Source organism: Ahaetulla prasina, chromosome 9 (genome assembly GCF_028640845.1).
Source record: "Ahaetulla prasina isolate Xishuangbanna chromosome 9, ASM2864084v1, whole genome shotgun sequence".
Lineage (NCBI taxonomy): Eukaryota > Metazoa > Chordata > Lepidosauria > Squamata > Colubridae > Ahaetulla > Ahaetulla prasina.
Genome location: NC_080547.1, coordinates 13598032 through 13670120, shown reverse-complemented (window position 1 = coordinate 13670120; position 72089 = coordinate 13598032).

Genomic DNA, 72089 nt, shown 5'->3' with positions numbered 1-72089 from the left:
GGAAGGAAGGAGAGGAGAAGAGGAGGAAGGAAGGAAGGAAGGAAGGAAGGAAGGAAAGGAAAGGAAGGAAGGAAGGAAAGGAAAGGAAAGGAAAGGAAGGAAGGAAAGGAAAGGAAAGGAAAGGAAGGAAGGAAAGGAAAGGAAAGGAAAGGAAGGAGGGAGGAAGGAAGGAAGGAAGGAAGGGAGAGAGGAGAGGAGGAGAGGAGAGGAGAGGAGAGGAGAGGAGAGGAGGGAGGAGAGGAAGGAAGGAAGGAAGAGGAGAGGAGGGAGGAGGAAGGAAGGAAGGAGGAGAGGAGAGAGGAGGAGAGGAGAGAGGAGAGGAGGAGGAGAGGAGAGGAGGGAGGAAGGAAGGAAGGAAGGAAGAAAGGAAGGAGGAGAGGAGAGGAGGGAGGAAGGAAGGAAGGAAGGAAGGAAAGGAAGGAGGGAGGAAGGAAGGAAGGAAGGAAGGAAGGAAGGAAGGAAGGAAGGAAGGAAGGAAGGGGAGAGGAGAGGAGGGGAGGGAGGGAGGGAAGGAAGGAAGGAAGGGGAGGGAGGGAAGGAAGGAAAGGAAAGGAAAGGAGGGAGGGAGGGAAGGAGGAAGGAAGGAAGGAAGGAAGGAAGGAAGGAAGGAAGGAAGGAAGGAAGGAAGTAAGTTCAGGTAGTCAAAGTTCAACTACTAGTGAATGAAAGGGTTGGGTCATTCATAAATTTAGAAAAAAATATACATTAAAGGTAGAGAACCCCATAATTATACCCCATAAATATATATAATGCATAAATGGAAACATAAATAACCACATTTATGACGTACTGCCAGAATATCCCATTAGCCTCTCTGAATTCAACCGTTGTCAGTGCTGTCCTTCCGTAGAGCTCTTACCCCAAAGACAGATAATATGGTTTTTTCAGTCGTGACAATGTCAGGCAACCCTAGGATGATCATGCCGTCTCTCCCTCCCCCTCCCCTTTTTTAGTAACCCTATCACCTTCTGGTGCAAAAACCAAATTGGGTATCTATACCTACAGAGCCACTTTGGTATAGTGGTTAAGGTCCTGGCCTAGAAACCAGGAGAAGAGTGGGTTTTAGGCTTCTTTTAGTTGTAGAAAGCTGGCTGGTTGTTTTTGGGCCAATCACCAGAAGATGGTGAGTCCTAGTCCCGCCTTAGCCAATGAAAGTCAGCAGGATGACTTTGGGCCAATCACCAAGAGACTTATGAGTTCTAGTCCCGCCTTAGGTATGAAAGCCAACCGACGTTGGGCCAATCAACAGGATGTTGTGACATCTAGGCGCACCTTAGGCATGACTTTGAAGGTTTTCTAGTCTAACTCCCTGCTCAAGCAGGAGACCCTACAGCATTTCAAATAACTGGCTGTCCAATCTCTTCTTGAAAACCTACAGTGTTGGAGCAACCACAATTTCTGAAGACAAGCTATTCCATGGGTTGGTTGTTCTCACTGTCGGAAAATTATTTCTTAGTTCTAGGTTGCTTCTCTCCTTGATTAGTTTCCATCCATTGTTCCATCCTTCAGGTGCTTTGGAGAATAGCTTAACTCCCTCTTCTTTGTGGCAGCCCCTCAAATATTGAAACACTGCTATTATATCACCCCTAGTCATCGTTGTCGTTCTCCTCCTCCTCCTCCTCCTCCTCCTCCTCCTCATTATTATTATTATTAGTAGTAGTAGTAATCATCGCACAGTCAGCCAGATGTTCAGACTGGGTTTCAGACTAGACATTTTTGTCTACCTATCGAGTCCTTACCAAGAACCTGGGATAGGCAGAACTGAATGTTTGACAGGGTTACAGATATCGGCGCAGGATGGAAGCTGTTTCAAGTAAAGCTGCCTTCTACAATTGACTGAGGGCAAATTTGTCAATGCCAATGACGGTGTTCAAGTGGTGCTCCAGTTGTTTTGGGATTGCACCCAAGGCCCCTATTAGTATTGGTACAACCATTGATTTCTTCCTCCATAGTCAGTCAACTTCAATTTGCAAATCCCAATATTTTGATATATATTTTTTCTAGCTTTTTCTCTTCAATTCGTGCCACACCTGGTGCGCCAGACTTTTTTCTTTTCCACAATAATGTCAGGTCAGATGTCTGTCTGGATCCGAAAGTCCCACAGGATCTTGACTTGCTCATTTTCAAGAACTTTTGCCCATTTGGTGTTCCCAGTAATTTTTGCTGCCTTTCAAACCCAAACATCTGGGAAAGCTTCCAACGTACAATTTTGGCAACTCGATCATGACGTCGTAGCTAACCAGTCTGTGAGATTTTGCTGCAGCCACTGATAAGGTGACCCACTGTTTCATCTTTCTTGTTGCGTAAGCGACATCTGCTGTTCTTGCTGACATGTTGAATTCTTGCTTTCATGGAATTGATCTGCAAAGCTTGTTCTTAGGCAGCCAAAGTGAAGCCTTCAGTTTCTTTCTTCAGCATTCCTGCTTGAGATCAGGAGTGCTGAAGAAAGAAACTGAAGGCTTCGTGTTAGCTGCATGTTAGCTTTTGGTTTTGTTGTTGTTGTTTGATGTGTTGGAAAAGAGCACTGCAAATGATGTACAACTTATCCTGAATTCCAATTGCTTTTTATTTCATGATCCATGTTGAATACCCAGCCCACTTGGTATTCATGCATGCAATGAAAGGAGGGGCCACTTTGTCCCTTGCTTCAGGCAGCAAAATGCCTTGAGCCAGCCTCGAGCTGGAGCATCAATTTAAGCCAACGGGATCTTCTTTATATTCTCCCTGGATCACAGAACTCCTGTGGTGGACTGTCCCAAGGGGATCCGTGGTGTAGAGCTTCCACTAAAAATTCATTCAAGAACCTTGCTACCCTTCTACTGTCCTAGAGCAGAAACCTAAGACATAGTTATGAACCAGATTAGGAGTGAAACTTTCTGATTCATCCACAAAGCATACAGTTTTCCTCCAGAAGTTGCGAATGCTCCAATACTGGAAGTTTTAAGAAGAGATTGGACAACCATTTGTCTGGAATGGTTTAGGGTTTCCTGCCTGAGCAGGGGGTTGGACTAGAAGACCTCCAAGGTCCCTTCCAACTCCGTTATTCTCTTAATTATTCTCATGTTCTCAGATGGTTTCAACACTTTGCCAATTCCAATTGCTATCAAAATCACAATAACAAATGGCAGAGATTATTTGTAGCTAAGGGTTGAACTGTGGGCCCTTGGTGCTTTCTGACCTTGGTTATTTTCTTGCAGGTGTTTCATGACCCAACGAGATCCTATCAGTGGTAGAAGGACTTCTAAGTACTGATGATGTTACCTCGCTGGGTCATGAAACATCTGCAAGAAAGCAACCAAGCTCAGAAAGCATCAAAGACCCCACAAATCACAATAAGGTTTTACATTCCAACGATATTCTTTGCTGAGCTGAAGGTCCACGTCTGCTTTTTAATCCCTTCACTTTTCTTTTCTCTTTACTTCTAGCTGCCTTCTCTCTGCCACCCATCCTCCTTTGCTCCTATGAGTTAATCTGTTGGCTCTACTCACATCTTTCTCTCCCTTTCTCTCTCTCTCTCTCTCTGTCTCTCTCTCTTCCCCCACCTCCCCTGCCTTTAGCTTCTGGTTTCATTTTTAGATGACAAAATTCAAGGCACACAGCTTGGCTGTCTGGTTACCATGGCAACCTGAGCCCTATTATCGTACCTTGTCATTCATCAAGAGACGATTGTGCTTGACAGACACAGACTATAGATGCCTGCAGTCTGGATGTGAGTGTGTTTGTGTGTATATGTGTGTACACATCAAACATACATGCATGCAGGTACACACATGTACACATGCGTACACAAACACACACACACGGAAATAGACAAATGCACATGCAACCGCACACACGATTTTGCAAAAAAAAGAAAAAGAAGAAGTGCATTTCATGCAATTCCGTTCGGTTGCCAGGGCGTCCTGTTTTCAAGTTGAATATGAAGATTTTGGCCATGCCTGCGAGAGCTTCATAGATATTCTGCTAGCTGTAGTCTCTGACTCTCTTTTTTTTTTTCTCCCTCCCTCTCTCTCTTTCTCTCTCTCTCTCTTCTCTCTTGCTCTTGCTCTCTCTCTCTCTTTCTCTCTCTCTCTTTCTCTCTCTCTTTCTCTCGCTCCCTCTTTCTCTTTCTCTTTCTCTCTCTTTCTCTCTCTCTTTCTCTCTCTCTCTCGTTTTCTCTCTCTTTCTCTCTCTCTCTCTCCTCTGTCTCTCTTTCTCTCTCTCTCTTTCTCTTTCTCTCTCACTTTCTATTTCTCTCTCTCTCCCTCTTTCTCTTTCTTTTTCTCTCACTTTCTCTCTCTTTCTCTCTCTCTCGTTTTCTCTCTCTTTCTCTCTCTCTCTCTCTCTCCTCTGTCTCTCTTTCTCTTTCTCTCTCTCTCACTTTCTCTCTCTCTCTCACTTTCTCTCTTTCTCTCTCTCTCTCTTTCTCTTTCTTTCTCTCTCACTTTCTCTCTCTTTCTCTCTTTCTCTCTCTCTCTCTTTCTCTTTCTTTCTCTCTCTCTCTCTCTCTCTCTCTCTCTCCTCTCTCTCTCTTTCTCTCCCTCTCCCTCTCTCCCCCCCCCAACTCTAAGGAAATTTATGATGCATAATCCAGAGGAAATGATAAACTATTGATTTTTGTTCTTCTTGTTTGTGTTGGACTCATTAAAGCTGCAGAATGCTGGCGTGACCGTATTCCTTTATTATATTACATTATATTATACTTAACACCATCCCGGGCCGTAATCCTACGCCGTTATAATCAATAATGGGTTTTTACTAATAAGAGGAAATCATAAAGCGGCTTTTAAATCCGTGTCTTTTTTTGCCAAGGATCTGATCGCATTCCGGATTGCCCTGGGAAAGGGGAGAGGTTGGGAGCAGAGCGAGCAGAAATGCGAGAGACAAAATGAACTGACATTTTTCAGCCAATCACCGGCAGGTTTTGTTTTTTGTTTTTTTGTTTTTTCAGACGCTGGACCAGACCCAAATGTTCCTGAAATGCGCGAGAGAGGTAATTGCTTGTCATTGCTCAGAAATCCAAATTAATTCCCGAAGTGCACAGGCGAAAAACATTTGCAAGGCTGCAGTTAAATCTCTCCTCCATCATTGCCATCACCTTTTTATTGGCTTTAGGAGATGGACTGCCTGCTTGGGTAGGTATTGGTTTTTTAGGCCCCTGGCCAAGGGATATTTTTTTCCCCCCTAACATATATTACGAGATCTTTGCAACTGAATGTACAGAAGAGGAAACCTTCCTGGGCAGGTGCAGGCAACCTTTTGGAGAGCCACGGTACATCTATGAAATTTTGAGGTGGTTGTAAAATAGCCAAGGCTTGTGCATTCACAACAGATCATCCATGGAAGACATGGCTGCTAGGCACAAAAATATTCATGCGCCAGGAACTAGGGACAGGTTCTGGTCACCACGTTACGAAAAAGATGTCGAGACTTTGAGAAAAAGGGCAGAGAAGAGCAACTAGGATGGAAAACTCTTAAAAATATCACCGGCTATGGCAAACCTCCTTCCCAGGCTGAAGGTAATCAACAACTGGCAGATGACCTGAATGAGTTTTACTGCAGGTTTGAAAGGAAACTACAGCCACCTATCTCCACAACCCCCATCTCAGACACACCAACAACAGCCAAGCCTCCTACAACTGACCCCATTTCATTGGGTTCACAACCCCTAGTGATCACAGAAAAGGAAGTGCAGGACCTATTTCACAGACAAAAGCCAGGAAAAGCTCCAGGCCCAGACAAGATAACTCCTTCTTGCTTAAAAGTCTGTGCTGACCAATTGGCCCCATCTTCACCCATATTTTCAATAAATCACTAGAGATGTGCTATGTTCCTTCTTGCTTCAAACGCTCTACCATCATCCCAGTGCCGAAGAAGCCCACCATCAAGGAACTGAATGACTACAGACCAGTTGCTCTAACATCTGTAGTCATGAAAACCTTTGAAAGGCTAGTGCTTTCCTACCTGAAAACCATCACGAATCCGCTCTTAGACCCCTTGCAATTTGCATACCGAGCAAATAGATCAACAGATGATGCTGTTAATATGGCTCTGCACTACATCCTACAACATCTTGAGTCTCCAAAGACCTATGCAAGGGTCCTTTTTGTAGACTTTAGTTCAGCATTCAATACCATCATTCCAGACATTCTTCTAACTAAGCTAAACCAGCTACAGGTACGGAACAGACTTGTAAGTGGATCACAAGCTTCCTAACAAACAGGAAGCAGCAGGTGAAGCTAAGCAAGATCACATCAAATACCTGTACAATTAGCACAGGGGCCCCCAAGGCTGTGTGCTCTCCCACTTCTCTTCTCTCTGTATACCAATGACTGCATCTCCAATGATCCATTTGTTAAGCTACTGAAGTTCGCAGATGACACAACAGTGATTGGTCTCATTCGAGACAATGACGAATCCGCATATAGGCGAGAGGTCGAGCGACTAGCCTTGTGGTGCAACCAAAACAATCTGGAGCTGAACACACTCAAAACCGTAGAAATGGTGGTAGACTTTAGGAAAAACCCTTCCATACTTCCACCTCTCACAATACTTGACAACACAGTATCAACAGTAGAAACCTTCAAATTTCTGGGTTCTATCATATCGCAAGATCTCAAATGGACAGCTAACATCAAACACATCATTAAAAAAGAACAACAAAGAATGTTCTTTCTCGCCAACTCAGTAGCTCAAACAGCCCAAGGAGCTGCTGATCCAATTCTATAGAGGAATTATTGAGTCTGTCATTTGCACCTCTATAACTGTCTGGTTCGGTTCTGCAACCCAACAAGAAAAACACAGACTTCAGAGGATAATTAGAACTGCAGAAAAAAATAATTGCTACCAACCTGCCTTCCATTGAGGACCTGTATACTGCACGAATCAAGAAGAGGGCCGTGAAAATATTTGCAGATCCCTCGCATCCTGGACATAAACTGTTTCAACTCCTACCCTCAAAACGGCTATAGGCACTGCACACCAGAACAACTAGACACAAGAACAGTTTTTCGAAGGCCATCACTCTGCTAAACAAATAATTCCCTCAACACTGTCAGACTATTTACTGAATCTGCACTACTATTAATCGTTTCATAGTTCCCATCACCAATCTCTTTCCACTTATGACTGTATGACTATAACTTGTTGCTGGCAATCCTTATGATTTATATTGATATATTGATCATCAATTGTGTTGTAAATGTTGTACCTTGATGAACGTATCTTTTCTTTTATGTACACTGAGAGCATATGCACCAAGACAAATTCCTTGTGTGTCCAATCATACTTGGCCAATAAAATTCTATTGTTGTTGTTGTTGTTGAAACGAAAACATATGAAGAACGGTTGCAGGAACTGGATTTGGCAAGTCTAGAGAAAAGGAGGAGTGGGGGGGACGGACGGACATGATAGCAGTCTTCCAGTATTTGAAGGGCTGCCCCAAAGAAGAGGGGAGGAGGTCAACTTATTTTCCAAAGCACACCAGAAGGCAGGACAAGAAACAATGGTTGGAAACTAATCAAGGAGAGAAGCAACCTGGAATTAAGGAGAAACTGCCTAACAGTGAGAAGAATTAACCAGTGGAACGACTTGCCTCCAGAAGTTGCAGATGCTCCATCATTGGAGGTTTTTAAGAAGAGACTGGTCTGAAATGGTATAGGGTCTCCTGCTTGAGCATGGGGTTGGACTAGAAGACCTCCAAGGTCCCTCCCAGGTCTATTCTGATTAAGTGACGTTGACTTCAACACATCTAACCCATAATACTCTTTACTCTCTTCTTCTTCTTTCGCCATACAGGCAGCAATGTTGCCATAAAATTCAAATATCTTTTTTTTGCATTTATATCCCGCCCTTCTCCGAAGACTCAGGGCGGCTTAAACTATGTTAAGCAATAGTCTTCATCCATTTGTATATTATATACAAAGTCAACTTATTGCCCCCCAACAATCTGGGTCCTCATTTTACCTACCTTATAAAGGATGGAAGGCTGAGTCAACCTTGGGCCTGGTGGGGCTTGAACCTGCAGTAATTGCAAGCAGCTGCTGTTAATAACAGACTGTCTTACCAGACTGAACCACAGAGGCCCTTAGGATCTTCTGCCATATGTCAGCATTCCAGAAAACCCCCTCCTGCAGAAAAGACTCCGAAGCAAACATCTTTCAAAGTTCTTTTTTACTAGCATAGGTAAACTGATACAACTGGATAAACTCCGAAAATGGGGATCCAGAAGCATCTGTTTCCTAATGCTGCTCATATGGGGCCGCTTCCAGGGAAATCAAGTGCATCAGGATATCCTTGCGCAGTTCCACGCGCACAAAGCAAGTCCCTGTGGATCTGATTTGGTTGTGATGGGTGCCAGGATCCCATCACGGCACCTGATATTGTGACGTCATCGTGCATCTGATTATTTTGTGAGGAGCGTGGTGTCATCATCATGCACCTGATAGAATAGAATAGAATAGAATAGAATAGAATAGAATAGAATAGAATAGAATAGAATAGAATTTTTTATTGGCCAAGTGTGATTGGACACACAAGGAATTTGTCTTGGTGCATAGGCTCTCAGTGTACATAAAAGAAAAGATACGTTCATCAAGGTACAACACTTACAACACAAATGATGGTCAATATATCAATATAAATCATAAGGATTGCCAGCAACAAAGTTACAGTCATACAGTCATAAGTGGAAAGAGATGGGTGATGGGAACGATGAGAAGATTAATAGTAGTGCAGATTTAGTAAATAGTTTGACAGTGTTGAGGGAATTAATTGTTTAGCAGAGTGATGGCCTTCGGGGGAAAAACTGTTCTTGTGCCTAGTTGTTCTGGTGTGCAGTGCTCTATAGCATCGTTTTGAGGGTAGGAGTTGAAGCAGTTTATGTCCAGGATGTGAGGGATCTGTAAATATTTTCACGGCCCTCTTCTTGATTCATGCAGTATACAGGTCCTCAATGGAAGGCAGGTTGGTAGCCATTGTTTTTTTCTGCAGTTCTAATGATCCTCTGAAGTCTGTGTTTTTCTTGTTGGGTTGCAGAACCGAACCAGACAGTTATAGAGGTGCAAATGACAGACTCAATAATTCCTCTGTAGAACTGAATCAGCAGCTCCTTGGGCAGTTTGAGCTTACTGAGTTGGTGCAGAAAGAACATTCTTTGTTCTTTCATTCTTTCTGATGATAGTGTGATGATATCATTATGCATATGATGTCATTGGGGCAGACGTTTGTCTGCTTCTCATATTAAAAAAAACAAAAAACTCATGGACCAGTGAAGCTCACAACACTAAAGGGAAGAGTTTGGGATACTATGTTGACGACTTGGCCTTCGTGTTTTCTGGAGGACCAAAAGACAGAATCCTTCTATAGACCTATCATCCCCTCCCTCTGAATCTGAGACATGTACAAAGTCTTAGAGGCCCTTCACTGTTCTGCAAAGCATCAAGAAGGTTGCAGGAACTGGGCATGGCCAAGTGTAGAGAAAAGGAGGACTAGGAGGGGACATGATAGCAATCTTCCAGTATTTGAAGGGCTGCCACGAAGAAGAGGGAGTCAATTTTCCAAAGCACCAGAAGGCAAGACAAGAAGCAATGAGATGGAAACTCATCAAGGAGAGAAGCAACCTGAGATTAAGGAGAAACTGCCTTAACAGTGAGGACAATTAACCAGTGGAACAGCTAGCTTGCCTCCAGAAGTTGTGGTGCTCCAAGACTGGAGACTTTTAAGAAAAGACTGGACAACCACTTGTCTGAAATGGTATAGGGTCTGCTGCTTGAGCAGGGGGTTGAGCTAGAAGACTCCCAAGTTCCCTTCCAACTCTATTCTAATTAAATGAAGTTGAATGACTTCTTCATACTTCTAGCCCATAGTGCTTTCTTTTAACCAAGGAGCCTATGCAGCCAAGACATTCTGAAGCAAAACCTCACTGATAGTCTTTCCACCAGCATTTCCAGCAAGTTGAAGCAGCCATCAAAAGTCAAAGAAGTCTCTCTGGCCCAACTTGGGTCATCTTCCATATTTTCTATCAAGACGGTTTACTGTTGCTCAACTGTTCTGACTTGCCAGGATGAGCTCCATGTGTCTTCTACAAACTAGCGCAGTTCTCCGTCCGCTTTAACTGAAGACATTTCTCCATGGAAAACCTGTAGGTCGGCAGCTAAAATAAATGGGTTATGGTATGGTTTTTATTGAATTTATACATCTCCCTCGGCATCCTTGGGAATTTATTCAAGACAGAAAGAGAGATTTACAAGAGTTTTACAGCTTCTGTAGCTGGGCTTATTTGGAACAAAGATGTTGTGACCCAGGCCCCAGTAGGGAGTAGGAAACTCAGACAGTTCAAAAACAAGCAGACGTTATTCGAACAGCTGAGAATTAACTCATTCTCAACGTCCGGCCAAACTAAATCAAAACAAATTCTTCATAACACAAGTCTTCAGTCTTATCACCAACCTTGGTCCAATTAGACAAAGTGCCAAAGGCTTTTCTTGGCAAAAGTTCAACAGCAGAAGACCCTGACAAGAAATAAAGGCAACAAGACAAGGAGCAAGGCTATCAACGTTGTTTTCCGACAAAGAGCCCAAACGCCGTTGCTGGTCTTTTAAGCCTTATGGGAGGGGCCAATTATTTCCTGGCCCTACTCCCGAGTCGTCCTTTTTGCTTGAGCTGCTCTTGCCTTCTGGCAACTCTTCTCATGCGTGCATTAGGAACAGGCTCCTCCTGCTCCTCTGCCTCACTACTGTCAGCCTCTGGAGGCTCTGGAGTCTGCACATCACTCCCCGATGGCCCTGGCCCCACCTCTGCCTCCGACACAGAGCCCTCATCTGGGTCTTCCCCCAGCCCATGTTCTTCCTCAGCCTCATCGCTGTCCGACTCCATTGCCAGCTCCGCAGGCTTCTGGTGGACCACAACAAAAGATGAGAGTGGACATTTTTCTCCTTCAAGAATCCATACCATGTACTTGTGGTGCCACTTTTGGTGCCTGGCCAAAAAAGATATGCCTCTGGTGGCTCAGCAGACTTAAGTCTGTCTGTTATTAACACAGCTGCTTGCAATTACTGCAGGTTCAAGTCCCACCAGGCCCAAGGTTGACTCAGCCTTCCATCCTTTATAAGGTAGGTAAAATGAGGACCCAGATTGTTGGGGGCAATAAAAGTTGACTTTGTATATAATATACAAATGGATGAAGGCTATTGCTTAACACAATGTAAGCCGCCCTGAGTCTTCGGAGAAGGGCGGGATATAAATTCAAATAAATAAATAAATAAATAAATATGCAAATGACTCCTAATTGTCCTATAAACTTCACAGCTCTCTCGTTAGCTTCGTGGTGGAGCTAACCATTAATATAGAAGTCCCTGTTTCCATCTCCAGGATAGAGATTGGAGAAGTCTCCTGCAGAAAGGAAATGTTTGGGTATCACCGGGAAACAATGGGTGGGCCTGGATGAGACGATTCAAAGAAGCCCACAATGGATCACTGAAATGGATCTCTTTGCTGACAAGAAATCTTCCCTGTAGGCAATGGCTTAGCTTTATAGCTGAAAGGACATCGTCAGCCAAGCCCTCCTGAAAGAATTTGTTGTTATTGTTAGTTGTGAAGTTGTGTCCAACCCATCGTGACCCCATGGACAATATTCCTCCAGGCCTTCCTGGAGGATCTCGACTGCATCACCTCCAGAGTCCATTTAAGCTCACGCCAACTGCTTCAGTGACTCCATCCAGCCACCTCGTTCTCTGTCGTTCCGTTCTTCTTTTGCCCTCAATCTTTCCCAGCATTAGGCTCTTCTCCAGGGAGTCCTTCCTTCTCATTAGGTGGCCAAAGTATTTGAGTTTCCTCTTCAGTATCTGGCCTTCTAAAGAGCAGTCAGGATTGATCTCCTCTAGGACTAACCGGTTTGATCGCCTTGCAGTCCAAGGGACTCGCAGGAGTCTTCTCCAGCACCAGAGTTCAAAGGCCTCAATTCTTTGGTGCTCAGCCTTCCTTATGGTCCAACTTTCACAGCCATAAATTGCAACTGGGAAAACCATAGCCTTGACTATATGCACTTTCGTTGGCAGGGTGATGTCTCTGCTTTTTAGTATGCTGATTTGCCATAGCTGAAAGGGTATGCCCTTAAAATGCTTAATGAAATTCACCCTTTTCTCGTGCCTGTTCTTTCCTTGGCTCTCGATTTGCTCACTTAATGCAGACTTGGCATCCTGGGGGGCTCTCTTGAGGGCCAAGGTCTCCGCAGTTGAACTCGGAGCTACAAATATTCTATTGTTAATCCAGACAGCAAAGTCCACAGAGCAGAACCACCAGTCCCAAGTGTCCATGTCACCTTTCCAAAAACATCACCTCAGTGACAGTGACGTTCACTATCATGGTTTCTACCAAAGTTGATCAGAGGTCTGGCGGCGAAACGCTATGGTGAACAACTAAAGCAGCGGTTTTCAACCTGTGGGCCGCGACCCCGTTGGGGGTCGAATGACGATTTGCCAGGGGGTCGCCTAAGACCATCGGAAATATGGGAAATATACTTGCGAGTCGAAGAATCGCGCTCCAATGGTTGACTCCACAAGCCAGCTGCAGGCTCTTCAAATCGCTAGCCGAATTCGGCTTCAGGCGCGATGAGTTAAAAAAGAGAGAAATCTTTGCTCTGATGTCTCCCTCTCAAGCCAGCTGCAATCACTCCCAATCGCTAGCCTAATCTGGCTTCAGGCGCAATAAACTTAATAGGGGAGGAGTCTCCGCTTTAATGCCTCCGTCCTCAAGGCAATCGCAAGCAGTTCAGATCGCTAGCCAATACAGCTTCAGGCGCGATAAATTCAAAACGAAAATAATTTTACGGTTGGGGTCGCCACATCACGGGGAATTGTATTAAAGGGGTCGTCACATCACGGGGAATTGTATTAAAGGGGTCGCAGCACTATAAAGGTTGAGAACCGCTGAACTAAAGGGATCTAGGTAGGAAGTTGAGAGAGGGGTTGGCATGAGTGAAGTAGAGTTAGCCATAACAAAGCTTTGCTTTGAGGCCATGGTGTCGGGACAACTGTGCTGAGAAGAAAGGGGAGGTTGTCTTCTGTGAGTGAAGGAACTGATTGGAGCAGTGGTGGACATGCGGGGGAAGTGGGCAAGGTCTTGAACTTTCTTTTGGGTGAGGAAAACCCAGAAGCTCTCAGATTCAGGTTTTCCCAGATGTGCCAATATGACATCTCTAATAAAAGTTAGCTTTGAGGAATTGCAAGCCTCGGAATTTGATTTCGTTGGGGGTGTTACTTGGAACCCTGACATGAGGTATGTGTAGCCTAAGGAAGAGAAGACCTTAGGAGAGACCTGATAGCCATCTTTCAATCCTTGAAGGGCTGTCACAGAGAAAAGGATCTTGATTTATTCTCCATAGCACCTGGGGGCAGGACAAAAAGCGATGGATGGAAGCTCATCAAAAGAGGATCCAACCTGGAGAATCAAGGAGTTTCTTGACAGCGGAATAATTCATCACAAAGTTTTAGGGGCTCCATGACTGGATGTTTTCAAGAAACGATTGGACAGCCACCTGTCCTGGATGGTCTAAAGCTGAGGTCACCAACCTTTCAGACCTCAGGGACCACTAGATTCATAATTTTAAATCCCGTGGACCACGGGATATGATCTGCTTAATGATCGGCTGGGTCATTAATCTGCTTAATGACCGGCTGGGTGGGCGTGGCTAGGAGGTCATGTGACTAGGTGGAGATGGCCAACTTGATATCACTCACATCGAGGGGTGCCTCGCTGCCCTCTACTTGCCCCTCCCTTCCCAGCTACTCCTTGCCTGCCTGCCCGGGCTCCTTAGGGCCCCAACAGGAAGCAGTTGTTGGAACTAAGCAGCCACCAGGAGAAAGAGTTGGCAAAACAGCTGCTCAGTTCAATTTGGATCTGACTGAGAAGGAGGCTCGGCAGAAGCACCTCACTGAGGACTAGGAGCATAGGCTTTGCAAACAAAGGGAAGACCTGCGGGAGTGCAAGGCCAGGTACTGGCACCTGGAGGCTCAGTGGTCTGAGATGGTCAGCCAGTTCCAGGCCATGATATAGTTCCACTGGAACAAGGCCCTCTGGCTCTTCACCATCAGCGGCATTTCCCTCCAGCCTTCGCCCAAAGCCCCACACCAGGAGGCTGAAGTAGACCCCAAATTGGAGTTTCTTCCCCCCTCCGACCTGCACAAAAAGACCTTGAAGGGGGAGACTCTGCAGCAACACAAACATTCATTGCACTAATCCGGCCCAAGGGCCGTAGTTTGAAGACCCCTGATTTAGTGCAATATAAAAAATGCAAATAATTTTTTCTGCAGACCGCCAACATTTTTTCACGGACCACCAGTTGGTGACCGTTAATCTAAGGCAGTGATGGGGAACCTTTTCAACACCGAGTGCCGAAAAGGGCGCGCGCACGCACGTGGGTGGCACCAAGTGCCGAAAAGGAAGCACTTCGTACGCTCGTCAGGGCCACGACCAGGAAGAGGAGCTGCCAACGGGGCATGCGCGTGTCAGATAAGGTACTTATGGTTTCCAGCAAGTCTTCCAGTTACTGCTGTGCATGCGCACACACCGATCAGCTGGCTGGCACGCATGCTCACGCCAGAAAACGGACGACCAGCCGTTCCAGTTTTCAGCACTGCCACACGCACAAAAGCCAATGGACTGTCGCCTGCACATGCGCGCTGGAAACCCGGAAGAGGAACGGTTGACGCCATGCATGCCAGGCGACATGGCTCCGTGCGCCACTTTGGGCACGTGTGCCGTAGGTTTGCCATCACGGGTCTGAGGGTTCTTGCCAGGAAGTTGGAGTAGAAGACCTCCAAGGTTCCTGATGATTCTACGATGCTATAATTAGCAACTGGCTTTTGTGATTCGTTGGGTGAGCGGCAATGAATAATCCTCGGACAAGGGGGATGGCATATTTACAACCTCCATCCCAAACTTACTCAGCATTTACTCTTTCCGCCACAGCAGGGTTAATTTCCTGTGTTCACTCCCAACCTACCTTTTCATCCTCTCCTTCCCTCCCTCCCTCTCTCTCTCTTGAACATTTCCCCAGGCTAGCATTTTCAATAAAGAAAGGAACAGGTAGAAAGAATTAAATGAAACCAATACCGCTACCCTTCGCAGAGAGAAAATCTTGCAGCGCCAGAATGGATTCTGTCCTGCACTTTATCTATCAGCAGCTTTATTTATTTTTTTCATTTTTTCCCTCCCCCTTTCCCTGATCACTCGTTCAGCCTCTCCTGTGGGCTAAAGGAATGTTGTCTTCCCGGAGGATCTCATAAATACACGCATGCACCAAAAATATTTTCTCTGCATATTAATATTACATGGCCAGGCCGTCTCCAAGAAGGCAGGCGCTCGCTCCCTCGCCTTCCCTCCTTCCCCCCCCCACCCCGCCTCCGCCGACATCAGATCTCGACTGCAAAATGGCTTCTTAAACAGCAACACACACCCCCTTTTTTTTCTTTCTTTCATTCTTTCTTTCTTTTTCAGCGTTCACATCTGTCTGGAATAAAAATTGGAATTTTTGAGGGCAGCCCTGTCGGGGAGAGCAGATTGTAGCAAGAGAGGGAGGAAGACGAGCGATAGGCTTACAATGGAGGGGTGGGGTGGGGGGCTGGAAGGAAAAAAAGAGAGAAAAGAAAAAAAGAAAAAGGAAGGAAGGAAGGAAGGAAGGGAAGGGAAGGAGGGAGGGAAGGAAGGAAGGAAGGAAGGAAACAAATGGAAGGAAGGAAGGAAAGGAGGAGGAAGACGAGCGATAGGCTAACAATGGAGGGGTGGGGTGGGGGGCTGGAAGGAAAAAAAGAGAGAAAAGAAAAAAAGAAAAAGGAAGGAAGGAAAGAAGGAAGGAAGGAAGGAAGGGAAGGGAAGGAGGGAGGGAAGGAAGGAAGGAAGAAAGGAAACAAATGGAAGGAAGGAAGGAAGGAAGGGGAAGGAAGGAAGGAAGGAAGGAAGGAAGGAAAGGAAGGAAGGAGAAAGAAAGAATGAAAGAAAGAAAGAAAAAGAAAGAAAGAAAGAAAGCATTCTCCCCCCCCCAAATTATTTTCTTCAGTTAGTCTGAGGCTCCCTGGCCCTGAGAAGGAACTGCAGCCAGCACAGTGGTTAGAAAAGCACGAGAGAGACAGCTCAGTTCGAACATTGCAGAAATATTTAACTCTCTCGCAGCCTGCCCGATGGGAGACCACTGCAGTTGGGAAGCCTTCTGAATGTCAGTTCCTTTCCTAGAGATTTCCCCGCAAGTTCTCCCTAAGTGACAGCATGTGTGGCTTCGTTGCGGTTTAGACAGGGCTGAACGTTATTCTCGGCTGGCTTAATATATGTATACAGGTAGACCTCGACTGGAAGGCTACGCGGTGGCTCAGGGGCTAAGACTCTGAGCTTGTCAATGGAAAGGTCCGGAATTCCTGGGGCCACGTAACATAATGGGGTGAGCTCCTGTTCTGCCAACCTAGCAGTTTGAAAGCATGTAAAAAATGCAAGTAGAAAAAGTAGGGACCACCTTTGGTGGGAAGGTAACAGCGTTCCGTGCGCCTTTGGCGTTGAGTCATGCCGGCCACATGACCAAGGAACAACTTCAGACAGCGTAGGCTCTTTGGCTTTGAAACAGAGATGAGCACCGCCCCCTAGAGTCGGGAACGACTAGCACATATGTGCGAGGGGAACCTTCATTTTGACCTTAGACCTCAATTTACATTATAGCCATTGGTTTAGGGACCTGTTGAAGTTGCAACTGTGATGAAAAAGGTGACTTCCTGCTGGCCTTCCCACCTGTCCGTCACACATCCTTAGGGCCACGGGATCAAAATTTCAGGGTGCTTCCCGTGTATTTACAAGAGTTGTCGTGTGCCAGGGTCAAGAGCTCGCCATTTGTGACCTTTGCAGTTGGTTAACAAAATCAGTGGGAAAGCCAGATTCACTTAACAACCGTGGGGGGTCATTTAACTGGGTCAAAACAGGTCGTAAAATCAGACCAGGCTCACTTAACAGGCGCCTTGCTTAGCAATAGAAATTTTGGTCCCAACTGTTGTCATATGTCGAGGACTACCTGTAGCCATGTACCACCTGGGCAGACTGAATGAAGCAAGAGGATTTAGGAAATTGTAGCAATACTTGGAACATGAAGTGTTAGTACCGCTTTATAAGGCCTTGGTAAGGCCACGCTTGGAATACTGCATCCAGTTTTGGTCACCATGATGTAAAAAAAAAAAAAGATGTGGAGACTCTAGAAAGAGTGCAGAGAAGAATAACAAAGATGATTAGGGGACTGGAGGCTAAAACATATAAAGAACGGTTGCAGGAACTGGGTATGTCTTGTTTAATCAAAAGAAGGACTAGGGGAGACATGATAGCAGCCTTCCAATATCTCAGGGGCTTTCACAAAGAAGAGGCAGTCAAGCTATTCTCCAAAGCTTTGCTGGCTGAGGGACTCTGGGAGTTAAAGTCCACAAGTCTTAAAGGGACCAAGGTTGGAGACCTGAGGGTAGAACAAGAAGCAATGGGTGGAAACCAATCAAGGAGAGAAGCAACCAAGAACTAAGGATTTGCTGACAGTGAGAACAATTAATCAGTGGAACAACTTGCTTCCAGAAGTTGTGAATTCTCCAGCACTGGAAGTTTTTTAGAAGAGATTGGATAACCATTTGTCTGAAGTGGTGTAGGGTTTCCTGCCTAAGCAGGGGATTGGACTAGATGACCTCCAAGCTCCCTCCCAACTCTTATTCTATTCTACTTCTTGATGCAATCACATATCTCATGCAGATGTATTGCTCCATCCCACTGAAGATGCTGTGAAGGTCTACATATTGGGGGGAAAAAACCCCCCAAGAGATTGACCATCATTGTGTGATCAAATTACTTGTCTTGTTGGGTGGTTTTTTTCCCCCTCCAAATCCACGGATGGATGTGCCTGGCTCAGCCTGCCTGTTGTGTCTGCGCCTCCCGAGCCGGGCCCCCTGCCAGAAAGTGACTTGGAAAGTGAGGGGGAAGGGCCATTAGGACTTACCTTGGGAGCACTGGCTTCTCTGGCTCAGCTCCAGGAGCCAGAGGCAGGCCAGGTGGAGGAGATAATGAGGCCTCCATCCCCTGACACTTCCCCCCCCCAGCCACGCCTCCAGACCTGGCTGATGGCAATCAGGCCTGGCTGGACCCTAGGTTTCGTAGGCAAGAGAGGCGGGAACAACAGAAGCAGGGGTGGGGTAGGCCTAGGAAGTGCTGAGTCATGGAGCCACACCCCACAGGATATAAAAGCAGCAAGGGCTGCTATGCCTCTTTGTAGCAGGCAAATCAACCGCTTGACTAGAACTGAAGTACTGTTTGTTGACTCATCGGCATCAAGGGAGATAACAGAGACACTTGGCAGACACTCGCTAGTTTGCTGCCAGAGCTGATAGTGCCGGCTAATTAAGTCATCGCTTGGACGGAGGTGAGGGGGACAGAAAACTGCCTCTTTGAGACACTTTTGTTAAAAATGGTCATTTGTGCACATGCCTTAAATCAGTGGATGGACAACTGGGACCCCTTTGCCACTTGTGGACATCCACTCCCAGAATTTCCTGAGCCAGTCATAGTAACTTCGAACGGAGTGAATACGTTTCTTAATGTTACATTTTGGAAAACTGCCCTTCACCTTACTGCCGTTGATGGAGAAAATATCAGGGGTGAAATCCAGCAGGTTCTGATCTGTATACTATCACACCTGGTGGATGTGTATGAAAGGAAGAAAAATATTGGGAGAAAATGCGTAGCTGGCTGGAAAAGATAATTAAACAGAATATAGATCTGAAACCAGAACTTTCCTTCCATCAGACTGTAATGCAACAGGTTATGACCGAACGCAGAGCAAGAGGTTCAACTCAAACCAGGGATGAAATCCAGCAGGTTCTAGAGAACTGGTAGTGGAAATTTTGAGCAGTTCAGAGAACCGGTAGCGGAAATTTTGAGTAGTTTGGAGAACTGGCAAATACCACCTCTGGCTGGGCCCAGAGTGGGATGGGAAAGGTGATTTTGCAGTATCCTTCCCCAAGGAGTGTGGAGGGAATGGGGATTTTGCAGTATCCTTCCCCCCAGGAGCGGGGAGGGAATGGAGATTTTGCAGTATCCTTCCCCTGCCATGCCCACCAAGCCACACCACACCCACTACGCCCACAGAACCGGTAGTAAAAAAAAAATTGGATTTCACCACTGGAAAATAAATATATATCTCTGTCTCGGTCTCTATCTATCTATCTATCTATCTATCTATCTATCTATCTATCTATCTATCTATCTATCTATCTATCTATCTATCTATCTATCTATCTATCTATCTATCTGCCTACCTACCTACCTACCTACCTACCTACCTATCTATCTACCTATCTATCTATCTATCTATCTATCTATCTATCTATCTATCTATCTATCTATCTATCTATCTATCTATCTACCTACCTACCTACCTACCTACCTACCTACCTACCTACCTACCTATCTATCTATCTATCTATCTATCTATCTATCTATCTATCTATCTATCTATCTAATCTCCCAAGATAAGAAGAAAGGCAAGACCGTGATTGGATGGAGTTTATTTTTATTTATTTATTTATTTTGTCACAACAGTATATATAAACATAAGCATGAAAGTAACTATATAATATATAAGCATATATATATATAAGCATAAGCATGCAATAACTATATTAATTGGATATAATGAAAGAAAACAATAGGGCAGGAAGGGTAGGCACATTTGTGCTCTTATGCACGCCCCTTACGGTCCTCTTAGGAATGGGGTGAGGTCATTAGTAGACAGTTTTTGGTTAAAGCTTTGGGGATTTTGAGAAGAGACCACAGAGTCTCTTCCCATAATCCTAAAAGCTTTAACCAAAAACTTTCTACTAATGACCTCACCCCATTCCTAAGAGGACCGTAAGGGGCGTGCATAAGCGCACAAACGTGCCTACCCTTCCTGTCCTATTGTTTTTCTTTTCTTCTTCCTATATATATATATGCTTATACCTCCTAATATTTACTCATATATATGTTTATATACTATATAATCTTTTTGTATGATGCCTACATATATTGTTGTGACAAATAAAAAATAAATAAAATAAAAATAGTGTGTTCCAAGCATTAAAGTTGTTGAGATCCTCCCAAAGGATAGGAGGGAGAAGTTGAAAGAAGGAAAAACAAAGTGTAATGCAGTGGAGGGTGTTTGCAAAGGCAGAAATAGGAACACAGAATCATAGAATCCAAGGGCTGGAAGGGACCTTAGAGGTCTTCTAGTCCAACCCTTGTCCTGGGCAGGTGTCCTTTAACCATGCTAGGCAGATGGGTGTCAAATCTTTTCTTGGAAAACCTCCAGCAATGGAGCATCCACAAAAAGAGATGGAGAGGGTACTGGGGATGGTGTTTTGCTCATGCTTTTAATTTTTTTGGCTGAGTCTTAATTTTTTTTTCCTGCACTCTGCACAACGTCACTTAATCTGAGAAGGAACAGCCTGAGAAATATGTGTTGTTATTATTTTTTTTAACTTTACTTTTAAGTCCTCTCGGTTTTCCTAACAGAATTGAAGAGGAACACCATCAGTTTCCCTATTGTTACAATAATGAAAAGCCAGAGTGTCTGTCCGATGTAAAGCCAGAGTAAGGGCATCATTAGCATAACTTCAGCTTCAGTTATTCAAAGCACTTCCCCCCACCTCTGTTTGCATTCATGAATCGTTTTCACCTAATTATTGCAGGTTTCTCAAACTTATTTCAGGTGGTTGGTTTTTTTTTTAATTTCCTCAAGACCAGGACACCTATATATTTGTGTGTGTGTGTGTGTACATGTGTGTCATTCCTTTTGTTAACCGAAATGTTCGAGACAATTGTAAGCATATGAATAGAGTTATTTACTTACAACCTCTTGCACACTGCTACCTGTTGACCGTGGTTCCTATATCCGAAGTCCTATTCATGATAGGGATAGGGTGCATAATGCTTTGTTAAAAATGGCAAATGTTAGAAAATCATCATGGAGGGAGGGAGAGAGAGAGAGAGAGAGAGAGAGAGAGAGAGAGAGAGAGAGAGAGAGAGAGAGAGAGAGAGAGAGAGAGAGAAAGGAAAGAAGGAAGGAAGGAAGGAAGGAAGGAAGGAAGGAAGGAAGGAAGAAAAAGAGAAAGAAGGAGCAGGGAGAGAGAAAATAATAGAGAGGAAGAGAGGAAGAGGGAGGAAGGGGAGAGAGAGAGAAAAAGAGAGGGGGAGAGAAAAAAGAGGAGAGAGAGGGGGGAGAAAGAGAGAGAAAGAGAAACGAGAGAAAAAGAAAAATAGGGGAGAGAGAAAGAGAGGAGAGAGAGAGAGGAGAGAGAAAGGGGGAGAAAGAGAGAGAGAGAAACGAGAGAGAAAAAGAAAAATAGGAAGAGAGAAAGAGAGAGGAGAGAGAGAGAAATGAGAGACAGGAAAGAAAGAAATAGGGAAGAGAGAAAGAGAAAGAGGAGAGAGAAAGAGAGAGAGAGAAATAGGGGAAAGAGAAAGAGAGAGAGAGAGAAATAAAGAAATAGGGGAGAGAGAAAGATCCAGTCCAGAAATGCTTTTAAACAGAAGCCTGGGAGATAATGAAAACCAGCCTCCGAGATAACCATATATTTATTGAGTTTGTAATGTATCAAATGTAACAAAAGTAGAGGGTCTGAAGTACTCCATGTGTGGCTCTTTCACACTCTTTGATCACCCAATTCTCCTTTTAATTCAGAGGCGGTAGAGCTTAAGTGGGTTCATTGATGTGTTAAGTGTGGAATGGTGGGGTGTTTTTTTTTTTGTATTAAATTAAAAGAGAGAGAGAGAGACAGACGGGAGAGGGAGAAAGTCTCTATTATGTGCCCAGAAAAAGACTTCCATGTACTTGTTTATTGAGACAGGAAGTGGGTTTCCCACACAGACAAATGTCCCTGAGCTGCCAAAGAATTGTGTGTATGTGGTGGGGGGGGAGAGAGAAAGAAATGCAAAGGAAACTCAATTTTCTACCTGGCATCGAATCAGCCTCTAAAGGAAGATGGAGACAATAAACTTGGGCTTAGGCTGAATAATAGCATCTGATTGATTTTAAAGGAAGGAGGGGGGAGGGAAACCCCCCTGCTCTTTACAAAAAGGAGGGGATGTGTGTGTGAACTGCAAAGCTTTGCAATAGATCTCTGCAGTTTTGGCTTGGGGCTTTGGGATTTCATCTATTGTTACACAGTCCAGAAAAGTCTTTCTTCTAAAGAAAAGAAGCAATATGGAACCATCTTACGGGAGCAGGTTTCTCTCCTAGTGATGCCCATTTCCTCTCCTCCTCCTCCTCCTCCTCCTCCTCTCCCCTTCCTTCCTCCTTTCCTCCCTTCAATCATTCCCCTCCTTCCTCTCCTCTCCTTTCCTTCCTTCGTTCCTTCCTTCCATCCATCCATCCATCCATCCATCCATTCTTCCCTCAATCTCTCATCCATCATTTCCTTCCTTCCTCAATCTCTCACTTCTTCATTTTCTTCCTTCCTTCCTTCCTTCCTTCCTCCCTCTTCTATCATTCTCTTCCTTCCTTCCCCCATTACTCTGCTTTCCTTCCTTCCATCCATCTATCTTTCCATCAACCCTTCTCCTATCAATCCTTCCTTCCCTCAATCCCTCTCTCCTTCATTTCCTCCTTTCCTCCCTTCAATCATTCCCCTCCTTCCTCTCCTCTCCTTTCCTTCCTTCGTTCCTTCCTTCCATCCATCCATCCATCCATCCATCCATTCTTCCCTCAATCTCTCATCCATCATTTCCTTCCTTCCTCAATCTCTCACTTCTTCATTTTCTTCCTTCCTTCCTTCCTTCCTTCCTCCCTCTTCTATCATTCTCTTCCTTCCTTCCCCCATTACTCTGCTTTCCTTCCTTCCATCCATCTATCTTTCCATCAACCCTTCTCCTATCAATCCTTCCTTCCCTCAATCCCTCTCTCCTTCATTTCCTTCTTTCCCTCCCTTCAATCACCCTTCCTTCCTCTCCTTTCCTTCCTTCTATCCATCCATCCACCCTTCCTTCCTTCCCTCAATCTCTCACTCCATCATTTCCTTCCTTCCCTCATTTGCTCCCTCCCTCCCCTCTATCAATCCCTCCCCTCCTTCCCCACTCACCTTCTTTCCTTCCTTCCATCCATCCATTCTATCAATCAATCCTTTCCTCACTCCCTCATTTCCTTCCTTCCTTCCTTCCTTCCTTCCTTCCTTCCTTCCTTCCTTCCTTCCTTCCTTCCTTCCTTCCTTCCCCACCTTTTCTCTCCTCCTTGCAAAATTGGATCAGTGTCCTTCAATGAAGTAAGAAGAAGCTCATTCCTATTTCCACCAGGTGAAGGTCAGTTCTGCAAGGTATCAAGGTATGACCTCTTTCATGGAAAGAGGAGAGAGAGAAAGAGAGAGAAAGAGACTCTGGAATGATTTGAGTACGTTCATTAATTCAGAGAAGACCCCAAAAGATGCTTTTGTCTTTACATGGAGCTATGAATGATACATTTGATTCAAGAAAGCTGAGGCTGGTTCATCACCTAATCGGGACCTGACAAGGTCAGATCCAGGCAAGTTAAAATCATCCCTCCTCTCCTCTCTGTTCTGTCCCCAATGGCATAGTGATTCTGCAGCATCCGTCAACTCCCGGTCGCTCCTCCAAGGCTGCTGTTGATATTTCAAAACGATTCTAATCTCATTTCAATAATAGCTTCTGTCTCTTTTATTGACATGTATGCCATAACATTCAGGGCTAAATTGACAGTGCTAATAACATCCTCTGTCTCTCCTTTTCCTCTCTCTCTCTCTCTCTCTCTCTCTCTCTCTCTCTCTGACTCTTTCTCTTCGGACAAATCTGCATTTTTATTTCCTATTTTTTTTTCTCCCTGGCATTCCTATTGATTGCAAAAGTGAAGAGCTTTCATCTTCTTTGAAAGCATTAGATAATTGGGTACTATAAGCAGTTACTGACATAACTAAGTAGGGCTAGAGCTAGCTGTAGTCTCTGACTCTTTTTTTTCTCCCTCCCTCCCTCCCTCCCACCCTCCCTCTCTCTCTCTCTTTCTCTTTCTCTATGTGTCTCTTTCTCTCTCTCTCTCTCTGTCTCTCTCTCTATCCCCACCCCACTCTCTCTGTCTCTCTCTATGTCTCTGTCTCTATCCCCCCTCTTTCTGTCTCTCTCTGTCTCTGTGTCTCTCTGTCTCTCTCTGTGTGTCCCCACCCCACTCTCTCTGTCTCTCTGTGTCTCTGTCTCTATCCACCCTCTTTCTGTCTCTCTCTCTGTCTCTGTCTCTCTCTCTGTGTCTCTCTCTCTCTGTGTGTGTTCCCACCCCACTCTCTCTGTCTCTGTCTCTCTGTCTCTGTCTCTATCCCCTCTTTCTGTCTCTGTCTGTCTCTCTGTGTCTCTGTGACTCTGTCTCTCTCTCTGTGTGTCCCCACCCCACCTCTCTGTCTCTCTCTGTCTCTGTCGTTCTCTGTCTCTCTCTGTCTTTGTCTGTCTCTCTGTGTCTCTCTCTCTGTCTCTGTGTCTCTCTGTCTCTGTCTCTCTCTGTGTGTCCCCACCCCACTCTCTCTGTCTCTCTCTGTGTCTCTGTCTCTATCCCCCCTCTTTCTGTCTCTGTCTCTGTCTCTGTGTCTCTCTGTCTCTGTCTCTCTCTGTGTGTCCCCATCCCACTCTCTCTGTCTCTCTCTGTGTCTCTGTCTCTGTCCCCCACCTCTGTCTCTGTCTCTGTGTCTCTGTGTCTCTGTCTCTTTCTCTCTGTCCCACCCCACTCTCTCTGTCTCTCTCTGTCTCTCTGTCTCTGTCTCTCTGTCTCTCTCCTTGCAATATAAACACATATCAGAAGACACAAGTGCATTGCTCAAAGGATGAAAATCAAGGTTCTTGGCATCAAGGAGAAGCCACAACATTTTCACACGTGTCCTGTCGTCGTTGTGCAAATGAAGGGATGATGCCATTTGGACCAGATGTCACGCATTATATTTCTCAAATTTAGAGACTTGTCCATCTTTCTCTGAAAGTGACCCTGGGAGATGTCGGTTAAAACCATAAAGGAGAATATTTGTAGCTCAGGGTTGAAGTGACGGGTCCTTGGTGCTCTCTGAGCTTGCTTGTTTTCTTGCAATTGTTTCATTACCCTCACTAGGTAACATCATCGGTGATGGCAGGTCTAGAACAGAGGTGGCTTTCAGCAGGTTCTGACCAGTTCTGGAGAACCGGTAGAGGAAATTTTGAGTAGTTCGGAGAACCGGTAGTAAAAATTCTGACTGGCCCCGCCCCCATCTATTCTCTGCCTCCCGAGTCCCAGCTGATCGGGAGGAAATGGGGATTTTGCAGTAACCTTCCCCTGGATTGGGGTGGGAATGGAGATGCATACATGCCTGTTTTTTGGTCTTTTTCAGGCTGTTTTCTGGCCATTTTCAGGACATTTTTTGGGGACGTTTTCCAGGACATTTTTCGGGTTGTTTTCAGGCTATTTTTCAGGCTTTTGGGGGGCTGTTTTAAGGCCATTTTGCGAGATGTTTTTCTGGCCATTTTTGGGCTGTTTTCAGGACATTTGTGATCCAGGAACGGCCTGAAAACGGCCAGAAAAAAAACACCCCAAAACGCCCCCCCAAAAATGGCCTGTGTTTTGGCTGGTTTTCAGGCTGGTTTCAGGCCATTTTCCGGCACTCCGGTGCCCACGAAGACCAACTAGTGAGGGTGTGCATACCCACAGAGAGGGCTCTGCATGCTACCTCTTGCACGCGTGCCATAGTCTCACCATCACAGGTCTAAGAGTTCTTGCTTTGGGCGGGCAGTTGGGCTAGAAAATCTTCAAGGTTTACTTCCAGCCGTACAATTCTACCATCTGAAATCTGCCGGACATCCTTTGGTTTGGCACAGGGCGTAATAGAATTTTTTTATTGGCCAAGTGTGATTGGACATACAAGGAATTTGTCTTGGTGCATATGCTCTCAGTGTACATAAAAGAAAAGATACCTTCATCAAGCATCATAAGGTACAACACTTAATGATAGTCATAGAATAGAATAGAATAGAATAGAATAGAATAGAATAGAATAGAATAGAATAGAATAGAATAGAATAGAATAGAATAGAATTTTTTTTATTGGCCAAGTGTGATTGAACACACAAGGAATTTGTCTTGGTGCATACGCTCTCAGTGTAAATAGAATAGAATAGAATAGAATAGAATAGAATAGAATAGAATAGAATAGAATAGAATAGAATAGAATAGAATAGAATAGAATAGAATAGAATAGAATAGAATAGAATTTTTATTGGCCAAGTGTGATTGGACACACAAGGAATTTGTCTTGGTGCATATGCTCTCAGTGTACATAAAAGAAAAGATACCTTCATCAAGGTACAACATTTACAACACAATTGATGATCAATATATCAATATAAATCATAAGGATTGCCAGCAACAAGTTATAGTCATACAGTCATAAGTGGAAAGAGATTGGTGATGGGAACTATGAAACGATTAATAGTAGTGCAGATTCAGTAAATAGTCTGACAGTGTTGAGGGAATTATTTGTTTAGCAGAGTGATGGCCTTCGGGAAAACACTGTTCTTGTGTCTAGTTGTTCTGGTGTGCAGTGCTCTATAGCGTTGTTTTGAGGGTAAGAGTTGAAACAGTTTATGTCCAATATGTGAGGGATCTGTAAATATTTTCACGGCCCTCTTCTTGATTCGTGCAGTATACAGGTCCTCAATGGAAGGCAGGTTGGTAGCAATTTTTTCTTTATTTATTTTTTTCTTTATTTTTTTTTAAAACCGCTGTTTGTGTAAATGAACGTCATTTGAGTAATTGCATCGTACCAATTCACATCATCAATGCAATTTGTGCAGCAACAGAAAAGACAAAGCATTTCTATCGGAAGGCCTACAATTTCATGGACGTTCCCTCCCATAAATGGGTCTATAACAGGGGTGAAATGCTCCTGGTTCGGACCAGATCGGCTAATCCGGTACGATGGTGGTAGGTGGTTTGGAAAACCGGTAGCAAAAATCCCTGCACCACCACCCCGTCCATGCCCATCCAGTGCCCGGTCACCCGCTTACCCGCTTGCCACCGCTTTTAAAAAATGCTTTTAAAAGGTAAAAAAAAAGGCTCTGACAATCACAGCTGAGCTGCCTGATCGTCAGAGCCTTTTTAAAAAACTTTTAAAAGCATTTTTTTACAACCTCTTCGGCTGTATAGGTTGTAAAAAAATGCTTTTAAAAAGTTTTTTAAAAGCCTCTGGTGATCACAGCTGAGTTGCGCAATCATCAGAGCCTTTTTTTGTTAAAAGCATTTTTTTACAACCTATTCAGCCAAATAGGTTATAAAAAAATGCTTTTAAAAGGTTAAAGAAAAGGCTCTGATGATCACACCTGAGCCGTGCGATCATCAGAGCCTTTTTTTTTTTTACATTTAAAAGCATTTCTTTTTACAACCTATTCGGCCAAAGTAAAAAAAACGATTGCGCACCACAGCTGATCACCCCACCCACACGCACTGTTCTACTTACCCCATGCCTCCTTTTGGCTTGCACTGCGTGCATGCACAGCCAGTGAACGGGTAGTAAACCGGTTCAGATTTCACCACTGGTCTATAAAATCAAAGAGTTCCCGAAGATTGCCATGGCTCCCATACTTCTTAAACAATTTTTGTTGTTGCTGTTGAGAAATCTGCAACAAAGGCATATCCTTGCCGGGTGTGGAAGATGTTCCACCTGCCTCCCTCCTCCTAGCAGCCTCGATGATAAGAACGATCTGGTCTTCCAACACTTGAAATGCAGCAGTAGATAGCACGGCTTTGACCCTTTGGGCATTCAGCTTAATGATGGACTAGTTAGCCTTTTCCTGGTATGGATTGGTAGGGCTGTGATGACTTTAATTAGCATCCAGAAGGTCAGAAGGGTCTCCAGCATCCTATCTATAAAAACAAATCGGTCCCTTAATGAGCAAAACCTGCCAACTGCAGAGGAGAGAGTGGTGGTGTAAGCTGTAAAAGAGACCAGCTGGGATGGAGCTCCACCAGAAGGAGAAGAATCCATGAATGGAAGGGAAATTTGTAACCACCCCTTTCTTTTTTTAAAAAAAAATAACAGAAATAGAAGAAACATAAGGGTGGCCTCAGAAATATGTATCGTTTGCAGAAAGTTGAACCCTCTTCAAAATACTAGGTTTGATTGTCTCAACCTTGGTTACTTTAAGATTAGGACTTCAACCCCAGAATTCTGGGAGTTGAAGTCCACAAGTCTTAAAGTGGCCAAGGTTGGAGACCCCTGATCTGGATGAGTGTTTCTTGATCTTATCAATTCTAGGATGAATTCTGGGAGTTGAAGTCCACAAGTCTTAAAGTGGCCAAGGTTGGAGACCCCTGATCTGGATGAGTGTTTCTTGACCTTATCAAGTCTAGGATGAATTCTGGGAGTTGAAGTCCACAAGTCTTAAAGTGGCCAAGGTTGGAGAGCCCTGATCTGGATGAGTGTTTCTTGACCTTACCAAGTCTAGGATGAATTCTGGGAGTTGAAGTCCACAAGTCTTAAAGTGGCCAAGGTTGGAGACCCCTGATCTGGATGAGTGTTTCTTGACCTTATCAAGTCTAGGATGAATTCTGGGAGTTGAAGTCCACAAGTCTTAAAGTGGGCAAGGTTGAGACCCCTGATCTGGATGAGTGTTTCTTGACCTTACCAAGTCTAGGATGAATTCTGGGAGTTGAAGTCCACAAGTCTTAAAGTGGCCAAGGTTGGAGACCCCTGATCTGGATGAGTGTTTCTTGACCTTACCAAGTCTAGGATGAATTCTGGGAGTTGAAGTCCACAAGTCTTAAAGTGGCCAAGGTTGGAGACCCCTGATCTGGATGAGTGTTTCTTGACCTTACCAAGTCTAGGATGAGTGGACTTCAACTATAAGAATGTGGAATTCTGGGCATTGAAGTCCACAGCTCTTAAAGTTAAGGTTGAGAAAGGCTAAATCTGGATGAAAGAAACTGAAGTATGTGGGTCCCATAACAAGAAACTTGGAAGCATTTCATGCAAAGCTCTGCAGTGCCCTTCCAACTAGACAAAGTGATTGGCCACCAGCATGATCATATGAAAAAAAGTGGTCAAATAAACAAATCGGATAAAAACCAAGTAGGGCCTCTGGTGGCTCAACAGACTAAGCAGTCTGTTATTAACAGCAGCTGCTTGCAATTACTGCAGGTTCAAGTCCCACCAGGCCCAAGGTTGACTCAGCCTTCCATCCTTTATAAGGTAGGTAAAATGAGGACCCAGATTGTTGGGGGGGCAATAAGTTGACTTTGTATATAAATATACAAATGGATGAAGACTATTGCTTAACACAATGTGAGCCACCCTGAGTCTTCGGAGAAGGGCGGGATATAAATTCAAATTAAAAAAAAAAAAGTACAGATCGTCCTTGACTTACAACAGTTCACCTAGTGACCGAAGCTATGACACTGGAAAAAGTGACATGACCATTTTTCCAACTTATGACACGTGATTTGCATTCGGATGCCTGACAACCGACTCACATTTATGATGGTTGCAGACAAGCAAAGTCAAGGGGATAAATGGATTCGCTTAACAAGCGTGTTACTAATTAAAACAACTACAGTGATTCACTTAACAGGTGTGGCAAGAAAATGGAACCAAATTTCTCACTTAGCAACGTAAATTTGGGGCTCAGTTGTGGTCATGGGTTTGAAAAACAAACAGAATTAAACTTGTCCTTGTTTCATGTTGCTTTGTGAAATTGTTCCTCTGGTGTGTCCACAAATCTCTCTCTGCCCCTCCCATCTCTCTCTCCCTCCCTCTCTCTCCCTCTCTCTCTCTCTCATTCTTGCTCTCTCTCACTCTCTCCCTCCTTCCCTTCCCTTCCCCTCTCTCTCTCTCTCATTCTTGCGCTCTCTCTCTCTCTTTCTCTCTCTCCCTCCTTTCCTTCCCCTCTCTCTCCTCCTCCTCCTCCTCTCTCTCCCTCTTCCTCTCTGTCCCTTTCTCTGTCCCTCTCTCCCTCCTTCTATGTCCCTCTCCCTCATTCCCTCTCCCCCTCACTCCCTCTCTCTCCCCCTCTCTTCTTTCTCTCTCCTCCTCTCCCCTCTTCCTTCCCTCCTTCTCTCCTCCTCCTCTCCTCTCTCTCCTCCTCCTCTCTCCTCTCCCTTTCTTTCTCTCTCTCTCCCTCTCTCTCTCTCCCTCCCTCCTTCCTCTCTCTCCCTCTCCCCCTCCCTCTCCCTCTCTGTCTCTCTCCCTCCCTTCCTCTCTCTCCCCCTCTTCCTCCCTCCCTCTCTCTCCCCCTCTCGCCCTCCCTCCGAAAGTGAGCACTGAACATTGGTAGCATAGTTTCCTGCCATTTTAAGGCAGGAAAGAGATGGGAAATCGTGGAAAGTCTAAAGCAGACTAAACATAGCTTTTAAAAACTAATACAGTCTTTCTAGGAAAACAAGGAAATCCTTCTTTTGACCATGAAAGTGACACAGGGCCATTCTCCTTATTTCTACTGACCGCATCCCTTGGTGTTGACGAGGGTGGAGATGGTATGGAAGCAGTGAACTCTTCTGTGAACTCCAGCTTAGCCCAGGAAAGGAGGAGAGAGTGAGAAAGAAATTCAAGGAGGAGCCACCTAGATTTCTTTCGGTATAAGAGGGAGAAGAGGGCTGTGGTGGCTCAGTGGTTAAGACGCTGCATCTGTTGATCGAAAGGTCGGCAGTTCAGCGGTTCGAATCCCGAGTGCCGCATAACGGGGTGAGCTCCCGTTCCTTGTCCCAGCTTCTGTCAACCTAGCAGTATGAAAGCACGTAAAAAATGTAAGTAGAAAAATAGGAACCACCTTTGGTGGGAAGGGAACAGCATTCCGTGTGCGTTTGGCGTTGAGTCATGCTGGCCACATGACCAAGGATACGTCTTCGGACAGCGCTGGCTCTTCGGCTTTGAAACGGAGATGAGCGCCGCCCCCTAGAGTCGGGAACGACTAGCACATATGGGGGAGCGGAACCTTTACCTTTAAGACTGAAGGGCTAATTAAATCCCCAGTTCTTGTTTTAGTAGAATGAGAATCAAAATATACATTCTTGAGTCTGAAGGTTGCAGCTTGTTTACTGCTGGTTATGTCCGTTGTCTCTGAGAAACCAATTACAAGGCACTAAAGTGAAGGTTTCAGCACTTGGAGGGAAAAAAATCTTTAATTTTTTTTTTCCTGTGTCAAAGTCAGGTGCCAGGCACTCCAAGGCCAAACCATAATTGGGAGGATGTATCAGGACCTTTTGCAAAACAGCAGAGAATGTACTGACTCTGCGAAGATAATTAGATGCCTTGGAATTAGTACAAGAGTCCAGCAGTGGGAAATTGTTTTTCAGCTGTGTGAGACTCCCAAATGTTACGTCAGGTGTGGCCGCTCGTCTTCTACATCTTAATAAGAACCAGTTTGGTCTAGTGGTTAGGACACCAAACTAGAAAGATCATGAATTTTAGTTATTATTATTATTATTTATTAAATTTTTATACCGCCCTTCTCCCAAAGGACTCAGGGTGGTGTACAGCCAAAGATAAAACACAATACATATAACAATTAAAACCTAGCAAATTACAAAAGGCTGATAATTAAAAGTTTAAATTTAAAATTATAAAAAATTTAAAAAACCCAATAAAAAACCCCAATTTAAGATTAAAACTATTAAAACCATTATGCCAGTCCCGCTTGAATAAATAAATATGTTTTTAGCTCATGACGGAAGGTCCGAAGATCAGGCACTTGACGTAAGCCAGGGGGAAGTTCATTCCAGAGCGTCGATGCTCCAACAGAGAAGGCCCTACTCCTGGGGGCCGCCAGCCGACACTGTTTGGCGGACGGCACCCTGAGGAGACCTCCTCTGTGAGAGCGTACAGGTCGGTGGGAGGCATAGGGTAACAGCAGGCGGTCTCATAAGTACCCGGTCCTAAGCCATGGAGCGCTTTGAAGGTGGTAACCAAAATCTTGAAGCGCACCCGAAAGACCACAGGAAGCCAGTGCAGACTACGCAGCAGTGATGTTACATGGGAGTTCCACCTTAGCCATCAAAGCCAGTTGGATGACTTTGAGCCAATCATCAGGAGTTTGTGAGTTCTAGTCCCACTTTAGACACAAAAGCTGACTGGGTGACTTCCAGCCAATCACCAGGAGACTGGGAATTCTAGTCCCATGTAAGATGGCTGGGTGACTTTGGACCCATCACCAGGAGTCTGGGAATTCTAGTCCCACTTTAGGCACAAAAACTGACTGGGTTACTTCGAGCCAATTACCCGGAGACTGGGAATTCTGGTCCCACTTTAGGCACAAAAGCTGGCTGGGGGACTTTGGGCCAATCACCAGGAGACTGGGAATTCTAGTCCCATGTAAGATGGCTGGGTGACTTTGGACCCATCACAGGAGGCTGGGAATTCTAGTCCCACTTTAGGCACAAAAGCTGGCTGGGGGACTTCAAGCCAATTACCAGGAGACTAGGAATTCTAGTCCTGCCTTAGCCATGTAAGCTGGCTGGGGGACTTTGGGCCAATCACCAGGAGACTGGGAATTCTAGTCCCATGTAAGATGGCTGGGTGACTTTGGACCCATCACAGGAGGCTGGGAATTCTAGTCCCACTTTAGGCACAAAAGCTGGCTGGGGGACTTCAAGCCAATTACCAGGAGACTAGGAATTCTAGTCCTGCCTTAGCCATGTAAGCTGGCTGGGGGACTTTGGACCAGTCCCTCTTTTTCCACCCAACTCACCTCAACCCCATCCATCTCTAACTAGAAAAGTCACGTCTTGGTGAATAGTTCTGCGTGAAAGTCTGAGATTTCACACCGAAATTTCAACCCCATCCATCTCTATTTCAACCCCATCCATCTCTAACTAGAAAAGTCACGTCTTGGTGAATAGTTCTGCGTGAAAGTCTGAGATTTCACACCGAACCAAATAAAACCATGGTTGAAATGAACCAATCGGCCCGCCAATGCAAAGTATCTAGCCCGCGGAGTGGTGTGATTAAGCCACGCCCCCTTGCCGTGGGCCTTCTCTTCCTGTAAGCCAGCTGGAAGGCTGAGAAGTGACCTTGATGGTGCCGCTTTGAAGAACAACTCTGAGCTTGTAAAATAGTGCTTTAAATTAAAAGTCTTCGAAAACAATTTAAACAGGAGCTTAGGAAGGAGAAAGGCAAAAAAAAAAAAGGACTGTTAAATTCGCCACGCCCACCCAGTCACATGGCCATCTAGCCACGTCCACCCAATCACATGACCACCTATAAGGTGACCGATAGTCCTCCTTTAGGGAGGACAGTCCTTCTTTTGTAAGTTCTGTCCTCTTTCAAAAAGTGTCCTCCTTTTCGATATTTGAAGACTATATCGAAGTAATATTGAAGTAAGGGCCTCTGTGGCTCAGACTGCTAAGACAGTCTGTTATTAACAGCAGCTGCCTGCAATTACTGCAGGTTCTAGTCCCATCAGGCCCAAGGTTGACTCAGCCTTCCATCCTTTATAAGGTAGGTAAAATGAGGGCCCAGATTGTTGGGGACAATAAGTTGACTTTGTATATAAATGTACAAATAGGATGAAGACTATTGCTAACATAGTGTAAGCCGCTCTGAGTCTTCAGAGAAGGGCGGGATATAAATGCAAATAAAAAAAAAACCACTAATCTGTAAATCTCCAGATTCGATCGATGCCGATCCAATCCGTTGCATGTGATGTGACGTATTTGTATTTGACAAGGCTCGGTACAGTGTGGCGAGACATGATTATGAGATGCATGTGCTCTGTGCAGAAGAATTGTTTTGAGAGAGTGTGCCCACATACAAGAGTGCGCCGCGTGCAAGTAGCTTTGTTTATTTCTTACCGAAACACAGGTGGGCCCAATAATTCAGGTTTTATTCATTCATTATCTATTTAATAATTTCCAAATATGTATAATTTTATTTACAAGTTTATTCGCTTATGTTATTGTTTCAGTTTTAATAATTACTTTTATTTATTCAATTGCTAATGATTTTTGGAAAAGGGAGAAATCGAGATTGAATGTTGATCCTCTAGCAGCAGCGCTTGCCGTAAAATTCAGTATGACGGATATTTCTTGTTCAGATATTGCCAATATATTGTCAGATGATGATACATTGACAAAAAATATTCATTCAATGGAAAAATACTCATTTAAATAATAATTGATGGGCATGTAAGCATAATTACAATATAAACCAGGGGTCTCCAACCTTGGCAACTTTAAGACTTGTGGACTTCAACTCCCAGAGGAACTGGCCCAAAGCTGGCTGAGGAACTCTGGGAGTTGAAGTCCACAAATCTTAAGGTTGCCAAGGTTGGAGACCCCTGATATAAAATGCTATTGTTACAAATGTTTTTATTACGCATTTATCATATTATAGTGTATTCTGTATTATTGTTGCAATGAATAAAAGGTTTCTTTTATTTACGATATTTTTTTCTTCAATTTATGTGTCCTCCTCCTCATTGTAAAATTTAGTCACCTTACCACTTAGCCACGCCCACCCAGCCAGTCCGGCCCCCTCACAACAGTCTGAGGGATTGTGAATCTGTTTAAAAAGTTTGAGGACCCCTGCTTTTAGAGGGTTCAAATCAGAGGTGGGTTTCAGCAGGTTCTGACCAGTTCTGGAAAATTGGTAGTGGAAATTTTGAGTAGTTTGGAGAACCAGTAGTAAAAATTCTGACTGGCTCCACCCCCATCTATTCTCTGCCTCCCGAATCCCAGCTGATCGGGAGGAAATGGGGATTTTGCAGTAACCTTCCCCTGGAGTGGGATGGGAATGGAGATTTTACAGTATTCTTCCCCTGCCATGCCCGCCAAGCCATGCCACCCCCACCAAGCCACGCCCACAGAACCGGTAGTAAAAAAAATTTGAAACCCACCACTGGTTCAAATGTGTTGCATTTATCAAGGGAGAGATTCTGTTCAGTCCGGAAAGGGTCATCTCAGATATTTGAGAGGAATCAGAAAATAGAAAATCCTGCGGTGGAATTGCACGGGGTGAAAAGTTTAAAGGTGTGGTTCTTTTTCTTCCAAAGAAGTTTCTTTGTCCATCCGTCCTACAGCGGTGCTGGGGAACTGGTGACCTTAATAAAGACAGCGAGGTATGAGTTTATTGTACCGTGAAATTAAAATTTTAATCTGAATTGATGAACAAAAATGCCAAAGCATCATTTTCCTTCTTTTTTCTTTTCTTTTCTTTTTTTGGATCTCATTCCCTAGTTTTAATCATGATTTCAGTTCCAGAATAAAATGGGAAACCCTCACCTGATCGGGTGTATTTAATTTTTTTAATAGGCAAAAGGTTTGCAAGAAACAAATAGGGGGGGTGTGTCTATGGGTGTGTGTGTGTGTGTGTGTGTGTGTGAATGTGTGTTTGTGCTTGCTGGGTGTCGCTTTTTGCAAATATAAACTAGAACAGGCTGAAAAAATCACCTGTCCCGGTTGCCAAGATGCTGTCAGGAAAGGAGACCATATAAAAGTCTTGCTATCGGCAGTTACTAGATCAATATTTAATTACCTGTCTTTTTCAATTTGGGAAGCTTGGAAGCTCGCTTCCTTGATCAGTAGATACATCTTTCCCGTCTTTTTGTCTTTTTTTGTTGTTATTTTTTAATCTCTCTACTGTAGCAGTGGGGGAAATAATCTTATGTTTGATCCTGGCACATTCTCCCCAATCCAAGCAAATTTGGAAGGTGAGTTAAGAAAATGAGCTGGCTAATGGGGGAATCTAACAAGCCATGATGGGATGGATTTCCTTGGAGCTTAACGTACAGTGTGAGCCCAGACTTTGTGGCTGATTCCAGAAATTGTGGTGAGCAAATCATGCCTGTGTCAGGGTTTCAAGTAATACACTCTTCTGCAACCCAACAAGACAGACAGAGACTTCAGAGGACCATTAGAACTGCAGAAAAAACAATGGCTACCAACCTGCCTTCCTTCCATTGAGGACCTGTATGCTGCACCAGCAAGAGGGCTGTGAAAATATTTACAGACCCCTCACATCCTGCACATAAATTGTGTCAACTCCTACCCTCAAAACCATGCTATAGAGTACTGCACACCAGGACAACTAGACACAAGAAGAGTTTTTTTCCCCAACGCCATCACGCTGCTAAACAAATCATTCCCTCAACACTGTCAAACTATTTACCAAGTCTGCACTACTACTATTAATCTTCTCATCGTTCCCATTACCCATCTCCTTCCACTTATGATTGTATGACTGTAACTTTGTTGCTTGTGTCCTTATGATTTATATTGATATTAATTGCTTCCTGATTGCTTATTTGTACCCTATGACTATCATTAAGAGTTGTACCTTATGATTCTTGATGAACTTATCTTTTCTTTTATGTACACTGAGAACTTATGCACCAAAGACAAATTCCTTGTGTGTCCAATCACACTTGGCCAATAAAAAATCCTATCCTATCCTATCCTATCCTATCCTATCCTATTCTATTCTATTCTATTCTATTCTATTCTATTCTATTCTTCATTCCAATATCTACTCTACTCTACTCTACTCTCCACTCCACTCCACTCCATTCCATTCCATTCCATTCTAGTTAGTCTAGTCTAGTCTAGTCTAGTCTAGTCTAGTCTAGTCTAGTCTAGTCTAGTCTACCCTACCCTACCCTACCCTACCCTGTCCTTTCTTCTCTGCCCCCCCCCCAATTTAAAAAATAAACGTCCCTGTGGTGGAATGGTAACCTCAATTCTTTTTAAGAAGTATGAAATATAAATTAATTAATTAATTCTGTTTAGGATAGGATGGGATAGGATAGGATAGGATAGAATAGAATATTGGAATAATGAATAGCATAGATTTTTTTTATTGGCCAAGTGTGATTGGACACACAAGGAATTTGTCTTTGGTGCATAAGCTCTCAGTGTACATAAAAAAAAAGAGCCTGTGAATTGGATATCCCTGCCCTGCCAGGTCCTTAAGTTATATACAGTCTTCCCACCTCAAAGTGGTACAGTCCTGCACTGAAAGTGTCACACACCGGAATTGCCAACCATACCACCGAACCTGCTTCAGACTTGTTTACCTCTGTTTAAAAGAGTGAATAGAGAGCAAGAACCTGACAGGCAGTCCTTTTTTTTTCTTTCTAAAAATACAAACAGCTTTCAAAAATGGGCCTCGGTCTATTTATAACGCAGACACCGAGGTCTAAAAATAACGAAGCGCCTTAGTTCTTCGCTAAATATTTCTAGAGCTTCACTGCTTTTTACAACCTCTTCTTTTGTTCTGCAGGTTGCCAGGCACCATCATTCATTTCTCTTTGTGATTATGACTCCGGGTGTCAGTTAAAACAGGATTTAACTAGGGTAAAGCGGTAATTGGGAGAAAATGAAATTTTCCTCTCTGGAATAATAGCTTCTGAGAAAGAGGTCTTCTTCTCGGATGCGGAGTTTTTCCTGTCTGAGATAAGAGCTGGAAGGGATATTGGAGGCTTTCTATGCAACCCCCTGCTCAGGCAGGAAACCCTATATCAAATGTCAGGGTTCCAAGTAACACCCCCAATGAAAGAAGACTCCAAGGCTTGAGGTTTTCTCAAAGTTCCATTTTATTAGAGATGTCATATTGGCACATCTGGGAAAACCCAAATCTGAAAGCTTCCAGGTTTTCTCCACCCAAAGGAAAGTCCAAGTCCCTGCCCAACACCCACATGTCCATCACATGGTCCAATCAAACCATTGTCCCAACTGGAGAAGCCTCCCAGTTCCATCTATCCAGGTGCGGGGCAAGATGTCCTTGACTCTCTGAGAAAGGAATGTTATTATGAGTACATATCACCCCTACTCCATACAATCCCCCCTCCCAATTTTCCACAGTAGTAAATGTGGCAGGCCTGAAGACCCAATGCAAAAGATAGCTTCCAGACCTGACACCAAGGATGTCTGACACCATGTGTCATCATGGTAGCGTCACATGACGTACCATGACTTTTTCCCCCTTCACTAAACCAGGCATGGGTGTGGCCAGCATGTGACGCATCTGGCCCATGGGCCGTGAGTTTGATAGCCCTGTCCTACACCACTTCAGACAAATGGTTGTCCAATTTCTTTTTAAAACCTTCCAGTGTTGGAGCATTCACAACTTCTGGAGGCAAGTTGTTCCACTGATTAATTGTTCTAACTTTCAGGAAATGCCTCCTTAGTTCTAGGTTGCTTTTCTCCTTGATGAGTTTCCACCCATTGCTTCTTGTCTTACCCTCTGATGAAATATGAGGATCCTCAAACATTTTCACTGGTCCATTTAGTCCAGCTATTTTTATTACTTTTTTTTTTAAATCAACAAACAACTTGCTTTTAATTTTTTTTAAAAAAAAATCTGTACATGGAAAGGGATGAAAGAATTTTAAAAATCTGAGTTTATTTCTGTTTATCAGAGAGCCATCACAATATTTCGATAGCCCTATACACCCCATACATCAACTTGTTGCAAAATTTGATGGAATTGGCAGAGATGGCTAAATCGACAGCTTTGATTAAATAAATAAAAAAAAATCACAATTACTTTTCTTTCTACTTGGAAACCACTTCTGGACTTTGTGCTTGAGGTGCAGAAAAAAAATGAAACGTTGATTTTGGATTTTACTGATTAGATAGGTTTGTTGTTACAGAAATGGCTAGTTTATACTATTATGTAAAGGTAAAAAGTTGAGGTTTGATGCTATTATCTCATTCTACTGCACCAAAGGAAGTCAGTTCGTTTCTTTCCTTTTCCCTTCTTCTTTCCCTACATTTTTCCCTTCTCTTCTCCCTACCTTATTTTCCTATTCTTTTCTTTTTGTATTTTATATTATAAAAATCTAATTTAGAAAAGCTTGGGGGGGAAAATGGATAATTGCATTTGTGCAGTGAGTGACGGGCAGCTTGGAATGAATCCCATCCGTTCGTGGAATGTTGGTCTACTTCCATTCCTTGAAGGAATTGCCTGTTGATAAGCTAATTTTCTTTCTCATGCTCTGATGTGCTGAGCATGAAACCTCCCCAAAATGCCCCGAAGGTCATTCTGCATTGCTCATCCTAGGAGCTACTGGTTGATATATTGACACTGCTGTGTGAAACCAATTAACACGGTCTTGAAATGCTTCCTGAGGCTTTGAGAGGAGCTTCTAATGAGGGATCATAGTAACAAGTATGGAAAAATCTCTCGTTATCTTGGACAAATGATGCACTGAAGGGAAAGGTCAATAAGTATTAGCCAATTCATTGATAGCCATTTCATTCCCGTCAATTCTCTGCGGAAAAGAAACGTCTTTCCGTTGCATTAGCTGAATTGGTCTGGAGGCCAAGTTTCTTCCAGGTCAGATCTCTTGGCAATGATAGGCTGCTAAAGGAAGTCACACTAGCAGCTAAGGTCAGATTAACAGAGTTGGAAGGGACCTTGTAGATCATCTAGTCCAACCACCACCACCCTGCCCAAGCAGGAGACCCTACACCATTTCTGACAGATGGCAGTCCACTCTCTTCTTGAAAGTCTCAAGTGATGAAGCTCCCACAACTTCTGAAGGCAACTTCTCTTCCATTGGTTGATGGTTCTCACTGTCAGAAAATTCCTCCTTATTTCCAGGTTGAATCTCTCCTTGTTCAGTTTCCATCCATGATTTCTTGCCTGGCCTTCAGGTGCTTTGGGGAATAGCTTGACCCCCTTCCTCTCTGTGGTAGCCCCTCAAATATTGGAAGACGGCTATCCTGTATCCCCTGGTCCTTCTCTTCACTAGACTAACCAGGCCTGGTTCCTGCAACCGTTCTTCATAAGCCACTAGTTGTCTCACTATAGCTTCCTTCCCTGACTTTAGAGCAGGCGTGGGGAAGTGTGGCCCTTTTATGACTTGTGGACTTCAACTCCCAGAATTCCTGAGCCAGCCATGCTTCTGGGAGTTGAAGTCCACAAGTCATAAAAGGGCCATGCTTCCCGACCCCTGCTTTAGAGAATGAGCCAACGATGGTGTTTTCCAAGTATGAATCGTCAATTCATGAAGAATCCCAACTACTATGGGTTTGAAGAAACAATTCTGTTGGTTGTTTTTTTTCAGATATGGGAAGTCCTCAATTTACAGCTGTTGGGACCAGAGTGTCTGCTTGCTAAGCAAGGCGGTTCTTAAGTGAGCTGGGCCAGGTTCTGCAATCCATTTTGCCATGATTGATAAGTGAATTTATTATTGATTTAATGCATTAAATAAATGTATTTATTAAATGAATCACATTTGTGTATTAAATGAATCGTACCGTCTTGAAGTAAATCCAATCATTCAAACATTCCTCCATGTAAACTTTGGAATTAAGACACCTATCAATATTTTTTATATTATATTGGAATTGCATCATACAATAATAATCAGTATAATCATTTATACATTTATTGCATTATTGCATGCAATGCCATGCAATAAATACAATACAATGCACGTAACATAATATGGTTATGATACGCATACAATACAATAATATATATTGACCATTTCATTTAGCTTCAATTGTCTCTCTCTCTCTCTCTCTCTTCGTTTCTTTCCATTCAAAGAAAAGCAAGCCAGTTCAGAATTTATAGTTTAATGAACATTAATCCCTTTTCCAGCCCTTTTTATTTGTGCAGTTCAGCCAGCTACCTTGGTCCTCTCATGTCGTTGCCCCCCCCCCGCCCCCCGCCCTCTGGGGTGCCCCCCCCCATACTTTTTTCCCCCACCACCTCTTTCTTAAGAAGACTTTCCCAGGTCTTTTTGGCTGCAGTTGAACAGTGTTGGCTCACAGCCATCTTGCAACAAAGAACTGCCATTCCAGCTGTCTGCTTCTAATCTTCAGTGTCAGCCCTTGTTAATGTTTCAGCGTGAAATCAGAGGGGGCAAAGCTGCATGGAATATTAAAACACACACACACAAACACACACACACACCACCACCGCCGCCGCCACCATGATCAGAATTCCAGCAAAGTGTTGAGAGACCTGCACAGAGAGGGCTGTGAGCATCTTCTCTTCCCCCCTCGGTCAAAGCCACCAAAATGCGCTAAATAAGCGAGGGGAAAGAGGAGCTGCATTCTCTGACCTCTGAAGGCCTGTAGGAAGTGCAGCAGCCAAGGAAATTAGCATATCCATTTTCAGTTTGGAGATCAAAGTGAATTTCTTATCCTGCCTGTATGGCGGGTGCTTTTTCCATCTGCGTTAGCCACCTAACTCTTGACTGGAACTTTCTGAAGGTGAAATACCTTTCAGAAATGATGTTTTGATTTTTGTGAAGCGAAAACTCAACCTCCCAAGTTTTCCTTTCCTTTCCTTTCCTTTCCTTTCCTTTCCTTTCCTTTCCTTTCCTTCCCTTTCTTTCCTTTCCTTTCCCTTCCCTTCCTTTCCTTTCCTCCCTCTTTTCTTCCTTTCCTTTTCTTCCTTTCCCTTCCCTTCCCTTCCCTTCCCTTCCCTCCCTTTCCTTTCCTTTCCTCCCTCTTTTCTTCCTTTCCTTTCCTTGCTCTTTTCTTCATCTCCTCTCCTCTCCTCTCCTCTCCCCTCCTCAAACATGATTAGGGGTCTGAAGGCTAAAACATATGAAAAATGGTTACAGGAATTAGGTAAGCCTAGTTTTATGAAAAGAAAGATCAGGGGTGACTTGATAGCGGTGTTGCAATATTTGAGGGGCTGCCACAAAGAAGAGGGAGTCAAGCTATTCTCCAAAGCACCAGAAGGCGGAGACGGATGGAAACTAATCAAGGAGAGAAGCAACCTAGAACTAAGGATAAATTTCCTGACAGTGAGAACAATCAACCAGTGGACAGTTTTGAAAACTGTCTCAGATCTGATAGAGGAGAATATTTGTAGCTCCAGTTTGAAACGAAGGGTCCTTGGCGCTCTCTGAGTTTTGTTGTTTGCTTGCTGACATTTCATAACCCAACTAGGTAACATAATCAGTGTTAGAGAGGGTGGGGCTTGCTTCTCTGAGAGTTGATGATGTTTCCCAGTTGGGTCATGAAACATCTGCAAGAAGACAACCAAGCTCAGAGAGCACTAAGGATCCCATAGTTGTTCTCCTCCTCCTCCACTTCCTCCTCCTTCCCCCTTCTAGCATTGATGATGTTACCTAGTTTGGGTAATGAAATATCTGCAAGGAAACCACCAAGCTCAGAGACCCCCCTCATGATTAAAGTCCCTGGTCCCGTGTCCTCTGCATGGTCCTTCTTGGATTTCACCCTTGAGATAGAGGAAACTTCTTTGACCAGCCATGGCGGAATATGGAAAGGTAACCAGGGGTGGGCTTCAAAAATTTTAGAAAGGGGTTCTCTGCCTGGTTGCTGGGTGGGCGTGGCCATGGTGGGCGTGGCCTGCTCAGCCTCCTGCACCATGGCAGGAGGGGGGGCATTTTTTCCCTCCCCGGGTTCTGGAGGCTTTTTTCGAACCTCCGGGAGGGCAAAAACGGCCTCCCCAGGCTCTGGAGGCCCTCTGGAGGCCGGAAATGAGCCCATTTCTGGCCTTCCCGAACTTCCAGTAGGCCTGTTTTTTGCCCACCCCGAACCTCCACGCATGCCCTGCACTTACCTGCATCCAAAAGGGGCTGTGTGGGGACTCCTGGGAAGGGAGGGGTGGGTGGGGCCAGCCAGGAGTAGGATTTGGAGGTTCTCCGAACTGCACAGAATCTTAGCTAGAGGTTCGGGGTAACCCCCAGCAGCCCACCCCTGAAGGTAACCCCTCAAGAAGAAAGCTGTGCTAATCTCTCCTCTTTTACTAGACTGTCCCGAGCAAAGAGTTCTCCCCCTCACACACACACACTCTCCCCCTCCCTCCAGCCACTGGAAGCCTCTTCATATGCAAAATTTTCCCCCATCTGCAGTCCGAAGACGTCCAAGAGTCCCCGTGATAACTCGGATTTAAGTAGACTTCCTTCCTTCCTTCCTTCCTTTCTTTCTTGAAAGCAGCTAGATATACAGTATTGCCAGGCCAAAGGCCTCCCACGTTTTTGGTGTTTTGTTTTTTTTTTTTTGTTTTTTTGCATCTTTGCAACCGGACAATCCCAGCTTGGGAAAAGCCTTGGACAATTTGACAATCTTTTTTTTTCTTCCTTTTTTTCAAAATGACAAAGCGAGAACACCCAAAGCGCCTCCGCTCGGCCTACCAAACGGAGATCATATACATTTCCAATGAGTTGTCCGCATTCCGGTCAGGTTCTCTCGGACTGCCTAACTATCTTTGTTTTGCTATTAAAAAAGAAAAAGAAAAAAACTCGTCAGTCATTAATGAAATCTTTCAGTTTCTGCTAATCCTGGGCACAATGTTGCTTTTCTTCGCCGAGCCTTTTCCGACCTAAAACTACAGTTAACACGCAGCTCAGCTCTCGCCTTTTAAGATTTTTTGTCGTTTCCTTTTTCATTACATACCTGATGTAGCCCAGTGGCGGCTGGATACCGGCAGGATAGAGCCCCAAACTGCCTCTACTTCCAGCTATTTGCTCCTGGACATTGCACCAACAACCTCCCTCTGCTTTAAAAAAAAAAAAGAATTTATTAACATATTCAAAATATAGAGTGTTTTTTTGACCATATTCTCTTCCTCCTCCCTCCCTCCCTCCTTCTCTTTCTCCTCCTCTTCCTCCCTCCTCCCTCCTCCTCTGTATTTTGCGTTTACTCCATACAACCCTTTTCACTGGAAATATTGGAAATTTAATGCAAGCACTTCGGGAATGCCAGATACCGTCTTAAACACTGCTTTATGGATTCTCCTTTTTTTTTTCCCAATGGCTCTCTTCCCAGAAATAATTATTTCTACTCTTTACCTAGCTGTTTTGCTTTGTTTTAGGGTCCAGGTCTTCTTATCTGATCAATCTAATTTTATTTCCCTGATCATAGCCAAGAATCCTCCAGCAGTTTGTGCAATACATGATAGTATTCACGCTAACCCCTTTTTTAGATGGTTTAGAGAGGGACAGGGTGGCTCAGTGGCTAAGATGCTGAGCTTGCCGATCGAAAGGTCGGCAGTTCAGCGGTTTGAATCCCTAGTGCCACGTAACAGAGTGAGCACCCGTGACTTGTCCCAGCTTCTGCCAACCTAGCAGTTCGAAAGCAAGTAAAAAATGCAAGTAGAAAAATAGGGACCACCTTTGGTGGGAAGGTAACAGCGTTCTGTGTGCCTTTGGCATTGAGTTATGCTGGCCACGTGACCACGGAGACATCTTCGGACAGCGCTGGCTCTTTGTCTTTGAAACAGAGATGAGCACCACCCCCTAGAGTCGGGAACGACTAGCATATATGTATGAGTTTACCTTTATCTTAAATTGTTTAGAATACTGGAATTTTTTTCCTTTTGTCTTCATTAATGGTGACTTTTGTGACCAAATAAAGAACCATTTGATTTGATTTCAATGGTCTTATATGAGCTGGGTTACCAAACTTGGTCTCTTAACGAGTCCATCGGGGGGGGAAAATCCATTTCATTTGTCCGGGCCAGGAGTAGAGGCAGAACAAGAGAAGAGAGTATAAGATTTCTCCTCCCATTAACATTTTGATTAATTCTTTTCAGTTATGAAATGTAACTTTATGTTACTTTTTTTAAAAATAATTATACACAGCCTCTTAATCTGCTAATCCTTTCTCCTGACAAACAAGTTCTTTTTTAAACCAACGGCTATTCTATCAAGCCAATGGAGCAGAGTTCCGGATTCAACGCAACAATGCATTCTTTTCACAAGAGGCTGCTTGGGCTAATATGATACCAGAACAACACCGAGAAGCTACACACACACACACAGAGAGAGAGAGAGAGAGAGAGAGAGAGAGACAACCTCCAGCTGGTTGGATTAAACATGCAATAATTGGAGGCAAGTAATTTTGTTCTGAAGTATTGGCATATGTATGTAGTGTTCCGCTCCTGTTTGAACTTCTTCGAACAAGAAGAGAGCAAGGTTGAAGGTTAAGGCCAAGCCCCCTCTGATAAATTCAGTCTTTCATTTTCTTTTCCCTCAAGTCAGCATATTAATATCACATTTTCAATTGGCCAGGAAGTCAGGGGAAAAAAAGGAAGGGTCCAGCAAAGTATCTGAGATATTTTCCTTGATCCTCTGGTGTCACTGCCACCCACTGAGAGAATAAGGAATTTTTTGGAGATTCTGATATCAACCAAACCTTCACCTTTTACTCAGTGGTGGGATCCTGCTGGTTTTAACAACCGGTTTGGTGATCACTGTGCGCGTGTGCACAGTTTTATGAAAACTTTCCTTTCGCGTTACTGCTGGGGAGTAACGCAGCTGATGGCAATCAGCTTTCTGCCATGCGAACCAGCTGAGAAGATACACGGTCAGTAAAATACAGGGAAGGTCAGCCGACCCCACCTGATCATCAGAGCGGACCGGTTCGCTCCCAGCTGATCGTCGAAGCTACCGGTTGACCCGAACCGGTTGACCCGAACCGGTAGAATCCCACCCCTGCCTTTGCTCCACCTTCTTATCCTCTCCTTGCTTTTTTAACGCATGATATCACCTAGGGGAGCCTGCGTTAATTTCAGCGATGTGGAGATTTTCCCAGTCAGAAATTGCTAGGAGAAATTGTAAAAAATAAACCAACATTATGACCCGGATAAAAGTTATACGCTAGTCTGAGAGACCACGAACGCTCTGCGAATATTTATGCATACTTGTAAAGGAGAATATGTGTAGCTCAGGGTTGACCTGAGGGCTCCTTGCTGCTCTCTGAGCTTGCTTGTTTTACTTGCAAACCTTTCATTACCAAACTAGATAACATTATCAGTGCTAACATCAGTTTGGGTTTGGGTAATGAAACGTCTGCGCCAACTCAGTAAGCTCAAACTGCCCAAGGAGCTGCTGATCCAATTCTACAGAGGAATTATTGAGTCTGTCATTTGTACCTCTATAACTGTCTGGTTCGGTTCTGCAACCCAACAAGAAAGACACAGACTTCAGAGGATAATTAGAACTGCAGAAAAAATAATTGCTACCAACTTGCCTTCCATTGAGGACCTGGATACTGCACGAATCAAGAAGAGGGCCGTGAAAATATTTGCAGATCCCTCGCATCCTGGGCATAAACTGTTTCAACTCCTACCCTCAAAACAACGCTATAGAGCACTGCACACCAGAACAACTAGACACAAGAACAGTTTTTTCCCGAAGGCCATCACTCTGCTAAACAAATAATTCCATCAACACTGTCAGACTATTTACTGAATCTGCACTACTATTAATCGTTTCATAGTTCCCATCACCCATCTCTTTCCACTTATGACTGTATGACTGTAACTTGTTGCTGGTAATCCTTATGATTTATATTGATATATTGACCATCAATTGTGTTGTAAATGTTGTACCTTGATGAAGGTATCTTTTCTTTTATGTACACTGAGAGCATATGCACCAAGACAAATTCCTTGTGTGTCCAATCACACTTGGCCAATAAAAAATAATAAAAAATAAAAAAATAAAAACAAGCGAGCTCAGAGAGCACCAAGGACCCCTTATACATATTTATTATAGTGCCTTTAATGCAATGAAATTTCAGGGAGTTGGACTCAATGACCTGCAAGGTCCTTTCCAACTCTTGTTAATCTGTTAAGTAGCATTTTAATGTATGCTGATTAGTGTCTGCTCAAAGTGATAATAAAGTTATTCTAAGTTCTAAACGTGTTAGGTTTTTTTAATGTTCTCCATGCTGACACCAAATGTCCAGGGCTAAACTTTCTCCTTTCCAAAGGAAGATTTGAAATAAATTACTCAATTATTTTCCAAAGCATTTTTTTCTCCGTATCTAGTGAAAAAGCAGATCTCTAGACTTTGGGACATTTTTGATTGACCTTCTCTGAAGATCTTAGTTTCTTCTTAAAGTGCAGCATTAAAAGTAGCACTGATTTCAAGAGTCCTTTCTCTGTGTCTTATACCTAAGAAAGAATCCCTTCCACAAACCATGACTGAGAAGTTATTGATGCATTCTTGCAAAAGGTAGTTTTTCTGCAGACATATATTGCTTTGCGTGCAAACTCAACGAATGAATTGATCGGCGAAACCTTTGAAACCCTAATGAATGAAGTCAGGATAAATCTATCTGCTAAATCTCACCATCGATGAGTTGATGAATATTGCTTAAATCAGCTTTCAGCGATATTCTGCAGGTCAGCCCAATAGTTGCAAGGCATTGGGCGCTATCTAAAAAAATGAAATTCAACAGTGAAAAAAGAAAGGTTCTACATTTAGGCCAAAAAAACAAAATGCACAGGTACCGGATATGTGGTACTTTGCTCAATAGTAGTAACTGTGAGAGGGATCTTGGAGTCCTAGTGGACAACCATTTAGATATGAGCCAGCAGTGTGCAGCAGCTGCCAAAAAAGCCAACACAGTTCTGGGCTGCATCAACAGAGGGATAGAATCAAGATCACGTGAAGTGTTAATACCACTTTATAATGCCTTGGTAAGGCCACACTTGGAATATTGCATTCAGTTTTGGTTGCCACGATGTAAAAAGGATGTTGAGACTCTAGAAAGAGTGCAGAGAAGAGCAACAAAGATGATGAGGGGACTGGAGGCTAAAACATATGAAGAACGGTTTCAGGAACTCGGTATGCCTAGTTTAATGAAAAGAAGGACTAGGGGAGACATGATAGCAGTGTTCCAGTATCTCAGGGGTTGCCACAAAGAAGAGGGAGTCAAACTATGCATCTGAGGGTAGAACAAGAAGCAGTGGGTGGAAACTGATCAAGCAACCTAGAACTAAGGAGAAATTTCCTGACAGTTAGAACAATTAATCAGTGGAACAACTTGCCTGCAGAAGTTGTAAATGCTCCAACACTGGAAACTTTTGGAGAAAATGTTGGATAGCCATTTGTCTAAAATGGTGTAGGGTTTCCTGCCTGGGCAGGGGGTTGGACTAGAAGACCTCCAAGGTCCCTTCCAACTCTGATATTATTATTATTATTATAATTCTATAAGTAACTTAATGCAGTGGACATAACTCATATGTCCTACCTAATTTCTACATTCCTCCTCCTAGTTTCCCTACAATAACAGCCTTGTGAGGAAGATTGGGCTGAGAAAGGAGGACTGGACCAAAGTCATCGCGATGGCTTTCAGGACTAAGATGGGACTAGAACTCACCATCTCCTGGTAATTGTTCCACAGTGACCAGCCAGCTTTCATGCCTAAAATGGGACTAGAATTCACCATCTCCCATTGATTGTTCCAAAGTCACCCAGCTGGCTTTCATACCTCAAGTGGGACTAGAACTCTCAGCCTTCTGGTTTGTAGACCAGTACCACTATACCAAGCTGCCTCTCCTTCCCAAAAGTGCCATTACCAGGGAAAAGGACTAGGCCGAAGGGAATGTTTGCTTGCACACACTTCCAAACAGCCGCAAAGTGACCTGACAAATGTTGAGAAATGCCGAGACGCTGGAAGAACACAATCCTTATTGTGTGTTGACGCTAGTGGGTGCCGCAAAGCTTCATGCGAGGACGCAACAATGCCGGGGTAGGCGCCAGATTGTGGAGGGACAGACGATGGAAGGTAGTGCAGACACATTGCTGACATGGTTGGGAAAACACAGTCATAATATGAAAAGGCAGATGCTGGAATGAAAAGAGATTAAACTAACCGAGTGTTTTTGCTCTGTTTCTGGGATCGGTCTCCTACTGTTTTCCTCTTTTGTCATCGTTTGCTGTTCATAATCCCATACTTTAATGAGAAATACAGAATGTTTGCAAGCAGAAATCAGCGGTGGGATGCTGAGTCGTTGTTGGGGGCGGAATGTGCTGCGTCCCCATCGCAGCTCTCCGGAGGTGGTACAAGCTCCGAATTCTTTCTCTCCCTCCAAACCCCACTTCTGTCGTTGGATTTCACAAAGTCAGAAGGACCCGTTTCACAGATTAAACAGATGTTGGGAGGGACCTTGTAGGTCATCTAGTCCAACCCCCCACACCACCTTTCTGACAGATCTCCAGTCCAGTCTTTTCTTGAAAGCGTCCAATGATGAAGCTCCCAGGCAAGAAAGATCATTTTGGATCTTAGGGCCTACACGCTGCTCAGGGCCTGAAACCAAATGAAAGTGGCCCCAACCAGGGCCATTCTTGCCCTTGTTGGACCAGACCAGCAGTGGGTTTCCAATATTCTTACCACCTGTTTGCCCCACATGTGCACGCTGCATGCGCTTGGCTCACTCGCGCGCCTTCGGCACATGCGCCTGGCCGCAAAAATAAATAGGACAGCATAGAGCTGGTGTTGGTGGGTGGCCACCCGCGATTTCCACTACCGGTTCACCTGAACCGGTATTAACCAGCTGAATACCATCTCTGGACCACAAAAGGAACACCACCATCTTCCTAGATAATTGGCCTCATGTTCTGTCCCCCCTTGCCTCCGTCCGAGCGATGGCTTAATTAGCCAGCACTATCAGCTCTGGCAGCAAACTGGCGAGCGTCTGCCAAGTGACTCTGTTATCTCTCTTGATGCCGATGAGTCACCCAGGAACAAACAGTACTTCAGCTCTTAGTTAAGCAGTTGATTTTGCCTGCTATGAAGAGCCCTCGCTGGTTTTATATCCTGTGGAGTGTGGCTCCATGACTCAGCATTTCCTAGGTCTGCCCCACCCCTGCTTCTGTTGTTCCCGCCTCTCCTGCCTACAAAACCTAGGGTCCAGCCAGGCTTGATTGCCATCAGCCGGGTCTGGAGGCGTGGCCTGGGTGGGGAAAGAGTCAGGGGACGGAGGCTTTGTTATCTCCTCCACCTGGCCTGCCTCTGGCTCCTGGAGCTGAGCCAGGGAAGCTGGTGTTCCCGAGGTAAATCTTGAGGGCCCTTCCCCCTCACTTTCCAAGTCACTTTCTGACAGGGGGCCTGGCTCAGGGGGTGCAGACACAACACCTCATGACCAAACTCTCCTTTAGTTTAACTATCTTTTCCTTCAATGGAAATCTTCTGATCTTCTGGCAACTTAACTCTTGAAAGAAAGACAACCGATTTTATCCATATTCTGTATAACAGACTTGTAGATAGATGAAGGTCCACCCAGACCACACCAGGAGAGGGAGGCAGGGGATGTTGCGGATGTACATCTGGTGGGATCATGAAAAAGGAGGACCTTCTTGGTGGTCGCCTCTTCTCTATGGAATATCATTTCCTCTCCAAGTATAATTGGCTTGTTGCTTTTCCAAAAGACCCCCAAAACCTTGGTTTTGTCAGCAGGTCTGGGGACCACGATGGAGATGGAACCAAACAAGTGGCTGATTTGATCATGTTGCTGCTGCCATGGGGGAGAGGTGTGGTATGGGTTAAGAGAAGATTATAACACTAAATCATCTACATCCATCCAGAGTTTTATGTGGGGTTTTTGTGGCATACAAGCATATTGTCTCCAAGGAAATTTCAGTACACTTGAGTTTGACCTGATTAAGTTGTCTAGTAAAATCACATGATGATCTCGGTTTCTTCATTCCCTCCTCCTCCTCCTCCTCCTCCTCCTCCTCCTCCTCCTCCTCCTCCTCCTCCTCCTCCTCCTCCTCTTCCTTCCTCCTCCTCCTCTTCTTCTTCCTTCGTCCTCCTCTTCTTCTTCTCCTTCCTCCACCTCCTCCTCCTCCTCTCCTCCTCCTCCTCCTCCTCCTCTTGTTCTCCTCCTCCTCCTCCTCCTCCTCCTCCTTTTCTCAATTTACTGTGTGAGCCCTTCACAACAAAACCCAAAGAAATAGCAGGCTCTGACTGCTTGTTCTTTGTGTGTGTAAGAGGGAGAGAGAGAGAAAAAGAGGAGGGAGAAGAAAAGAGGCCATTACAACTTCAAAATTCAAAACAGCTTTTTTGAAAAGATCAAGGATCAGCCTTGAGCCCACGAGGACTGGTTTCCATTTTCTTTCTGAAAAGTTTCACATTCTTTTGATATGAAATCAGGTAATGCTTGGGTTCTATTGCAAGATCTCCCCTCAAATCTGCCTTATTGTAGTGGAACACTTTTGTCCTGTTGTTGCATTTAAGATGGAGGTGTTGGGCATATCACAGAGTCAAGTTGCTTGGAGAACCAGACTTGTTCCATGGATAGATGGGCTGTAAAATGTGGCAACAGAACAACGTCAGATTTTGGAAGAGTTGTCCACGTTCTTGCACTATTAAAAGTTACTTTAAAAAAGCATCGGACAATGATTATAGTAATTTTAGTGCAATGGTGCAGGGGTCTCCAACCTTGGTCCCTTTAAGACTTGTGGACTTCAACTCCCAGAGTCCCTCAGCCAGCAAAGCTGGCTGAGGAACTCTGGGAGTTGAAATCTACAAGTCTTAAAGGGACCAAGGTTGGAGACCCCTGCAATAGAGTACTTCAAAATGCCCCAATCAAGGAACTACCAACTCAGACAAGTAATCAAACATTAATCAATAGTCTAATCAAGGAACCACCAAGACGGCACCCACCAGCATGGATAGCGTAAGCCATTAATATATAAATAGAGAGCAAACCCCACTCTCATCTAGCACTGATGACGTTACCTAGTTGGGTCATGAAACATCTGCAAGAAAACAACCAAGCTCAGAGGGCATCGGGGGATCGCAAAGGCTGCTTCATTCTATGGGAGAACTGGGAAAACGGTCCTTTGGAACAATGTCCTTCTAAGCAGCTCCATCTTGGAACCCCACCATTTTAGTCATCTGCACAAGAGCGTCTGCAGAGAATAGTCAAAACAAACCGAGGTGGGATTGTTTGATGTGCCATTTTCAACATGGCGAGAAGCATTTTTTTTTTGCCCCGTCCTACGACAGACTTGGCTAATAAAATCAGTTGCTGTTTCTGCTGTAGTCCCTGAGATGCCACCAGGAAATCTGCCAGGACAAATCTTCTGCCATTGTCCTCGTTCATTTGTTCCATATGCAAATACTTTATTGGACCGTTTTGTAGCATCGCTACACTCAGTGATGAAATTCAATTTTTTTTTTACCACCGGTTCTGTGGGCGTGGCTTGGTGGGCTTGGTGTGGCTTGGTGGGCGTGACAGGGGAAGGATACTGCAAAATCTCCATTCCCACCCCACTCCAGGGGAAGAATACTGCAAAATCCCCATTCTCACCTCACTCCAGAGGAAAGAGATTGCAAAATCCCCATTCCCACCCTACTCTGGGGCCAGCCAGAGGTGGTATTTGCCAGTTCGCCGAACTACTCAAAATTTCCGCTACCAGTTCTCCGGAACCTGTCAGAACCTGCTGGATTTCACCCCTGCCCCCACCCCAGTCGTAATGCCCCATTGTGGCATGTGTGAATTTGTCTTTTCTTCAGGACCACACTTGTTCTTTGGTAAGCAGGGGCTGGCCTTCAAAATGTAGGCAGAGCCAGGATAAACATGTGAATGGACCAGAAAGGGGGGGGGGAATCCGCTAAATATATTTAATTGTATTTACTAAGACGAAACTCAATGTTATCCTCTTTTAAGCTCCCTTGAAGGATGGGGTGGTCATCGGATTCTGGTGGCAACATGATTGGAAGAATTATGGAGACACCCCCCACCCCCCATCCTGGGTGGCCAGAGGCAGCCTGGGGATAGTTTCAATTTGTGCACAGATTTGGCTAGTAAGATTAACGGAGGGCCCATTCAGTCTGATTCAATGAACTTACAAAGCTCCTTGAAGGCTGCCATGTTCTCCTAAAAAATAGGATGTGGAACACCATCTAATTATACATAACATATGGCAGAGAGGATAAGAGGGAAAGGACAGGAGCGGATACCACCCAGGCATGCTCTGAATAGGCCACTGTTGCCCATTTTAATTCTATTAAAAAACGGAGCGCACGGTAACACTCTGCAGTTCTCAGTGCAGATAAATTGGGGGGAACAAGCTAAGTTCGGAATATACGGCTGCTCCCGACAAAACTCCTAATGCAGATCCAAAATGGAGACAGCGTTGCAGAAACTGGGGGGAGGGGAGATTATAACCCCTTGGACTTGACTAAAATTATAAATTGGGTGAGCAAATTCTCCATTAAACGGCAATCTAATTGGAAAGGTATACATTGAATCAAATTAACAAGTGCACCTAATTAAGCAGAGGAGTTAACATAACTGAAGCTTCTCGCGATTACGCAGAGAGATTTCCATTTGGGCTGATCCAGGCAATGTCCTTTATTAGCGGAGCTAACATGGCCCATGTAAGAGAAGGTTGTTGGAGGTCATGGGAAACGGGTCCTACAGCTTGAGGGCTTGATGTAGCTCGGAGAGCCAGCAGCAACCAGACATATGTAGAATCAAGCATTGGGAAACTTAACAACCATTCTGGGTTTTGGGTCATGTGGCTAAAGAACCATTGTTATAACTGAGAACCAAAGACAACCACGTGATTAGAAGAGATAGAGTGGCCCCATCTAAGGAACACTAAAGCAGTTGTGGGTCTTTCATCTTGGAACAGGAGACACGATAGAAGTTTATGGATTCATGCATGGTGAAGATCATGGACTACATTATCTCTCTAGGTCATTCCCCCCTGAAAAATAAAACAGGACATGGGGAAATTCAGGGAATTCCCATTAAAAGGGGACTTCGGGTATGGAATTTCTGTTGTTGTTGCTAGTTGCGAAGTCGTTTCACCACTGTAGTGAACATCTCAAATGCTCCTGGATGACCACTAGATAACACAGAAGATTGGTCTACATCAGTGGTTGGCAACCTTAAACATGCAAAGAGCCACAAAAGGTCCTAACCAGAAGCCCCCCCCCCTTCAATTCTGGAGCCAACTGTAAGTCCAGTTCCCCCCACCATAGAGTCTCCTCCTAGAGCGGCGTCCTTTTTCCTCTACCTGTCCTAACCAAAAGCCCCATCAATTGTGGAGCCGACTGGCAACAGGGAGCCGCAGCAGAGGGATGAAAGAGCCACATGCGGCTCCAGAGCCTCAGATTTCCTCCCCTGGTCTACATGGACTACATCAGGGGTGTCAAAATCAAGGCCCATGGGCCAGATCCAGCCTGCAGGATGCTTAGATCTGGCCCACCGGGCCGCCCTGGAAATAGCGATGGACTGGCCCACGGTGCCTCTGCCAGTGAAAATGGAGCTCAGGAGGGCTGTGTTTTTGGCCGTGATGGCCTCCTACAACCCTCTGCCAGTGAAAACAAAGCTCCGTTTTTGCCGGCAGAGGGCTGCAGGAGGATCCCCCCCCCCAGCTCTGCCCAGGCCACCGCAGATGCCCTTGAAACAAGTGATGTCAAGCTGGCCACATCCATCCACCCACCACACCCATGCCCTCCTGGCCCCCTGAGGTCAAACACAACCCTGATGCAGCCCTCAATGAAATCGAATTTGACACCCCTGGACAGACTACATGGACAAATGGCTTTCGATCTGGTTCTCACAACCCAATTCAGCCTCAAAAGTCTTATGTCCTATACCAGCGGTTCTCAACCTGTGCGTCGGGACCCTGTTGGGGGTCAAATGACGATTTGCCAGGGGTCGCCTAAGACCATCGGAAATATGGGAAGTATACTTGCGAGTCGAAGAATCGCGCTCCAATGGTTGACTCCACAAGTCAGCTGCAGGCTCTTCAAATCACTAGCCGAATTCGGCTTCAGGCGCGATGAATTAAAAAAGAGAGAAATCTTTGCTCTGATGTCTCCGTCTCAAGCCAGCTGCAATCACTCCCAATCGCTAGCCTAATCTGGCTTCAGGCGCGATAAACTTAATAGGGGAGGAGTCTCCGCTTTAATGCCTCCGTCCTCAAGGCAATCACAAGCAGTTCAGATCACTAGCCAATACGGCTTCAGGCGCGATAAATTCAAAACGAAAATAATTTTACGGTTGGGGTCGCCACATCGTGGGGAATTGTATTAAAGGGGTCGCAGCACTATAAAGGTTGAGAACCACTGTCCTATACGAAGAAGCAATCCATAGGCTCTGATTTTCCGTTTCCACAATACCCAACCAGATGGCCATGGAAACCTGTTCACAGGTTGGACAATTAAGGTTTTATTATCTTCCACTTGAGTTTGGTGCCACCCCGTGAGACTGCTGGACATATTTAGTCGTCTGTGCAAAAAAAAATTAAAAATTAAAAAAAAAATACATTCAGCCTTAGGAAAATCTGATGCTGGAAAGAAATTATTTATTTCTTCTCAGCCTCAAGAGCTTTAAACGCTTCATTTTTGAGAACAAACTTTTAAACAGTGCATTTCTTTGGTACTCTCTCCGTAATAGTCTAGATGAAAAGAATTGAACTGTAGATATCATACTTGTTGGCATAATCTGATTTTCATCCATTTCTCATGCCAAGACTAGTCCCGATAAACATTTCCTAGATATGTCAACTGAAATCATTCTCCTTTCTCATCCCTATGATTTGGTTAGTCTGGTCTTGAAATGTCATTATAGTTGGTTTCAATTTCAACTGTCTGGACTTTAATTCTTTTGAGTCTCAGGCACTGCTATTTTATCACTGATTGTTATTGTTTGATTTTTTTTTAACACAATGCCTGCTGCTCCTGGGAGAATGGGCTGCTATTTACACACACACACACATTGTTAAAAATAAAAGAATATTTGGATACCTTTTCTATACCTCTTGGGTGAAGAGCGACCTGGAAAAAACAAGAGCAATATCAATCGATAACAATTTGATTCCTGCAGATGAAAATGTGATTAAGAAAATGTTGGAATGTGCAGAAATGAATAGATTAACACTTGCAATGAAAGGAAAGGAAGGATCTGACTATTACAATGTATGGGATTTATTTTATCGATGGTTAGAGAATAAATATAAAAGTAATGTATAATAAAGTCAACTAAGTTAAGAAGAGAAATGTTATAATAGATATGATAGATATTAAGCATTAATTGATGGACGTATCTTTTCTTTTATGTACACTGAAAGCATATGCATCAAGACAAATTCCTTGTGTGTCCAATCACACTTGGCCAATAAAAAATTCTATTCTATTCTATTCTATTCTATTCTATTCTTCATTCCAATATCTATTTCTCTTCCTTTCCCTTCCCCATATTCTATTCTATTCTGTTCTGTTCTGTTCTGTTTTGTTCTGTTCTGTTCTATTCTATTCTATTCATATTAAAATAAGAGTAAATATAAATAATGAATATGATGGTAAGCTTTAACTGTTATGACATAAAAAATGTGTACCCAGATGACGCACTGTTTAATTAATGATGGAATGTTTTGTATGAAAATAAAATAAAAATTAAACAAAACGAAACGAAACAATAACAAACCTTTCTTTCTTAGACACTTGCCAAGTTCTTGTGCACTTAATATTACTCATAATGTCGTATTGAGCAGATGCAGAAATGAACATTCAACACCTGCCTTGAGGTTTCCTGGGCAGGTGAAATGAACTGCGCCGAAACAAACAGAATGCGAGAAAGCCAACATTAAAAGTCAGGACCAGAATACGCCACGTCCTTTGTCCGTGGCTACTTTTACAAGCTTGAAAAGTCCTCGGGGAAAGAGGGCAAGAGAAAGAAATGGAAAAACTCACTGACATTATTTTGGCACAGCAGGGGAAAAGCGAGATGAAAGACTGACAAATGAATTCACTGTGACAACCTTTGTGAAGTGTCTGAACATTTGATCTTAAAAGATTTCATAATTCTTTTGATAGACTCAAGATTAACGGAGCAGGGAGGCCACCGAAGTTAACTTATCCTCTTCCCCGAATTCCACAAAACATGGTAAATAAAATTAAAGCAAGCAGGAATTCAGACAAGTGCGCCCAACAGGGGCTTGGGGACTGCTCCGGAGCCATCATTTAGACTGAAAACAATCTTAATTGATATTTGGGTCCTTTTGGGGAACAAAGACGCTGAGAAATGATCTAGTGGACTTTCCTTCCCAGCCACCCATGCCTATGTCCAAACAACTTCCAAAAACTTTCAAACTTCCAAAAACTTCCAAAAACTAAGAAGCAAAAACTATGTTTTTGCTTCTTAGCTGACAGCGAAGGCAATATATGTAACCCAACCCTACCCCCCCAGTTGTGGGTTGCTCCCGGTTCGCTCGAGTTCTTGAGAACCAGTAGTAATGGTGGCAGGAGGCTGCGCCCACCTGCCCAGACGTCATCACAGTAGACAGTCTTAGGTTAAAGTTTTGGGGGTTTGGGGATGAGACCACAGAATCTGGTGCATTCCAGGCAGAGGTGGGTTTCAGCAGGTTCTGACCAGTTCTAGAGAACCGGTAGCGGAAATTTTGAGTAGTTCGGAGAACCGGTAGTAAAAATTCTGACTGGCCCCGCCCCCATCTATTCTCTGCCTCCCAAGTCCCAGCTGATCAGGAGGCAATGGGGATTTTACAGTAACCTCTGGTGGCTCAGCAGACTAAGTCTGTCTGTTATTAACACAGCTGCTTGCAATTACTGCAAGTTCAAGTCCCACCAGGCCCAAGGTTGACTCAGCCTTCCATCCTTTATAAGGTAGGTAAAATGAGGACCCAGATTGTTGAGGGCAATAAAGTTGACTTTGTATATAATATACAAATGGATGAAGACTATTGCTTAACACAGTGTAAGCCGCCCTGAGTCTTCGGAGAAAGGCGGGATATAAATTCAAATTAAAAAAAAAAACACCTTCCCCTGGATTGGGGAGGGAATGGAGATTTTACAATATCCTTCCCCTGACATAGCCACCAAGGCACGTCCACCAAGCCACGCCACGTCCACCAAGGCACGTCCACAGAAGTGTTAGTAAAACATTTTGAAACCCACCACTGATTCCAGACATTAACCACTCTGTTACTGAAGTCATATTTTCTGCAATCGAGTTTGGAGCAGTTCACTTTAAGTTTGTATCTATTGTGTGCTCGTGTATTGTTGTGGTTGAAGCTGAAGTAGTCACTGACAGGTAGGATGTTGTAGCAGATGATTTTATGAGCTATGCTCAGGTCATACCGAAGGCGGCATAGTTCTAAATTTTCTAAACCCAGAATTTCAAGTCTGGTGGCGTAAGGTATTTTGTTGCGAGCGGAGGAGTGGAGGACTCTTCTTGTGAAATATTTCTGGACGCGCTCAATTGTATTAATGTCTGATATGCAGCGCGGGTTCCAGACAGATTAAAATTATTTTTTAAAAAAAACATTAAAATTAAAATTTAATTTCATTTTAAAGAAATAAAATTAAAATCGTGTTTCAATTTCCCCCGCTTTCCCTTTGGATTTGCAATTCTCAATTAATGGCTGGCCTTTCCCCATATTGGCTGCAGCTGCTGATATCCTGCCCTTGGTCCCCTTGTTTGCATTCCAGCCGCAGCCCTTATCTGTGCCCCAAATCTAATTGCTCCGCTGTTTCCTTCCCCAACTCTAGCAGACAATACACAGTGCCCGGATGACAAGAATCGCATTCCTCTGCCTCAAAGCGACACCAGGAAGTCACCTGATCCAGCTAACCTGCTCGGTGAAAACCCTATTTTCTTTCTAGAATTCCTCCTTTGGCGTGGATGAATCAGGCCTCTGAAAACCTAGCTGGAGCCAAAATATTTTGGGTTTTTCTTTTTGATGCAGACAAGTGTTTTGGTTTTAACTTTCTAGGAAACCATACATCAAATTTAAATGGTATCGAGCGAGGGTAACAGACATTGGCTGCCGCCCAGCACCGCTGAATGCAATTAGTAACGATATTATCTTTGGTATGGCTCATTTACTAAAGCAGGAAGGCAGGGATGTGGTGCAGAAAGGCCCATAGCTTCTCTCGGCTTGTAAAAGGAGAGACAACAGACAGATATTTATGGAGCCAGGAAAAGCCACCCAGGCGTAATGGCTGTCCCGAACAGAACTCGGGGAGATTGAGAATAGTAGAGTTGGAAGGGACCTTGGAGGTCTTCTAGTCCAACCCCCTGCTTAGGCAGGAAACCCTACACCACTTCAGACAAACCAGTTGTCCAATCTCTTCTTAAAAATTTCCAGTATTGGAGCATTTATAACTTTTGGTGGCAAGTTGTTCCACTGATTAATTGTTCTCACCATCAGGAAATTTCTCCTTAGTTCTAAGTTGCTTCTCTCCTTGATTAGTTTCCACCCGTTGCTTCTTGTCCTGCCTTCAGGTGCTTTGGAGAATAGCTTGACTCCCTCTTCTTTGGGGCAGCCCCTGAGATATTGGAACATTGCTATCATTTCACCCCTAGTCCTTCTAGGAATGTTAAACCTGCATAACAATGAAGCACAGAATTATTCTGATAAGAGAAAGAAAAAAAACCCCAGTAAATTGTACTTTAGTGAGTGCACAGCAATTTAACTTTCATCCTTTTCATGTTTTTTATTTTTCTTTTTATCATGTTTCAAGCCACCCAGATTTGCTTGATAGTGAAATGGGAGACATTTGATTAAATAGAATAACAGAGTTGGAAGGGACCTTGGAGGTCTTCTAGCCCAACCCTATATATATATTCTTAGCAGACAGTCACTTAAATATGAGCCAGCGATGCGATGCAGCTGCCAAAAAGGCCAATGCAGTCCTAGGCTGCATTAATAGAGGGATAGAATCAAGATCACGTGATGTGTTAATGCTACTTTATAAGGCCTTGGTAAGGCCACACTTGGAATACTGCACACAGTTTTGGTCACCTCGATGTAAAAAAAGATGTTGAAATTCTAGAAAGAGTGCAGAGAGAAGCAATAAAGATAACTAGGGGATTAAAGGCTAAGACATATAAAGAACAGTTGCTGGAACTGGGTATGTCTAGTTTAATGAAAAGAAGGACTAGGGGAGTCATGATAGCTATGTTTCAATATCTCAGGGGCTGCCCCAAAGAAGAGGGAGTCAAGCTTTTATACAAAACACCTCAAGGCAGGACAAGAAGCAGTGGTGGGATTCAAGTAATTTAACAACCGGTTCTCTGCCCTAATGATTTCTTTCAACAACCAGTTTGCCAAACTGCTCAGAAAGTTAACAACCGGTTCTCCCGCAGTGGTGTGAACTGGCTGAATCCCACCACTGACAAGAAGCAATGGAGAAGCGAAAAGTCTTCAAAGAAAAACCAGAAAGTCCAGTTGTCTCTTGAAAAAAGCACTTTTGGGGCAATGGATGGAAACGAATCAAGGAGAGAAACAACCTAGAACTAAGGAGACATTTCCTGACAGTTAGAACGATTAAGCAGTGGAACAACTTGCCTCCAGAAGTTGTGAATGCTCCAACACTGGAAGTTTTTAAGAAGAGATTGGACAACCATTTGTCTGAAGTGGTATAAGGTTTCCTGCCTGAGCAGGGGGTTGGACTAGAAGACCTCCAAAGTCCTTCCAAACTCTGATATTCTGTTCTGTTTTGTTATATCAATTTAATAAATAAAGCAATAAGCAAACAAACTGCGGCTGGCAACTTCAGAGATAAGGTGGCCTGTAAAACCAACCTCAGGAGAAAACCGAGCTGCTGTTTTTACAGCCAGGAGTCCTGATTCTATATTGCAGGATTTGAAAACAGTCAGATCTCTACCTATAGGTTCGCAGCATTCTTGATTTATTTTTAACCGCAAGCCAAGTTGAGGCTTGAATTTCTTTCTTCTTCTTCTTCTTCTTCTTCTTCTTCTTCTTCTTCTTCTTCTTCTTCTTCTTCTTCTTCTTCTTCTTCTTCTTCTTCTTCTTCTTCTTCTTCCTCTTCTACTTCTTCTTCTTCTTCTTCTTCTACTGTCTGGTTCGGTTCTGCAACCCAACAAGACAGACACAGACTTCAGAGGATAATTAGAACAGCAGAAAAAATAATTGCTACCAACCTGCCTTCCATTGAGGACCTGTATACTGCACGAATCAAGAAGAGGGCCGTGAAAATATTTACAGACCCCTCGCATCCTGGACATAAACTGTTTCAACTCCTACCCTCAAAACGACGCTATAGAGCACTGCACACCAGAACAACTAGACACAAGAACAGTTTTTTCCCAAAGGCCATCACTCTGCTAAATAAAAAATTCCCTCAACACTGTCAAACTATTTACTGAATCTGCACTACTATTAATCTTCTCATAGTTCCCATCACCAATCTCTTTCCATTTATGACTGTATGACTATAACTTGTTGCTGGCAATCCTTATGATTTATATTGATATATTGACCATCAATTGTGTTGTAAAAGTTGTACCTTGATGAACGTATCTTTTCTTTTATGTACACTGCGAGCATATGCACCAAGACAAATTCCTTGTGTGTCCAATCACACTTGGCCAATAAAAAATTCAATTCAATTCAATTCAATTCAATTCAATTCTATCCTATTCTATTCTATTCTATTCTATTCTATTCTATTCTATTCTTCTTCTCCTCCTTCTCCTTCTCCTTCTCCTTCTCCTTCTCCTTCTCCTTCTCCTTCTCCTTCTCCTTCTCCTTCTCCTTCTTCTTCTTCTTCTTCTTCTTCTTCTTCTCCTCCTCCTCCTCCTCCTCCTTCTTTTTTTTTTCCTTTCCCCCTCCTCCCTGGGTTGGGTTTGCAAAAAATAAAAATAAAAAATTCCTAAGGAGTGAAATCATGAGGACATAAGGGCCATCACCTCTCAAGTGCAAAAGCACTCAAGGCCATATGCAGCCCCCGTAAAAATTAATGGAAACTGACACGCATTCACTTTCTTGAGTGCTTTTCTGGATCTTGGCCACCTCTAACTAGGGAGAAGAGAAGAGAATGTATCTACAGTTCACCTGGGCAAGGCATTTAGGTAAGAAAAGAGAAAGCTTTTCATTGAGCAAAGCTGTGGTTTCATTTCCCGGCTGAATTTTTACAGAAGGCCGTGTAAGCCTTCTTCCCAAGACTTTGTGGAAGTGTACCATGGAAGAGATGGGTGTACAGAAAGTTGTCGACTTACAACAGTTCGTTTAGTGACTGTTCAAAGTTACAAGAGCACTGAAAAAGGTTTCACATTATGTTACTACCGGTTTGCCACACGTGCATGCCCGGTTTGAATGCGCGTGTCAGTTTCGGAAGGCAATTTTCTTTTTGCTCCTTAACTGCCACATATTTTAGCTGGGGAAGTTGGGAGGGGGTTGTTGTTGGAGCGGTAGAAAGTTAGTCATAACAGCATTCCGTATTCAAGGACTTTTGCCTGCATCTGATGTAGACTGCCTGAAGATTGTATCCAATTGAGTGTGAAGAATTGATTGGACAACGTGATGAGCTTGTGGGTGTTGGGCAGGGCTGGGAACTGTCAACTGGGTGTGGAAAACCTGGAAGCTTTCAGTTTCGGGTTTTCCCAGCTGTGCCAACATGACATCTCTAATAAATTGGAACTTTGAGGAACCTCAAGTCTCAGAGCTTTATTTCATTGGGGGTGTTCCTTGGAACCCTGACATTGTGGCTGCCGTCCGTGCATGCACTTTGCTCACATGCATACCTTCTGTGGCCTCACCTGGCCTCACCTGGCCTCAAAAATGTGCCTAAATAGGATGGCATAGAGCTGGGGCGGATGGGAGAGCCCACTTCCGATTTCCGCTACCGGTTCAGGCAAACCGGTTTGGACAAACCGGCTGAATACCACCTCTGCTTATGACCCTTTTTTCACACCTACAACCTTTGTAGCGACCCCATGATTCTGCGATCAGAACTGGCAACTGGTTCACACTTACGACCGTCGCCGTACCCCAAGATCATGTGATCATCTTTTGTCAACCTTTTGACAAACACAATCAACGGGGAAGCCAGATTCGCTGAACCACCATGTTGCTCGCTTATCAGCTGCAATGATTCACTTAAACAACGGTGGCAAGAAAGTTCGTAACACCGAGCAAAACTCACTTAACAAACGTCTCCCTGAGGCACAGAAATTTGGGGCTCGGTTGCGGTACCGAAGTCGAGGACTACTTGTGTTGTGTATTGTGGGTGTATTGTGCGGAAGAGCGATCCGAATTTGAAGTGTGGTTGTATCTTGGCTTGGGTTAAAAAAAAAATGCTTTTAAAAAGCGAAACCCCTTTGTTGCTAAGACGTTCCCTTTTCTGACCGGTTGTGGAGGTAATTGGAGGTGGTCACAGCAGGGGAAGACTGAAACGTTTTGTGTGTGTGTGTGTGTGTGTGTGTGTGTGTTGAGGAAACAGTCTGTGGGAGTTGGATTAAGGGATCAAATCATGCCTTGGGTGAAGAAATCCACAATGTACGATGAAAAAAGTTATTTCTTCTACTTTATCCAGGCTACGTGAAGGACACTCATTTTGGTTGCACCCTCCGGCAATTCTGCATCTTAGGAGGGTTGCGCTAAACTTTGTGCCATTGATCTTTGTTTTCAAAAACCAGGCTACCAATAAAAAACAAGCACATTTTTAAACAAGCTCCTTTCAGAGAGAGGGAGGGAGGGAGGGAGGGAGAAAGAGGGAGAGAGACGGGAATTAAAGTGATACAATACTTTTTGTGGAGAGCTTCGAAGCAATTCCCTTGAGGTTCTACTTAAAACAATGTATTAACAGAGGTTCAATTGTGTTGTTTTACTAGCAAACAAAATGTTAAACATGCTTTAAGCTAGTTTTCCAGGATGTTCTGTACAAAGATGAAAGCGCTGGGCCTCTGAGCACAAAGGACAAGTAAATTAATTTCCAGACTTAAACCCTTTCACTGCTGTACCGAAAGAGGAGGGCTTCCGAAATAAATTCCTTGGCTTACTTTGGTCCGTTGCTTCACTCGTAAATTATTTTTGAGCGATCCCTGTTTGGTTCTCTTTTATATTTTGTCCAGGAGATTTCTATGGGATCTAAAGTTTGTTGAAAGACATATGGCAATGTTACAAAACCCCGATATTGGGTTCTTCAAGCCTTTTCACTTTCATGATTTGTCCAGTTTGAAACCTTGGTAAAGGTGACTTCTGGAAATGGTTGAATTAATTTCATTTTTTTTCCCCGGGCAATTTTTTTTAATTTTCCATAATAATTCCCACAATTTGACCAGTGTACAATACAATCACTTATCCAACAATCGATCCTATACTCAGATTATACTCAATCAGGCCTGCTCGGCCGCCACTCCCTTCCTTAATCCTTTCTACCCTTCTCATCCTTCTTCTACTTTCCCCACCATCCTTCTCCTCACTTTCCTACTTCCCCTCCTCTTTCCCACTTCTCACTTCCATCCTTTCTATCCCTCTATCTTCCCCTCCTTCTTCTCCTCCTATCCTTTCTTCTCCCTCCCTTCTTTCCTACCTACCTACCTGCCTACCTACTTTGAATTAATTTCATATTAATTCAAAGTAGGTAGGCAGGTAGGTAGGTAAATTTGGTAGGCAGGTAGGCAGTAGGTAGGCAGATAGGTAGGTAAATTTGAATTAATTTCATATTGAATATTCCCTCTACTAGAGCACGTTAGGGTCACAGAGAGGGTCTCCTCAGGGTGCCGTCCGCCAAACAGTGTCGGCTGGCGGCCCCCAGGAGTAGGGCCTTCTCTGTGGGGGCACCGGCGCTCTGGAACGAACTTCCCCCTGGCTTACGTCAAGTGCCTGATCTTCGGACCTTCCGTCGTGAGCTAAAAACACACCTATTTATTCAAGCGGGACTGGCATAATAGTGTTAAATTTTAATTCTGGGTTTTATTAATATTTCTAAAATTTTAAAACTAAATTTTAATTATCAGCCTTTTTGTAATTTGCTAGGTTTTAAATGTTTTAATTTGTATATATTTCGTGTTTTATCTTGGCTGTACACCGCCCTGAGTCCTTCGGGAGAAGGGCGGTATAAAAATTTAATAAAATAAATAAAAAAATAAAAATCAATAGTCACCTAGTCAGGGGTGCGATGCTGGAGGTTTGCGGGGGTTCGGGACAGTGGTGGGTTCTAACCGGGGTTACCACCAGTTCGCATTGCGCACGTGCTTTGCACACGATCAGCATGCGTGTGCACGCTTTGCTTGCACGCACGCCAATCTTGCGCTTCACGCAAGCACATTGATTTTCTGAAGAGCTGAGGCAATGCAATCTGCTCTGCCACAGCTTTCAGCTGGTCTAAAGATGATTAGGGGACTGAAGGCTAAAACATATACAGAATGGTTGCAGGAACTATATATATCCAGTCTAGTGAAAAGAAGGACTGGGGTGACACGATAGCAGTCTTCCAAAATCTAAGAGATTACCACAAAGAAGAGGACGTCAACCTATTCTACAGAGCATCTGAAGGTAGGAGAAGAAGCAATGGATGAAACAAATCAAGGAGAGAACCAACCTAGAACTAAGGAAACCTTTCCTGAGAGTGAGAACAATTAATCATGGAATGGTTTGCCACCAGAAATTGTGGGTGCTAAACAATGGAGGTTTTTAAGAAGAGATCGGACAGCCATTTGTCTGGAATGGTATAAGGTCTCCTGCTTGGATTGGAAGACCTCCAAGGTCCCTTCCAACTCTGTTATTCTGTTCAACCTCTATTGATCATTGCATTCCAGGTCCTGCCATCTTTTCTTCACTTGCCTCCAGTAACCTCAGTTTTTCTGGAAAAAAAAAGTATACGGAGATTCTCAGTCATCCAGGTCATGGTTGTCCCAAAGGAGCTTTTTTCCCCCCAGAGAAAACTGGACTTTCTGTTTTTTTCTTTGAAGACGTTTCTCTTCTCATCCATTCTCATCAGGGGTGGGATTCAGTTGGTTCAGACCAATTCGGGCAAGCCGGGTATTAATTTTAATCTGGCTCGCCAAACTGGTAGTTGCAAGGACTGGCTGACCCCTCCAAGCCCCACCCCTCCTGTTTTGGATGCACAGAGCCTGCACAGAATCTCTGGGAGGCCGAAAAACAGGCCTACTGGAAGTACCAGAAGTCTGGAAATGGGCCCATTTCCAGCCTCCGGAGGGCCTCTGGAGCCCAAGGGAGGCTGTTATTGTCCTCCCAGAGGCTGGAAGAAAGACTCCAGAGCCTAGGGAGGGTGAAACACACACACATCCCCACGCAGTGATGCAGGAGACCAAGTAGGACACACCCACCAGGGCGATGCCCACCCAGCAACCAGTCAGAGAACCAGTTGCTAAAAATTTTAAATCCCACCCAGGGGTGAAATGTAAAATTTGTTACTACCGATTCTGTGGGCATGGCTTGGTGGTGGTGGGGCGGAAATGTGACTGGGTGGGTGTGGCCAACTTTTTTTTTTTTACTTTTCAAAGCATTTTTTCTACAACCTCTTCGGCTGAAGAGGTTGTAAAAAATGCTTTTAAAAGCCTCTGATGATCAGGCAACTCAGCTGGGATCGTCAGAGGAGCCTTTTAAAAGCATTTTTTTACAACCTCTTCAGCTGAAGAGGTTATAGACAAAATGCTTTTAAAAGGCTCTGACGATCCCAGATGAGCCGCGCAAATATCAGAGGCTTTTCTTTTTACTTTTAAAAGCATTTTTTTCAGCTGAAGAAAAAATGCTTTTAAAAGCAAAAAAAACAACTCTGATGATCACGTGGCTCAGCTGGGCATGGGGGGAGGCAAGGATTTTTGCTACCGGTTCTCTGAACCACCCGCCACCATCGCTACCAGATTGGGCGATCCAGTCTGAACTGGGAGCATTTCACCCCTGATCCCACCCTTGATTCTCATCCAACATCTTCAAACAAAAACCAGAAAACCCTTGAAAAAAGCACCTTTGGTTCTGTGGAGAGAAAAAAAAGGTTTCCTCAAATATCAGGACCCCTAGAGAACCTCCCTCCTCCTTTCACAGCTCCTCCTTCTCAACTGGCTTTGATCTCTTGAAGTTCAGACCTTTCATGAAAAGCGTCCCCTTTTCAACTGACCTCAGAGACGATCTCCCTGTCTCCAAATCCCTTCAGCAATTGGAGGAGTTGAATCAGAGTTGAAGGTATTTGTGTCACCTCAACGAGTTGGCGCCATGTGTGATATGAGAGAGCAATGAAGATAGAACTATATAAATATATATATATATATATATACAGGGACGACAGCCATGAAATACTAGTGGGCTATATTTTGAGAAGCTCCGCTCATACTTTTAATTTACGTGTTCAGCTCAGAGCCCTGGCAAGGTTTATATAAATAGATTTCTAAATTTAAAAACAAAAAAGTGCGAGCAGGAGGAGGGCTTTGGTCTTCGGGAGGGTGGGGGGGTTGGGACGAGACGTGTGGAACAAGGATTTTCCTTCAGCGTCCTGCTAGTGATGGCCTTAGAATATATTATTCAGGGAAGGCTAATAAATCAAAAGAATGGCCTGGAATATTCTGGAAGCTTGCCTGGACAAAGAGGTCATGGAGAGAAATCCCTTCCTTGTTCCTTAAAAAGAGAGGAGGGTTTTAAAGAGGGGAGAAGGCGACTCGTCCAGTTTTCTGACCGATTTAGATTTAAGCTTCCTTTTGTCCCTTAAAGCATTTGAAGGTGGTGATTGTACTGGCGGAGACAGAAACAAAACTGTACTTTTTCTCGAGCGAACAACCCTTTCTGGGCCTCCTCCACATCTGCCCGCCAGATTTTGTTTCAATACCAGCCCCACAGCTGTCCACAGCTGTACGACTTCCAGCTTCGCACAAGAGCCTTTCCCCCCCCCCCTCATAGACATGGCATATTCAGGAGCCTTTCTCAAAAAACATCTCCTCTCTAATTGCTGAATAATCCAGCAATGTGTAAAACATGGTGCCTTCCACAGGGTTCGTATTTGGTTCTTCGGACATGGAGCATTCCCTTTCTTTAGGATCAGTTACCTTCCATTCCACCAATTCAAAACATAAAACAAAAACCTACCATCCAGGAAATATTCATCTCAGCTCCTAGCAAATATTTGAAGAATTCCATCTTGGGAGCTTCCAAGAAGCATATGCGCATGTATGTATTTTGTCTGGAATAGGCCAGTAGGCCCTGGAGTGTTGTTTGCATTACAACTGTTGTCACTCTAACCGTTACTCATGAGGGCTGGCATAGGAGACATGGTGGAAATGGGGCGGTGTGGGGATTGAGAGGTGAGAACGTGTGCACACATTAGGCACAGAGCGGTGGCATAATATCTAATTTTTTGTGTTACGGGTCATCCTCAACTTATGACCACAAATTGGGATCAGAATTTATGCTGAGCAAGGCAGAGGTTAAGTGAGTCACATCTGTTATTACAACGTTCTTTTGTCACGGCTCTTAAGCAACTCACTGCTAAGTGACTAACATGGTCATTAAGCGAATCTGGCCCCTCCCCCCATTGGCTTTGCTTGTCAGAAGAAAGCTGGGAAGGCCATCACATGACCCCAGGACATCATAAACACATAATTATATAAATACATAAGCACTGTGGTTAGAATGCAATACTGCAGGCTAACTCACTGCTCACTCCAGGAGTTTGACCCTGACCAGCTCAAGGTTGCCTCGGCCTTCCATCCTTCCGAAGTGGGTAAATTGAGGACCCAGATTGTTGGGGGCAAGAGGCTGACTCTGTAAAACCACTTAGGGACTAGAAAGCACTATGAAGTGGTATATAAGTGCTATTGCTAAGTGCTAAAGAAGGAAGGAAGGAAGGAAGGAAGGAAGGAAGGAAGGAAGGAAGGAAGGAAGGAAGGAAGGAAGGAAGGAAGGAAGGAAGGAAGGAAGAGCTGTGGTGACTGACTGCCAGCTGTTCGATCCTAACTGGTTCAAGGTTGACTCAGCCTTCCATCCTTCCGAAGTGGGTAAATTGAGGACCCAGATTGTTGGGGGCAAGAGGCTGACTCTGTAAAACCACTTAGGGACTAGAAAGCACTATGAAGTGGTATATAAGTGCTATTGCTAAGTGCTAAAGAAGGAAGGAAGGAAGGAGGGAAGGAAGGAAGGAAGGAAGGAAGGAAGGAAGGAAGGAAGGAAGGAAGGAAGGAAGGAAGGAAGAGCCGTGGTGACTGGCTGCTAGCTGTTCGATCCTAACTGGTTCAAGGTTGACTCAGCCTTCCATCCTTCCGAAGTGGGTAAATTGAGGACCCAGATTGTTGGGGGCAAGAGGCTGACTCTGTAAACCGCTTAGAGAGGGCTGTAAAGCACTGTGAAGTGGTATATAAGTCTAAGTGTAATTACCAAGTATCTCAGTTTTGATTACGGAGATGAGTCATGTCTTTAAGTCGGTCTTAGACCGTTTTAGTTGATTGCCTTGTTAAATATTTGTTTTTTAAATTCTTTTTAAATTTGTTATTTATTCGCTGTATTTTAAGATGGCTGTACACCGCCCTGAGTCCTTCGGGAGAAGGGCGGTATAAAAATTAAATTATAAATAAATAAATAAATAAAATAAATTGTGAGGCCAATTAGCCAGTGGAACAGCTTGCCTTTAGAAGTTGTGGATGCTTCATCAGTAGAGGTTTTTAAGAAGAGACTGGACAGCCACTTGTCTGAAATTGTATAGGGTCTCCTGCTTGAATAGGGGATTGGATTAGAAGATCTCTAAGGTCCCTATGTCCCTTTTATCCTATACCGATCATTGTGGTTTCAACAGCATCCATTCAATTCCATTTAATTCAGTGTGGAGCTTCATTCCTGTTCTTCTTCATATGAAAGATAGAACTATCTCTAGGGTAGTCCCATGCCTCTGATCTTCAAGGAATCATGTGTCAACCCTGAAGTCATTTTGGGAGCATCTTCAGGGCTGCCACAACTACGCTCATTGGAGATGTGGGAAGGGGAGGGGGAAGATAGAGATAGCTGGGGACTTGTAGCCAAAACAACATTCTTCCTCCTGGGAATCAAGGACATTCTCACCAAGTGCTGGGAAGGCGTGGACCGAAACCAACCAGGGTTGGGGTTGTAACCAAGTTGGACAATGCGATGGACATGTGGACTGGAGGAAGGAACTTTGATTTTTAATCTGGGTGGGGAAAACCACAGGACCTACAGAGTCGGGTTTTCACCAGATGTGCCAAGATGACATGCTTAATAAATCTGTACTTTGAAGGACATCTAGCCCTCAGAGGTTTGATTTGCATTGGGTCTGTTACTTGGAACCCCTGACATAATGTCTATGTCAAACCTCTATCGGAGAAGATTCCTGGAATGTGAACCGTCCCAGAAGCATGGCCGTAATTCAGGGGTGAAAGGTTCTGACAGGTTCTGGAGAACCGGTAGTGGAAATTTTGAGCAGTTCAGAGAACCGGCAAATACCACCTCTGCCTGGCCCCAGAGTGGGGTGAGAATGGGGATTTTGCAATATCCTTCTCCCGGGAGTGGGAAGGGAATGAGGATTTTGCAGTATCCTTCCCCCAGGAGTGGGGAGGGAATGGGGATTTTGCAGTATCCTTCCCCTGCCATGCCCACCAAGCCACACCCACCAAGCCATGCCACGCCCACCAAGCCACGCCCAGAAGAACCGGTAGTAAAAAAAAAATGGATTTCACCACTGCCGTAATCCTATTATTTCGAAGAGACTGAGAAAAGAGGTGTTTTATTTTGTTTACAAATTAGCACGGGGCAATTCACGCGCAATTGCAAATAATTAGTAAAACCTTGTCTCTCCCCCCCTCCCACTCCCCAGGACGCAAACCGTTGCTATTTCTGGAGGACAAAGAAGACCAGATTTTAAACTTCTGAACGCCCCACCTGCTATCAATTAGGCTTATTCCATTAGGGCTGGCAACAGATTGCAATGGAGATGGAACCGAGGGGTAAGAAGCGAAAGCTAGCTGGTTTCTGAACCTGAGGAGGGAATTTTGACTGAGCGGCATTTGAACCGCAGTCTGCTCATCTGCTTGCAGATTCTGTAAAAAAATAAATAAATAAAATTTCTAGGCACGCCAACAAAATAGCTATTCAGGATTATTTGAATATATATATATATATGTTTGACTTGCAAGCCAACTCATCTCCTAAATCCACCAGGTGGGGTTTTTGGTTTTTTTTCCTACCACCGAAAATTAGTCATGATTGAGGCCTTGAGACGGGGGGGTGGGAATCAATTCCCCGTCCAAATTCTGTCCACCAGGTTTTATCATAAATCCATCTCTTAAGTTAACCCCAAGGTGTTGTTTTTAAATACACGCATAGTGCTTTTGAAAATATTTACATTAGGTTAAGCTCCGTATTGAAATCTGTATTTTCCTCTCTCCCCAACGTCGCGGAGATGTATTGGACACCCCCCGAGAGCCTTCTCCGGCGATGGACTTTCAGAGGCGTTGAAATGAGAAATCCCAGAATTCTCAGCCAGGACGGAGCCGATGGTCAGATTAAATGAGTGGAATTGGTAATAGGTGTGGCGATTTTTTTTTTGCGCTGAAGTGCAACCGCGTAGAAATGGGTCTCTTTGAAAATGCATCCCTGTTTCTCCCGAAGCACCAGGGAAGAGATATTTGTAGTCCTCGACTTACGACCACAATGGAGTCCAAAATACCTGTTGCTAAACGAGACAGCTGTTTACCGAGTTTTGCCCCGTTTTACGAGCTTTCTCGCCACAAACGTGAAGTGAATCACCGCAGTTATTAAGTAAGGAACATGGCTGTTAAGTGAATCTGGCTTCCCTGTTGACTTTGAAGGTCACAAAAGGGGATCACGTGACCCCGGGACACTGCAAATAGGAGTCATAAATAGGAGTCAGTCTCCAGGCATTTAAATTTTGATCACGTGACCAACAGTCGTAAGTGTGAAAAAAGGTCGTAAGTTACCTTTTTCAGTGCCGTTGCAGCTTCAAACGGTCACTAAAGGAACTGATGTAACTTGAGGACTACCTGTACTCCAACAAATATTAAAATGGGTGGAAAGGCCTCTAATGAGATTGTAACTGCCATACATACAGAGAATAATCCAACTGAAAGATCTGTTTCCTCACCCACAGGTGACCCCTTCTAACATAATCCATTGCAAAGATTTTGGAATCTGTTTTATCATCCAATCGTTTCTGACATTCTCAATCTTCAGCCGTCATAAATTTACTTCCCACAGTTAATTTATTTATCTTAGATTTGTTATCCCGTCTTTATTATTTTTAAAAATAACACCAAGTGATGAGCATGCTTCATACACCTTCCTTCTCCAATTTTTCCCACAATAACTCTGTGAGGTGGCTTCGGCGGAGAAAGAGGGAGTGGCTCAAAGTCACCCAATCAGCTTTCTTGCCTAAGATGGGACTAGAACTCAATGTCTGCTGGTGATTGGCCCAAAGTCACCCAGTCAGCTTTCTTGCCTACGATGGGACTAGAACTCACTGTCTCCTGGTGATTGGTCCAAAGTCACCCAGTCAGCTTTCTTGCCTAAGATGGGACTAGAACTCACTGTCTCCTGGTGATTGGTCCAAAGTCACCCAGTCAGCTTTCTTGCCTAAGATGGGACTAGAACTCACTGTCTCCTGGTGATTGGTCCAAAGTCACCCAGTCAGCTTTCTTGCCTAAGATGGG